Source organism: Anabrus simplex, chromosome 6, assembly GCF_040414725.1.
Source record: "Anabrus simplex isolate iqAnaSimp1 chromosome 6, ASM4041472v1, whole genome shotgun sequence".
Taxonomy (NCBI): domain Eukaryota; kingdom Metazoa; phylum Arthropoda; class Insecta; order Orthoptera; family Tettigoniidae; genus Anabrus; species Anabrus simplex.
Genome location: NC_090270.1, coordinates 330,154,515 through 330,226,603, shown reverse-complemented (window position 1 = coordinate 330,226,603; position 72,089 = coordinate 330,154,515).

Here is a 72,089-nt window from a genome sequence, read left to right as displayed (position 1 = left end):
AGATGTTGGAATATTCTGACAGCCGCATTCTTGGAATTCCGCTTTCCTTTTCAAACATGTGTCCACGCTTCCCTGATCGGTCTGTCTTCTACTTTTCCCCGCGGACGTATTTTTATGTCTTAATTTACGAGAGAATAAGACGAAAATGATTACCGACAAATGTGGGGGCAATCATAGTTCTGAAAGTTGTCGGACGGGTTATCCTTGGGTAATCAGCTTCCTCCCCTCTTGCTGATGCCATCTTCCACGTAGCTCGAGGTCATGTTCAATATTCGATACATCTGCAGTCTATAATGATTACTACAATAGCTACCGGCGAGTCAGCAAGGAGAAGACTTCTCCTCCGACTTATGAAGGGGAACTGAAAGCATTGTTACAGTGTGTGTCGAAAGTAAATTACACGCTTACTGGGCAGTCAATCAAATCAATCATCATTGATCCGGATTTAGGGCTGATTCCCTATTAATACTTCAGCTAGCATTTTCTATTACAATTTGTTTTACGTCGCACCGACACAGGTAGGTCTTACGGCGACGATGGGATAGGAAAGGTCTAGGAGTGGGAAGGAAGCGGCCGTGGAATTAATTAAGGTACAGCCCCAGCATTTGCCTCGTGTGAAAATAGGAAACCACGGAAAACCATCTTCAGGGCTGCCGACAGTGGGGTTCGAACCCACTATCTCCCGGATTCAAGTTCACAGCCGCGAGCCCCTAACCGAACGGCCAAATCGCCCGGTGAGCATTTTCTTATTTTCAAAAAACTTTATATTTATCGAACATTTCCCTGATAATGTATTCCAATCTATAACTCCTCGTCCTATAAATGAATATTTTCCCCAATTTTTCCTCCTGAATTCCAACTTCATCTTTCCTACTTTTAAAAGCTCCACTCATGCTTATTCGTCTACTAAGGTCATTCCACTCCTACATTCCACTGACAGCTCGCAACATACCTCATAGTCGAGAATCTCTTCTCCTTACCCCCAAGTTTTCCCAAACCAAAGTTTGCAACATTTTCGTAACACTACTCCTGTGTTGGAAATCCCCCAGCACAAATCGCGCTGCTTTCCTTTGATTTTTTTTTCAGTTCTCGTATGAAATAGTCCTGCTGACGGTCCCATGCACTGGAGCCATATACTAACTGCGGTCTTACCAGAAACTTATACACCCTCCCCTTTACATCCTTACTACAACTCCTAAATACTCTCATAATCATGTGAAGATATCTGTAAACTTTGTTAACTACCTCGTTATTATGATTACCCTAGTGAAGACCAGTCCGCATGTTAACACCTAGGTACTTACTGTGCGTTTTTCTCCATGAGGTACCATCATCCCATCAACAGAATAATTAAAACTGAGAGGAATTTTTCTCTTGGTGAAACAACTTGACTTTTCATCCCATTTAAATTCATATTAGTATCTTTTGTCCATCTCAAAATATTGTTTAAGTTCCCCTGCAGTCGCTCACAATCCTGCAGCTCATTTACTACTCTATGCTGCATAACGTCATTCGCAAATAGCCTTATCTGTGATTCCAGAATCTTTTACTCATATCATTCATATATATAAGAAAATATACAGGTCCAATAATAGTGCCCTGCGGGATCCCCCACCCCCCCTTAATCCCCTTAATTCCCTGATTTCTTTAAATGTAGCCACCCATTCAACCACTCTTTTGTCTAGTCCAATAACCCCTATTTTGTACCCGTTTTAAGAAAACGACGAAAACGTTGCATCGGCCGCTCGGTACTTTCACCCCATCAACACAGCAATTAAAGCTAAGAGAACTTTTTCTTGGTAACATTTACAACCAGACATTTCACCCTGTTTACCATCATGCCCATTGTCAACAGTCCATCTCACAACTTCGTTGAGGTCATTTGGCAGTCGCTCACATTCATGTAGCTTATTTATTTCTTTGCAGAGTACATCATCATGCGCAAAAATGCTTATCTCAGATTCTAGTCCTTTGCTCACATACATATGTAAGGAAACACAGAGGTCCAGTTACACTGGCTTGTGGAACCCTCCCTTAATCATTACACGATCAGATAACGCTTCACCTACTCTTAATTCAGAGAGATTTTTCTAGAAAATTTTCCACCCATTCAACCACTCTTTTGTTTGGCCAAATAGCTCTGAGTTTTGTCAGTAGTCTCCGTGATCTACCGTATTAAAAGATTTGGGTATGTCAATAGTGGTACAGTTTATTTGACCTGCTGGAACCGAACATCTGCTATATCTTGCTGGAATCCTGCAATTTGAACATCAGAGGAATCAAATTTCCTAAATCCGAACTGCCTTCTACCAGCCAGTTAGTAATTTTGCAATCAGAAAGAATGCTTTCCCACAGCTTCAACACCCACTCTTTAATGGACCACAGTTAGTTTATTTTTGAAAAATAAACTGAACGTTGAGTGTTTAGAATGGACCGATTAAAATATTACATAACCCAAACATAACTTGATACAAAGTTTTTCAAAAAATGCTATGAGGAAAAAGTTTGCATTACCGTTAAGAATTTAATTTTATGCATTACTGTTTTGAAATCCCGGTTATTGAAAATGTGTTATTAAACATCGCTTTATTTCGACGCTTAGCAATGAGTTACTATAGTCATATAATTGAAAAAAATACGTTCTGACAGTTCTTAGGATGAGAGCCGTTTGCTACCTGCCTGGGTGGTGAGGTGGGTGTAGAGGGTATGGTTTCCATGGAAACAACCTACTGCGTTTGCCATGGAGATAAGACAGCTCGTGCTGTTTGGAGTTGTCAAACCTCTCACTTCTGAGTTACGTACAGCAGAAGATAGCGGTATGAACGAACGAAGACTTGATCCGGAAACGAGGGAAGGAGAAAGGAATTCAGTAATGTGGCAACACCGTGCATTGTTCCTCCCTCCAGCCCTGTCTGTCAACACGCTTCTTTTAATATTACAGGTATGGTTCGGCTCCTTGGTGGAATGATCAGCGTAGCGACCTTCGGTTCTCAGAGCCCTGGGTTTGACTCCTGTGTGAGTCGAAGATTTTAACCTTGTCTAGTTAATTCCTCAAGCTCTGGGCTTCGTCTTAATACACATCGCCATCAAAGTAAAACACGTTACAGTACAAACTACTGCAGAACCCTTCACATAGGGTTGGCGTCAGGAAGGGCATCCTGCCGTAAACCTGGGCAGTATCCGTAGTTAGTACCGACCCCAGGTAACTGGGAAAAAATCAGGGAACAAGAAGCTTAGCTATCAACTTGCCTGGAACTAAAATTAACGTGCTTGGACAGTCTCGAGATTCATTGTATTCAAGAACGGTCAGTCAGTCAGTCTGCATTTAGGACTGTCACCCAGGTGGCAGATAACCTGTCCATCTTCAGGCGTGCCAACTCCCCCGATTTAAGCGGGATACTCCCTATTTTTGGCCCTTCCTCCCTCTCTCCTGATCGCAGAGACATATCTCCCGATTTTGAGAGCAGATTTAGTATTCCTGTACGTTTTTGAAAATCCCAGGTGTTTCTTCGTTCTTTAAGTAGCTGGAGAGAATTGATGTTCAGTGGGCACTGGCAAGACAGATGCTATCAGCTGGTGGTGCTCTTAAATATGACAGAATCTCTAACGTAATGTTTTTATTGTATCATTTCCACATAGCAATGCCGACTATGAGGCTATTTGTTAGCATATTTACAAGAGCAAGAAATCATTTCAGATCAAAACTTCCCCGAAAAGAATTCTGAAAAAAAAATATACTTACACATCTGTTCAACAAGGCCAGTGCTTCAAGCATTAATCTAGTTCAGAAATTTATGAAGAGGTCTGTGTTCTAAAGCTCAGATACCTGCAGTATTTCGGTATTTATAAAATACAGCCAATATTTCTGTATTTCTAAATAAATTAATTACATAAATTGAGTAGTATAATGTGTTAAAAATTCTTGAAAGTTACGTAATCAATGATGTGTCATAAAATATCGGGATATGCCGCAAAAAGCATCCTGATTTTTGGCACGTTTGCATCTTTTTCCTATTTATTTTTTTATGAAATCATTTTAAAGAACTTGGAAATTTATCGAAAATTTCCCTTCATAAATTATGCACATCCCTATTTCCACTTTGTATAAATGGGTATTTGTCCCAATTTTTCCCCTTGAATTAAAACTTTATCTTCATATTACAATATTTCCTACCCTTAAAAGCTCCACTAAGGCTTATTATTCTGCTAATGCTATTACACGCCATCCGTTCCCTGAGGTCGAGCATCTCGTCTCCTTACTCCCAAGTCTTCCCAGACCAATGTTTGCAACATTTTCGCAACACTACTATTTTGTCGGAAGTCACCCAGAACAAATCGTTCTGCTTTCCTTTCAGTCTGTTCCCAGTTCTCGTATCAAGTAATCCTGATGTGGGTCCCATACACTGGAACCATACCCCACGCAGGATTGGTGTCGGGATAGACATCCAGCTAAAAACTAGGTTAAATCAACAAAGTACGAACTCAAGGAATTGGAGAAAAGGGCAAGATGATGATGATGATGATGATTATTATTATTATTATTATTATTATTATTATTATTATTATTATTATTATTATTATTATTATTATTGCGTTCCGGCCTTCTAAGGACCACGTTACAATTTCAATTGTTCCTCCTTAGTTCTTTCCTTTCCTTCCAGTATTCCAGTATTCCAGTATTATTATTATTATTATTATTATTATTATTATTATTATTATTATTATTATTATTATTGTTCGAAAGCATTGAACCTCCATCGACAAATGCCACGTAATATACTGACAATATATATCTGTTAACATGACACAACCACAAAAGTCCATCAATTGTAACTAGAATCCAGCTGCGCTTATATTTAAACATAAACTCTTCTGCGTCATTTTTTTTATCCGACGCTGTATACGTGAAAATGGCCGTATGGCTGTTTGAAGCAGAAGTTCATTAAAATTAATTTCTTCGGATGAATGCTTCTCCTCTTTGCGTCCTACCAGAACCGTGCATACAACACGTTTCTTAAGGTTTAGTACTTTACTCTTTTTTATAGCAGAAACTCCTTGTCTGCCGGATCTAGACGGTTGTTTCTTTTCCCACTTTCGCGCCATAATTTTATAAAACAGCTGTGTCATCTCGGTTCCAGTAGTTCTGAGTTCGATATCCTCCACAGCTGCCTTTAAGGTCGATGCCATGGTCTCGGAAAAAATGTAATTTGGTATGACTTCTTATAATCGATACACAGACTATAATGTGTTTTTCATTTGACCTATCCAAGCTGTATTCAAATTCTGCAATATTATTTTTCATTTCAACTTTCTTAATTTCTTTGTTATTATATTGTAATCTGTTTGTTACCGGGCGAGTTGGCCGTGCGCGTAGAGGCGCGCGGCTGTGAGCTTGCATCCGGGAGATAGTAGGTTCGAATCCCACTATCGGCAGCCCTGAAAATGGTTTTCCGTGGTTTCCCATTTTCACACCAGGCAAATGCTGGGGCTGTACCATAATTAAGGCCACGGCCGCTTCCTTACAACTCCTAGGCCTTTCCTATCCCATCGTCGCCATAAGACCTATCTGTGTCGGTGCGACGTAAAGCCCCTAGCAAAAAATAATAATAATAATAATAATAATAATAATAATAATCTGTTTGTTAAGAAATAACTGTAACGGTTCATACAAACATTAATTTTCGTTTTCCATTTTTTATTGACTTTTCATAAACGCATCAAAAGCTTTCCCGGCTTATTACGGACATAATGAGAGATTAGGTATTTGATTTCTTTGTAAGATCTTGGTAAAATTTACATCTCTGGATAGGCCATAATTTCTTAGAATTTGAGTGTGATATGCTAATTTTATGGAAGAATCTCAGTGAGTTATTGCGAGATTGCGGAGAAAGAGGTTATTTAAGTACTTCACATCACAGTTTGCACATCTGCTAGGTATCATCGCGATTTATATCGCTAATTTCAAATGCCCACCAGCCATAAGAAATTTTCATGCTGAAATATGGTGTAAAATTTCCCTGTGGGAAAATCACATGATCATAAATATATCTCACATGTATCTCTTTAACGGCCATCCATCAACGGCTGCTAATTTCGGATCACCACCACCCATAGGACATAGTCTGCTCGGTTGCTAGGTAACGTTGTCTGAACATCCATCCATACTTTACATCGCAGGCTGTAATATTCCTTTGTGTCGATGTGGTATTCCACCTATAGGAGTAAATTTCTTACGTAACAAGGCAATATCATCAGGCCAGAATAAGTGTTGATATGCAATTAATCCTAAATACTTATTATTATTAACCCTGGTAATAGGGAATTAACTTAATTTTAATTTATTTCGAAAAGTAGTTTTCGTAAGTGGTTTGTGAAGTACTACTAAGGGAGTTTTCTCCGGATTACGGGAGATTCTATTGATTTACAGCTACCTTACTGGTGTAAAAGACTCCTGTACCTTCTTCATCTTCCGCCACTTTTCCTATACCCCAGTGGGGTCGCGTGTGCGAGCTGTGCCGCATATGTGGATATGGCCGTGTTTCGCGGTCGGATACCCACTCTTACTCCAATCCCTATTAACTATTTCGTGTGGTACTTTGTATAATAGTGTGTTATATGTATATAAAGAGGACCTTATTGGGACAAACTCAAACATTCAGTCCCCGACACAAAGGAGTTACCGAGACGTACTTAAAATCCCGACCTCGATGCGGACCATTCCGCGAAGGAGCCGGACAAAGTCCCCGGTATCTTCTACAAATAAAGACAACCTTCTTTTGAGTTCCAAGTTGCTTGTGTTGTAAATATTTTTGGGAAGAGAATAGGACCTAACACAGAACCTTGCGGAACACTTTAATTTACCAGAAGTTCATCTCTTTCCTGTTCATTTACGAACGTGTACTGAAGTCTGTTGGAGAGATAACTCTGAATCCACTGCATATCAATTTCAGGGTTTCAAATTATCTCTAGTTTGCCTTAAGTAATGTTGTGATCTTGAGCATCAAATTGGTTTGTTCACTGAATTAGTACGGTAATCCTGCTGCCAATTTACCTGCAACTTAACCTTTTCTTCAGTAATGAAAGTAAATCAGTAACGACATTGGTATTTGAAGAATAATTTCTGAAAGTATATTGAAATTCATACCGTTTTAAAAATACTTAAGCTCTATTATAATCTATGTTTTTCAATAATTTTAGCAGTGCATGGCATTAGTGAGATGGGCCGTTAATACTGTATGTTAGATTTGGTTATAGGTTGGTTGTATCATCTCTTTTGTATATTGTTATGACTATGGTAAATTTACATGTGACAGGCGCTAAACCTAATTCAAATGAGAAATTGATGAAATAGTATTCCTTCATTTAGCCACTTCAGATCTCTCCAACAGATAGTGTTGCCGTACTGTGGTCTGTAGTTCTCCAATCGTTGAGAAAGTAACTCAGTTCCACGGTTTAGATCTTTAAAGTATCGGTATGGCCTGATGCGGATTTTCCTGTCTTCAGAAATTCATGAAATGCACGAATGTTGCACTCCACTGGAGAGTTTCTCAGGCGGATTACTGAAGGGATATATCGATGACCGAGAACGAAAGTGTTACAATCCATAATCTATAAATGATCAAGAGAAGAGTTTAAAGATTTTAGCAGGTTACATGATTGCCTTTCAAAAATACACTTGTTTCACAATTTTTATGAAAATCGGGTGTTTACATAATTCTTACATCATTTAGGTCTAATATAATATAGAAAAGTGTTACAACTTAAAATGACCCTTTCGATTTAAGCAAAGCGACAAATTGTCGGAACATTGAAAACCGATAGAAGTGCTTCCTGGCACGAATACATTAGATGATTTTGTTGTAATTCTTTCGGAATTTGTAGGGGTCGATATAAGCTAAACGTTGCTGGTAAAATCTCAAAAAAGCATTTTGACATAAATGTGTCTGTTGGTTGGGGGACATCTGAAAATGTGTTCAACGTGACGCAGCAAAATGTGTGATGGAAGTGTAATGATAGCAACCGTGCAGGCAGTGACGTAAGGTGTTGTTACCTAGCAACCGTGCAGACTATCTCTTATGGCTGGTTGCCATCTGAAATTAGCAGTACCGAGCTCGATAACTGCAGTCGCTTAAGTGCGGTCAGTATCCAGTGTTCGGGAGATAGTAGGTTCTAATCCCACTGTCGGCAACCCTGAAAATGGTTTTCCGTGGTTTACCATTTTCACACCAGGCAAATGCTGGGGCTGTACCATAATTAAGGCCACGGCCGCTTCCTTCCCGCTCCTAGCCCTGTCCTGTCCCGTCGTCGCCATAAGACCTGTCTGTGTCGGTGCGACGTAAAGCAACTAGCAAAAGAAATTAGCAGCCGTTGATGGATGACCATGATTTCCGCAAAGGAAATGTGTTTCTTTTTTTGGTAACGCTTTGGGCCTCAGCCATCTATATATTTTGTAATATATCATTAGCAACAAAATTAAATTTAAAGTAGAAAACGTTTTAGAAGAATGTTACGTCTTCTATATTTAGAAACTCTCAGGTTTGAAAAGCACAGTTCCTCACATGGTTGCAGGGAGAAGCGATGTTGTAAATTAATTTACATTAATTGTCTTTATCCCTCAGGTCGCTGTTCCGGAGAGTTAGTGAACATTAAAGATTTTATAATACTGTACATGTCAATGCAATTATCTTCGGCAGCTTCTTGTGAGCTCATGATTTGAAAGTGATGCAAACAACAGCCTTAACCCGAGCATAAGATGACGTCATGGTAGCGATGCCTCGGGGAACATTGTAACGCCCCCTGGGCGGCCAGACCTTGAAGTGACGAGCATTACATCACTTGCGGTAGGTCTACGTTGACGTAACTCCTGCAGCTACCTGGCCAGGTAGGTTAACCTGGAACTGGTTGTGAGCTAAGACTTTTACGTTCAAGTGGTCACGTATTTAAAACTCCCCAAACCGAGCTCGACAGCTGCAGTCGCGTAAGTGTGGCCAGTATCCAGTATTCGGGAGATAGTGGGTTCGAACCCCATTGTCGGCAGCACTGAAGTTGGTTTTCCGTGGGTTCCCATTTTCACACAAGGCAAATGCTGGGGATGTACCTCAATTAAGGCCACGGCCGCTCCCTTCCAACTCCCAGCCCTTCGCCGTCCCATCGTCGCCATAAGACCTATCTGTGTCGGTGCGACGTAAAGCTAGTAGCAAAAAAAGAAAAAAATTCCCCACCAAACTCATTGCTAATTTAGGCTACATGATTATTTTATTTGTTAGTTGTAGTGAAATAACTGGTACTCAACTGTGGCTTTCTGGCCCACCATAGCAGGTCTCGATCTCGATCCTGCTCAGTCCAGTGATATTTGGAGGTGCTAAAATACGTCAGCCGCGTCCTTGTATATTTACCGGCAGGTTAAAGAACACACGCGGTACAAAATTCCGGTATCTCGGCGTCTTCGAAGGCCGTAAAAGTAATTAGTGGGGCCTAAAACCAATAACGTTACTTATTATCGAATTTCATTAGTCCTAAGAAAAATAATTGATGGCTAATCATAAAAAATATTAAAATTTAACATTGAAAGAAAGCTTCCTTGCTTCAAACCGGATATCTTTTTGGTGTTACTGAGCCAGCGGGCTGTCATTAAGGTTACGTTACTGTGATATTATTATTATTATTATTATTATTATTATTATTATTATTATTATTATTATTATTATTATTATTATTAGTCCCCAAGGTCTTTTTGCAGTTCATTTCGGTCAACACTTCTCGTAAATTTGGCCCAGTTTTGAGACCGCATTTTCTTCTTGACGCGATCCGTATGTAGAGAATGTACTGTATTTATTATTGCAATTTTCCTTGATGGTTGATAGTCACGGCGTGCTTTCTGAATATGAAGAGAAGTGTTGTATTATGAACCCAAACACGAAATGTCCGTGCCAGGGGAATTAATCATACGTAATTGAAAATACTCGATCCAGCCGGGAATCGAATCCAGTCCCTCTGAATCAAATACCAGTTTGCTAAACTTTCGGCAAAGGAACCGGATACTCTACTATATTTATATCCCAATTATATTCAAATTGGATTTGTCTGATGGAAGTTGGGTCTTGATTTGTTTGATATAGAATGAAACCTTATTGAAAGGGAAAGAACTGCAGTCTTGGTAGCCGCCTAAATTCAATTTTGATTTCTACGTGCTACAGTGCATCCCAGCTAGGCATAACTTTATATGAGTTGTAGTATCCGTCGTGGACGCGAAAATCAATTTTTGTTGTTATGATTACATTTGTCCGCCTCTGTGGTGTAGTGGTTAGCGTGATTAGCTGCCACCCCCGGAGGTCCGGGTTCGATTCCCGGCTCTGCCACGAAAATTTGAAAAGTGGTACGAGGGCTGGAACGGGGTCCACTCAGCCTCGGGAGGTCAACTGAGTAGAGGTGGGTTCGATTCCCACCTCAGCCATCCTGGAATTGTTTTTCCGTGGTTTCCCACTTCTCCTCCAGGCGAATGCCGGGATGGTACCTAACTTAAGGCCACAGCCGCTTCCTTCCCTCTTCCTTGTCTATCCCTTCCACTCTTCCCATCCCTCCACAAGGCCCCTGTTCAGCATAGCAGGTGAGGCCGCCTGGGCGAGGTACTGGTCATTCTCCCCAGTTGTGTCCCCCGACCAAGAGTCTGAAGCTCCAGGACACTGCACTTGAGGCGGTAGAGGTGGGATCCCTCGCTGAGTCCGAGGGAAAAAGCCGAACCTGGAGGGTAAACAGATGATGATGATGATGATTACATTTTGGAAGACAAGAGTACTAAGCGTTTTGCACTTATCTGAGATTTCGGGATTTTCAGAGGTTCCCTTTTTACTGGTAGGTATTTCGTATTGTGTGCCCATCTCCAAGTCCTAATTTACTGACGTTGTGTCATTTACTTTACAAACTGACCACTCAAGGTCAGTACAGGTGGGGACAGATGAGGGACTGGCCCACTGGGTTTAACGAGCGTCACGGGACGCAAGTCTTTATTCTAAATGTAATAGAAGACGATATTGGTCATTTCCATACAGTTACGCGATTCCTCTTTCCAATGATATCTAACACAGGCAGAGAAACGTGCTGGCTGGTGAAGTTAGTCACACTGCTTCGGTACGATAATAAATGGATGATTATGTAGTGTTATTGGAATGAAATTGGCTGGGGAAACCGCACGTCTTGGATCAAGTTTGTTTTCTCTCCACTTTGTCGAATAGGAAATTCATTTTGAGTTGTGAACGCTTGATATGAAGCTATGAAAGGTCGTCACAGGTCTGTCTTGAGTCACGAACGGGCTATAAGGTTTTAATTGATAGGCCCCAGGCTGAAGATAGACGACTCAAGGTATCCCAGTATTCTATAATCTACAATAACCACTATTTCTATGAAGATAACCGAATGCTTCTCGCTATACGGAAGAAACTGTTACCGTGTAACTCAGCTGGAATGACCTTGAGGATTTTTGACTTGCGAAACACTATTCAGAATTCACGTTTTGCATACGTCATTTTCCTGCTAGACATTGAACTGTTGCTGTCTCTTGACCTACGTGTACTGCACTTTTCCTCTTCAGTGACATCATCAGTGTTTATAGCTCTAGTTATATGAATTTACACGTCATGTTGTATGGTAAACTAGCATTTTAGCGAGTGCATTTCATATCCAAAGCCCACAGACGATTTCATCCACCCCATTTTAATTCGCAATCATTCATTTCGTCTCCATTAGCTCTTCAGCTGAAGTCGGTGACAGGAAGTGCATCCGGCCGTAAAAATCATACCGTGGACAAAGCTGGACAAAGCGGAGGCGGGACAGGTTTCTCTCCAGGTACTGCGGTTTCATCTTTCATTCCAGCAACACTCTCCAATATCATTTCATTTTCACTGTCAGTCATTCTTCACTGCCCCAGTGGAGTGTGACAGGCTTCGACAGCCGGCACAGTTCCTATCCTCGCCGCTAGTGGGGGCTTCATTCATTCCATTCCTGGTCCGGTCGAATGACTGGAAACAGGCTGAAAAAGTTCATAGTTTCATATCTCCACATTACGTATCAGGGAAACAGGTCTAAGGGATAAACTTACATTTTCACTAGAAACCCATTAATCCTTACTTCCTTACTAATGGATAAATCTGACCGGGCGAGTTGGCCGTGCGCGTAGAGGCACGCGGCTGTGAGCTTGCATCCGGGAGATAGTAGGTTCGAATCCCACTATCGGCAGCCCTGAAAATGGTTTTCCGTGGTTTCCCATTTTCACACCAGGCAAATGCTGGGGCTGTACCTTAATTAAGGCCACGGCCGCTTCCTTCCAACTCCTAGGTCTTTCCTATCCCATCGTCGCCATAAGACCTATCTGTGTCGGTGCGACGTAAAACCCCTAGAAAAAAAAAAAGGGATAAATCTGAGTTTAACACTGTTTGTCTTTTAAGTAAAATCTACAAAAGCGATGGAGCCCCAGTTTGGCACATTTATAGCTGGAATCTTCGCTTACCATGCACGCTACTTATAGCACGCTCTCTCTTAAGGAGATCGTGCACCGACAGAAAACGTGACATAACGCAGAGGGGAATGTGCTCCCGGGACCATTAACAGTGAAAGCTGACAAAATGGTTAATCCTTCACAAAAAAATTAATAAAAAATAAAAATAAAATAAAAAATACTTCAGTGTGTTCTTAAAATACAGTTTCCTAGAAATAATTTATATTCTTTCTTGTTAACATTTTACAGTTTACCATGGTTTCCTATTTTGACACCCACAAATGCCGGGACCGTGTCTTTTTTTTTCACTCCTAGGCCTCTCATATACCATCGCCGTCATAAGACCTATCTGTGTCGTTGAGACGCAAAATAACTTGTAAGATTTAAAAAAAACTGTTTTCCATGACAAAGATGCCTTTCTGTGTTTTCGCGCGTACTTCATCAGCTGAAAACTAACATAATGGGCCAACTGTTGGCCTTACAACAAGAGGAGGTTACATACAGGGTTTTCGAGTTAAATTTCTTATTCAAATGCTCGAATGCGTTTTTTCTAATGAATAGCTAGAAAATTACCCTTGTTTTCGTGTTAAGAGTATTTTGAACATGCTGCTGAAGTTCCTCTCATATCCATCCCAGAGTAAGAAACCCTGCAGATAAAACACATGAATCATTAATGTAAAATTATCCAAGGTTTGAACATGAACTATCCTATAAGGAATATAATTTGATACTAACAACAGTCTATTGTACTCACAACAACTTACGAGTGTCACTGAGAAAAATGAATTAGGATATTTGGTACACCTCATTAGAATGGACCCAACGAGAGAACCAAAACAGAGATCCGAAGTTAGAGGATGGAGAGGACGACCCAGTTGAAACTGGAACCGATATATTTTGGATTTTGTTGTTGTTTAAGTCGTCATTCCTTTGACTGGTTTTGGATTGACGCACAGAAATGGGAAAACACGGGACGATGTGAAATGATTGACACTTGACCATACTTCCCATAGAAAGTGTCCGGAGAGACTTGACGCCTAAATGGACTTTATGCAATGCAAGGAGAGTGAAGGCACTCCGCTTCATAAAAGTTATACAGATTTATGTAGATAGATAGGAAATGTATTTATCCTGGCAAAGTTAGGAACAGCTGTCCCTGTCCTACACTTAACCAGTATCAAAATAAGGTTGATAACTAATTACATATCATTAAAAAGTAATCTTTCATAAACTTAAACTATGTAGAACTACTCAGCTATTGTTAACAGTAACTACTTGTACATTCAAATTACAAAAGTCAAGGAGAAAGGAGGACAGTTTTAAGATATACACAGACACTAAATTTGTAAAAACAAAAAGAGAATTACTAAACAAAATATAATTTTCTGTGAAATATAACCCTTGTCCTGTGAATTTCCACCCAAATTGAGAAAGGGACACGGGAAGGATAAAATAGACGGGAGGTAGAGGATGAAAAAAGAAAGGAGGACGAGGTAGTAGGAAGCAAAGTAAAGCAAAGTCATCACCGTACAGGCCATGAAGGCCCTTGGAGGGGTGGAAGGTAAAGGCTTCTACTATCCGTAACCTCGACACTTGATGAGGTAGAGTGGTTAGCTCTACGCCTGGTCGCCTTTTCCTCCAGGAATTAACCTGGTACTCACTTTTGGTGTAGGCTGAGTGAACCTCAGGACCATGTGCACGTCCGGAAGTGGAAATCTCGTTTCTTGAATTTTACGACTCCCTGACGAGGATTCGAACCCACGTCCTTTCGGGCGAACCGAGCACTCCTTTACCACCTCGGCCAGGCAGCCCCTGAGGAAGTAGGAAAGTAATTATTATTTCTTGCTGTCTTGCTATTTGTATCTTCCCATCAGATATTTTTCACATGCACTTTTAAATTTCTTGGAGACTGATATCCCTCTGACGCCTTGAGGCAGGTTGCTCCATTCACGAATTGCAGTAACTAATCGCCAAGTACTGAGGACTTTTTTTTCTATTTGCTTTATGTCGCACCGACACAGATAGGTCTTATAGCGACGATGGAACAGGAAAGGCCTAGGAATGGGAACGAAGCTGCCGTGACCTCTTAATTAAGGTACAGCCCCAGCATTTGCCTGGTGTGAAAATGGGAAACCACGGAAAACCATCTTCAGGGCTGCCGATAGTGGGGTTCGAACCCACTATCTCCCGAATGCGAGCTCACAGCTGCGCGCCCCTAACAGCACGGCCAGCTCGCCCGGTACTGAGGACTTGTGACTGGGTATGGTAAGGATATGCATGTTTTGAACTCTTGGGTTTTTTTTCTTTTCGTGGTGTAATAAGAGCTTACAGAAACGTTCTTTAAGATAAGGAGGAGACTTGAAGTTTAAAGTTGCAGTAAGGTTAGATAGTGAAGATTACGTGTGTCTTGTAGACGGGGCCAGTCAAGTTTGGTTTAGGACGATCACCTTCCGAATGTGGACCTGTAAAGTTGAGAAGTTCTTGAAAGTGAAAACAGGTAAAAGACTAAATGCATTGTGCACCGCACAATGACGATTTCATTAATGTATACAGAAAGAGCAGGCCAGACACAGGAATCCTGCCAGCCAGTCAAGAAAGTGAATATGGTAAACAAGAATGTCACAAACTCCCAAATACACACTCACTCCGGCGTGGCAGAAAAAAAAAATCAATCCGCATGTAAAAGCAAAGTTGCTCTGACGTACGTAGGCAGGTTAAAATACGAACACGGTACTCGAGTTGACATGAGGTGAACATGCGTAGGCAGGCGCACCCAGTAGGTTGGAAAGTATAACAAACAGTTACCGCAACTAAATTAAAAGTAATGAGTCTAGAGTTGCAGTAGCATTCAAATTACTTTACTCACGACAGTGTGCTTCAGCGCTCCGATACTCAGGCAGATTGTCGACGTCAATACCTTTTTAAACATCATCAGGAAACTTTACTTTTCCTATAGTTGTATTAACATTAGTAATAAAGAACCGATAATATTATTTCCAATACCGCGCGAGTTGGCCGTGCGGTTACTGGTGCGCAGCTGTGAGCTTGTATTCGGGAGATAGTGGGTTCGAACCCTACTGTCCGCAGCTTGGTTTCCGTGGTTTCCCATATTCACAGCAGGGCAGTGCTGGAGCTGTACTTTAATTAAAGACATAGCCGCTTACTTACTTCCCACTCCTAGCCCTTTCCTACCCCATCGTCGCCATAAGACCTATCTGTGTCGGTGCGACGTAAAGCAAATTGTAAGAAAAAAATGATTACTCCAGTACCGACGCCGCAGTCCGATTTCAGGCGCTCGGACTTGTTTACCGCGATCCTCTAAGCCTGTAAATTTAAGTATCAACAACTATTAATGTCTTCGCGGAGTCGCATTCTAATGTGAGTGTGTCACATGTACGGGTGTAATTTTTTTAAAACTTAATATCCTTTTGTGTTTACGCTTAACAAGCGAAGGTAATGTGAAGGACGCTGAAAGAGAGAATGTTCTTACTAGAGTGCCAGAGTGTAAATCAGCACGCACGTACTGTGGCAATTGATTGTCGTCAGCTGGAACAGAGGCGACCTCAGATCCTGGAGTCACGGTTCTAGCCCGGACTGGCCTTGTCTAGTAGCACAATTAGGCTGCCCACACGATCTATAGTACCGGGTTACACGGCGCTTTCTGTCTCAGTCAGCGGCGACTTTCAGTGAAAAAAGCTTATTTTGTCAATTTGTACACTGTATCTTCCTGTCTTCATTACACAAAAGATATTATTTCATTCTGAAAGCAATTGGGGAGTGGGTTTATGGAGTGACGAGAAGGCCTATTTTATTATTTCAGGAGTAATTTTGGTATCAGTTAGGTAATAATATAATAATAATTATAGATTCATAATAATAATAATAATAATAATAATAATAATAATAATAATAATAATAATAATAATAATAATAGACAGGAAGCAGTTCAGGCCTTTTAAAAACTTCATGAAATTACAGCTAAGACTGGGCTCCAAATATCGTATGAAAAAATCAGAAACCGTGATCATTGAAGTCAGATCACTTACTAAACACATAGAAAAACAGGAGAGGGAAATCTTGGACCGGTCTATTTAGAGGCAATCTGGAAGAAACTATAGTCTCAGGAGCTTTATCAGCATTCTTAAAAGATCACAGTCACCGTTAGGAAAACGCGATTAAGCTGCTATGGCCACATTCTCAGAGTAAACAGTGACAGGCTCACTGTAATCCTTCTCAACCTTGCTCTCTCAATGAAAGTCAAGAACAATTGGCTTAGTGAAATGTGTAGAAAAAGTCCTTCCGGAAATTGGCATCCCACAAGAAATTATTCAAGATCGACTCCAATATTTTAAAAAATACAAATTAAAAAACTTCGAAGACTATATCCAAGAAGTCCAGTAGACAGTAACATGACGTACGGATTGTCTGTCTGTCTGTCTGTCTGTCTGTCTGTCTGTCTGTCTGTCTGTCTGTCTGTCTGTCTGTCTGTCTGTCTGTCTGTCTGTCTGTCTGTCTGTCTGTCTGTCTGTCTGTCTGTCTGTCTGTCTGTCTGTCTGTCTGTCTGTCTGTCTGTCTGTCTGTCTGTCTGTCTGTCTGTCTGTCTGTCTGTCTGTCTGTCTGTCTGTCTTTCATTTTAAGATCTCGTTGTTTTGAAGATGGTTGCGGTTGAACGATACGCTCAATGCACGTAACTATTCATATTGCCCAACGTGTAAATGGGCGAAATTGGTCCTTTACCAAAAACAGACGAGAAGTGAGAATGAACGATAACTTACAACCTTTTTTCCAGTCAGAGACCGGGTCAGTGATGGAATGAATGAAGCCCCATCTTGCGGCGATGACAGGAATTGTGCCGGCTGCCGAAGCCTGTTGCACTCCTCTGGAGCAATGACTAATTACTGACAGATGAAATGATAGTGGAGAGTGTTGCTGGATTGAAAGATGACAGGGAAAACCGGAGTATCCGGAGAAAAACCTGTCCCGCCTCCGGTTTGTCCAGCACAAATCTCACATGGAGTGACCGGGATTTGAACTACGGAATCCAGCGGTGAGGGGGAGACGCGCTGCTGCCTGAGCCACGGAGGCTAGACGAGAAGTATTGAAGTAAAGTTAGACTTAATATACTTCTCAAGAGATCCTGTTGTACGTGCCACGGAGATTCAGATCACCCAATTTTTAATGTTTAAAGAAAAATAAGTTGTCAAATAAATGAGAAGAAATTCTTTCATATAATGTCCCTAATGAATAGTTCAATCGTATTCCCCACATGAGCATAATTACATCGGGGCAGGCGCGCTCGCGAGGTCCCAACAACCCTTTATAACGCATGAATTAGGCCTGGTTAACACTGACCAATGAATAAAACATTTTTTTTGAGGATATGCCCCACTAGTTCCTGACAGACGTACAGTTCCGTGAAATCCCGACATAGTTGTTTTTCAGGGATGGAATATTCGTGTTCTTTGCAACATACGTGGCTGGTGAACGTTAACAGATTATAAACTAAAAACTAAATTACAATCTATATCTTCTGTAGATAAATTATACATATTAATCGTTGTTAGGAGATAATATTCATATTTGACAAGCCTGCAAATAAAGACTGATATGACACATCGAGTTGTTACAAAAACCAGCCACCTTTTCTATTACATCTCTGTCTATACAAGAAATAGAACCAAGAATGAATCGAGTTAGGTTTCCGCTTTTGTGATTGAAATTTAGGAGACCATATGTTAAGAGAAAACATTGTTGTCTTGTCATTACAGTGCCAACTCTCGTGTCTGGGCGTTTCTTAGCCGGGAGTGATGTGATGAATTCGCTCCACACGACTTAGTTGTCCAGGTAGACCCTACGTATGTTGGCGAGCATGAGTCGTGAGCGTAATGAGTGAAAGTTGCAGGATGCGGGGCCTAAACCTGGGACCTTTACTAAGCTACTCGCTCACGAGCCAACAATAGACATATAAAGTTTCCTGCTTTGATCTTACGTCGCGATAGGATTCTTCTCGTAGTCTTGCAGAGTCATGTTGTGTGCAGTTTCTAAACAACGCCGTGCTGTACTTGCGATCTATTTGACGTCCCCTTTCGACCTTATGTTCTCGTTAAGATCAAGGAAGTTACAAGTTAACACATCCTGCAACGCAGAGTGTGTTCGCTTTGAAATATGAACCCCTTGCTATTTTCAAGTTTTTCAAGGATGGAAATACATTCAGTGTAACGCAAGCAATTCAAATCAATTGTGGTAATAGAATAGATTTATTTCATCTGGTAATATTAAAGCCATTAGATGATGATGATGGTGATGATGATTGCTGTTTTAAGGGTCTAACAGCTGGGTCACCGGCCGTTCATAATGGTACTACTCATTGGTAATGCAGAACCATGGTGTTCCTCCTATACCGGTACTAATCACAGGTAATGTAAGCTCATGGTGTTTTTCGCATGGTGGTACTAATCACGGGTAATGTAGGCTCATATTACATCACACAGAATGGTACTAAACACAGGTAAAGTAGACCCACGGTGTAGCACACATTATGGCAACGTCCATGGTGTTCCTCGCATAATGGTATTACTCTCAGGCAACGCGGACGCATGGTTTTCATCACAGTGGTACATAGCACGGGCGCCAGTCAAACGCGTGATTTTTCTCACAAAATGGTGCCAACCACAGGTAACGCAGACCCTTTCGGAACACAGTGGAACCGGCCAGTGGATACTTACGACAAACAACGCCCGGACCCGTAATGTTTCTCGGATAATGGTACGCCTACTGCTCCTTTCTAACTTAGCCCCATGGTTTTACTGTCAAGGTGGTATTAGTCGACCCAAGGCGTTCTGCACGTAATGGTACTAATCGCAGGTAATCAAAAGGTTCTAATATCAACCCTTGTTCTCTCCTTTTAGTCCCCTCTTACGACATGCAGGGGATACCGTGGGTGTATTCTTCGTCTGCGTCCCACACCTACAGGGGGTAAGGCCACTAGGTTATCCTTTCCATATAGCCAGGAAAATCGATATTTAAACTTTTACATTTGAAATATACACCAAAAGAAGCCTCTACAACCAATAAACCATACCATTTTTATTTGGCCAATTGTAGACCACTTTGAACCTAAGACTATGGTACAGTATTCTTCTTTCTCTTTTCTTTCCGGAACTTCATCATAGGGTTAAACTTTTTGATATTCTGTCTTCACTTTCAGTAATGGTACCAAGGGGCTCATAATTGGACTTACGCTACTTTTTTATGGCCTCAGTATGTTCAGATATAATGGTACTAGATTAGTTCTTTAAATAGAATTACACTATGTTCTATACATAGCCTTAAACCTACAGACATTACAAATTCAGCACCGTATTAGTTTGAAAATGGGACAAGTACTTCTCGAGAAAATAGAATGTATTCAAACGTGCTTCATTTGCCAGCTGGGGACTGCCCTCTTAATTCGCATTACGTATGAAACATGAGCTAGCTATTGACATACATGTATTCTCTCTACTGTGCTCGTAAATACATTATGATAAAATGTACATTATATCCTGCCCTCTCCAGTTTTTGTTGGGACCGTGCGTTCCACCGCACAGGCTTACTGGACAGAACTACGCGGATTTCGTGCGTCCTTCATTGTCCGAATGCTTGAAAGACATACCACTAGCATTCCGTCGACAGCTGTATTTCATATATGATGATACTCCCGCACATTTCAGACTTTCTACAGGCGAGAACCTAAATGCTTATTATCCTGGGCGATTGATAGGTGGAAGTGGACCAGTTGCTTCGCCAGCACGCTCTCCTGACCTGAATACCCCTCGATTGTCACCTTTGGGGAGACGTAATGCCTGTCATAAACTCGACTTGCGTTCGTTATGAACAGGAAAATGATTTTTGGCACTACTAGGTTAGAATACGAACGTATTTAACCATGGTGCAAGTATCTTCTAGCCCGCACAAGGGTTGTGCAAAGAAATTTGCACAAACATTAGCGATCTGAACTATCACAACCCGTAAAATGTATGCAACTCGCCTGCATGTCTTTAGAGCGGCTATATTATACTTGCGCATTGTTCAAATACGTTTACTGCAAGACTCTGCAATTATGCATTTCCCTACCCGTGTTGCCATAAGAATCATAAGAAAATTTTAGGACCAATGGAAATAAGAGAAAATTTTTTGCTAGTGGCTTTACGTCGCATCGACACAGATAGGCCTCATGGTGACGATGGGATAGGAAAGGCCTAGGAGTTGGAAGGAAGCGGCCGTGGCCTTAATTAAGGTACAGCCTCAGCATTTGCCTGGTGTGAAGATGGGAAACCACGGAAGACCATGTTCAGCGCTGCCGACAGTAGGATTCGAACCCACTATCTCCCGGGTGCAAGCTCACAGCCGCGTGCCCCTAACCGCACTGTCAACTAGCCGGGTATCAACAACAGAACAATGGAAAATAAGAAGTAATAAGAAAATATACCAGATCATAGAAAATATAACAGAAACAATAAAAAATGAGATTGCTACTTTTTTTATATACCTGTAGAACGGACGATAACAGATTGCCATAACAGATATTCAAGTACCTTTGGGAGAAAAAGTCAACGACGAGTTGGATATAAGAGGTTAAGAAAGATGTACTGTACAAAGAAAGAAAAAAATGAGAGAAGAGGAAAATATTGAACAAGATATTTTTTAAAAGATTTTATTTTATTTAGCGTATAGAATAAAATCTACATAAATACAATTTAATATTGAATAAATTACAATTTTAAAAAATCTTATTAAGATGTCCGTAGATATAAACTTGAAGTACCCTACACGTGACCCCTGGTTGGTGCTGAGCGAGTAGCAATATTCTGGCAGTCAGTCTATCTGAAAAGATCTTTTGAGAGCTCCTTAACTAGAAACATTGCACAATAATGGAAGGATTCCAAGGTAAAATGAAAAGGAAACCCTGTTCAGAGTGGTTTGGGAAGAGAAGAATAAAGCATAGAACGGAAGCGGAAACATCAAGGAAGGCTGAATTGAAATTGACATGTGGCCCCTAGCAGGTGTCATCGTAAACAACAATAATAATAAATGAAATTGATTCTTGCATGAAATAATTGTTGCCTACGTTACAGGGGCGAATATTGTTCCGCATATTATTTTCTCCATATTCTGTCCTTGTGACGTAAATAACTATTAAGCTACTGGTATTTCACAGCTCTGCCTTAAGCGGTTATGCATTATCCGCGAGCGATATTAAACTTCTAATGTTTTATTGCTTACGATGTAGAACTCTCGATTATATCTAATTTCAAAGGCGAGATCACTTTCTACTGATAGCTGTAATTAAATTATTCGTAATATACTTGAGTATATCACGATGTTAACGGGTTCTGTGGACTGACCTGGAATATATAGTACTCATTACTGTATCACAGTTACTTGAGGCTAAAACAATTGCTGTAATGAAGTGTTATCATAACCTGTATAATTATTAGTTTAGAATTAGCTCAAATGTTCAAGATTATTTACATCTTAGGAATTACAGTACACAACATATTGACTGTGCCAGGTGGTTACAGATTGCGTAGCACTAATGGTCAGTTATATACTCAAAGTGCCTAGTTCGAATTCTTTCAAAGTCGATTGACTTTGAAAAATAATAAATCAGTCAGTCAATCAATCAATCAATCAATCTGTCCAAGTGGCAGTTTCCCTATCTGTTGTTTACCTAGTCTTTTCTTAAATAATTGTGAAGAATTTGGAAATTTATTGAACATATCTCTTGGTAAATAATGTAAATCCACTTCCTATAAACGAATATTTGCCCCGATTTGTCCTCTTGAATTCCAACCTTATCTTCATATTGTGATATTTCCTACTTCTAAAAACACTCAGACTTATTCGCCTACCAATGTCATTCCACGCAATCTCTCCACTGACAGCTCGGAACATACCACTTAGTCGAGCAGCTCCTGTCCTTTCTCCCAAGTCTTCCCAGCCCAAACTTTCAACCATTTTCGTAACGGTATCCTTTTGTCGGAAAACACCCAGAACTAATCAAGCTGCTTTTCTTTGGATTTCTTCCAGTTCTTGAATTAACTAATCCTGATGAGGATCCCATACCCTACATGGGATCTTACCAGAGACTTATACGCCCTCTCCTTTACATCCTTACTGGAAATGATTATGTACAGCCTGTTTCCCGTCGTTAGACCGGGTCAGGAATGGAATGAATGAGGCCCCCATTTAGCGGTGAGGATAGGAATAGTGCCGGCTGCCGAAGCCTGTCGCACACCTCGGTGGCAATGATTAATGAATGACAAATGAAATGAAACAAAATGACACTGGAGAGTGCTGCTGGAATGAAGATGACAGGGTAAACCGGAGTACCCGGAGAAAAACACGTTCAACCTCCATTTGAAAATGAAAACCTACAGCCTGTTTTCCAGTCATTGACCGGGTCAGGGATGGAATGAATGAAGCAGATATAAGCTATTAGTACGATGGGGCAGCCACTCCCAAAGTGATTTATTAATGACTGATAGATGCTATAAAATGAGAATGGAGAGTGTTGCTGGAATGAAAGATGACAGGGAAAACCGGAGTACCCGGAGAAAAACCTGCCCCGCCTCCGCTTTGTCCAGCACAAATCTCACATGGAGAGACCGGGATTTGAACCACGGGACCCAGCGGTAAGAGGTTGGCGTGCAGCCGCCCGAGCTACGGAGGCTCATGAAAATCAGAATATAAATAACTTAAATATAAACTTCATATTTACCGACAGAAGATGTGATGTATCGGTTTTTTCACAGCAGGCAAATGCTGGGGCTGTACCGGTGCCTTAAATAAGGCCACAGCCACTTCCTTCCCCTCCTATCGTCGCCATAGGACCTATCTATTATTGTCGGTGCGACGTAAAGCAAATGGTAAAAAGCAGAGAAGATAAAACCTCGATAATCCTGACTTACGACATCTTATTATAAAGGCCATGAATAGCACCTGATAAGAATACTTTGCAATTGCAGCAAGGACTTCTAAAGCAGCTGCATACCTCTCACTCTCGGTACAGTGCCTGAAGGCACCAGCCCTGAGCTAAATTCAGGTACAAGTTCACTCTGGCCTTCATAAACAACCTGTTCCACTCTTGCCACTCACCGTCAGCTGATACATGTAAACAAATAGCGCACACACAGTCAGTGAAACGAAACTTACCGGGCGAGTTGGCCGTGCGAGTAGAGGCGCGCGGCTGTGAGCTTGCATCCGGGAGATAGTAGGTTCGAATCCCACTATCGGCAGCCCTGAAGATGGTTTTCCGTGGTTTCCCATTTTCACACCAGGCAAATGCTGGGGCTGTACCTTAATTAAGGCCACGGCCGCTTCCTTCCATCTCCTAGGCCTTTCCTATCCCATCGTCGCCATAAGACCTATCTGTGTCGGTGCGACGTAAAGCCCCTAGCAAAAAAAAAAAAGAAACGAAACTTGACGAGTAACGTCTTTTACATTGTAAAAATGGCAACAAGATGGGAAGATCTATATCACGACGATCGGGTCTGATATCTATGAGGCAGGAGTGCATTTACCGTGGATGCTGCCATCATGTGTTGGACGGGCGGACTCAACTCATGAGGATGACGGATGACCACAACCAAGCTTGCAGTTCTACGTTGAATCTGGATATCGTGATCACAGCCTCGCGACCTCCTTTTTACGAGGAACTGGCATTATTGCGATGACACTTAGAAATGGTTGGTCTTGAAACTACCTCTAGAGATCCAGAGGTCGACACTCTTCACACTCGTCCTCAGAGGGAACTAATAAACAGTGACATTAGACAGGCTGACAGCTGTTAATTGACGTGAGCGCAGTCTCTTCTGCTGCCACTTACCTCCGATAGATTGCATTAGTGATGTTATGTAATTCTTAATAATATAATCGTCAGCGATGGGTACAGCATCTAATAATAATAATAATAATAATAATAATAATAATAATAATAATAATAATAATCATAATAATAATAATAATAATAATCATCATCATCATCATTAGCGTTCCTCCAACTACTCTCGGCTTGAAAAGAGGCCAAATTGCTGGAATTTTGCCGAGAGAAGAGGTTCAATCAATCACATTGATCTGCGTTTAGGGCTGTCAACATCAAAAGCACAGGAACCACCAAAAGCCGAGTCGCGGTGCAATGCTAATGTCGGATAATAATAATAATAAACAATTACAATACTTATTCAAAATTAATCTAACACATGCTATTAAACTTATCCAGTATAAATGAAGTGCATTATAAACAACATGGGCCGTGCAATCCCAATAGCAACATCGGGCATGGTCAGTGCTTGGATTTACGACTATCCAGGTCTAACCACATGCCGTATTTCATAAATAATTGCTACGCAAGTCACTCACGGGACAATACTGTAAGATCGAATGTTCGGTCACCCTACACATTAAAATACTTCCTAAAATTATTTGAAAACCGCTAAAACGAAAACTGCTCAATAAATACATCGCAAATGACTGGGAAGAGGCTGAGGATTTTAAGATTCTATTTTTCCGTGCTGATAGATTTTTGCTTTCTCGGATATTTATTCACTGTTGGGCTGAGTGTTTCAGACGGTTGAGGCGCTGGCCTTCTGACACCAACTTGGCAGGTTCGATCCTGGCTCAGTCCGCTGTTATATGAATACATCAGCCTCGTGTCGGTTGATTTCCTGGCACGTAAATGAACTCCTGCACTAAATTCCGGCACTTCGAAGTCTCCAAAAACCGTAAAATTAGTTAGTGGGACATGAAGCCCTTGTTATTATTATTATTATTATTATTATTATTATTATTATTATTATTATTATTATTATTATTATTATTATTATTATTATTATTATTATTATTATTATTATTATTATTCATTTCAACATTTTGAGATAAACGCAACTAGGACACTAATTGGAGAAGTTCTACTTTACAGACCTCAGAATTCATACTAGCAGTTCTCGTGGCTTCGCTCCTGTTGAAGTCGCACTTAATTAGATTTAATCAGAACTTACCTCTGTCGAATTTCATCAGCCCTCGCGGTCTCTGCATCAGTTAACGTGCTCATGGATGTAACTAGGGAATATTGCTTGTTCCAGAACCTGTGCTACTAACATATTGAGCAGTGTAGACATAATTAGTTTCAGGGGACGTAGGTCCTTTGGCTTGCTTATCTGAACGTAAACGACGTTTCCCTCGCAGAGTGAGGAAGTACAATATCTACCAAAAAGTAATTCAGCACCCTTGATGGTTGGTAATTTAGTACGTCAGTTGACTTGTGTGGCCGACATGTTAGTGAAGGGATATTCGATTCATTTTATTCCGTTCACGTTACTGAATTGATGCAATGATCCGATACACGGCACATTAGATTCACCGTTCCTATTATATCTGCGTGTACCGGCAGGTAGCATCGACAGCATTCAGTGCTCAGTGCTCTCAGCTGGTCTTCATTCTATGAACTGCGTCCATATGCTTGTCATCCAGCAATCAGATTCAGTTTTCTCCTGCAGCCACCTCCTCGCGTCATGTTTTGATGAAACAAAGCAACAGTGAAAACTGCATTAATAAAGTATATTTATTTATTTATTTATTTATTTATTTATTTATTTATTTATTTATTTATTTATTTATACTTAACCACATAATTTACAGATAATACAAAGATCAGCCGAACATGTCTTCAGACACTCCCGACACTATAAACCACACGAAAATGCTAAGGAATATCTCTATCGAAAATTGAATTCTGAGTACACTTGGTGTGTATACAAATAGATTTCCGGCTGAGGATTCAAGACATACATCATTAACAAACAAACAATGGCTTTCTGTTGCTGAGCAGTGCTGTTTGGAATATGAAACCGCGTATGTTCTCAACAGGGAGACATATGTATGAATCTCACATATTATACATATTTTGACGGATTTGTATTCGTTCTGGAGCAATTTCCTCTCGCTCCACTCATTACATATCCGTAAGGTCCCTGTGTTATAGGCTACTCTGCGTAGCAATGGCATGTAAGTTTGCAAATGCTCTTTTTATTACCCTGTTAAACTCTTTACTTAAACTATCGCCGATCAGTTCTGTTTTATTTGAACACCTGAATAAAATTCTCGTTGTTTTAGTCAAATGAAACTGGTCGCCTAACGAGAGGGGCTTAACTTTACGACCGCCTCGCCAGCGGTAATTGGCCGTACACCAGCTGGTTCTCTCTTCCCCCGATATTCCAATCAGTTCGCTTGCCAGTAACTTACAAGCTAACGCCAAGTTTACAGAGCAAACACTCACAAACTTGTTGATTCGTTTTGTTTTAAACAATTAACTTTGTTTGGGCCAAGTATCAGATTCCGACCCCTCGCGTAGGGAACAATGCCGGGCTATTTCCGGAGGCAATTGGTCAGGCAGATCCAATTACCACTCAGCTTTATCCAACTGCGGATACAGGAAGGTGCATAGTTCCGGTAAGTGCCCGTGTTTCTCACTCAATTAAAAGAAAAAAATCTGCAGATACACCACTCTTCTTCGTCTCCTTATTATCATCATTCTTGTCTTGTCTTCGCAGAACGCTGGCAAGCATCAATCATTACGTATTTTCTCCCATTTTTGTTGTATCCAAGTGGCTGTGTTGTGGATGTCAAACCACTCTCCTGCGTGTATATTCCTTGGCACTTAAGGACAGTCACTAACACTGAAAATATCGCCATCCTATTCTGTTTTATTTATTGGCTCATCGCTGCCGCCAACTTGACTAGTTACGTATTAAAATCACCAGACATAACTATAACACACTAGCCTCAATATAAATATCAATAACGGAGGTTCCCTTACTCAAGTAAATAATGAAAGTTAAGGTGAAATGACTGAAGATATTCATAATCGTGTCTGTTTACAAGCTCATTGAGGAATTAAGGAAAGAAACACACACTCTCATACTCACTCAATTTACATTTCAGCCTTTATTTACATATAAACATTACTTGAGAGGGGGGATAAGACTCGAACGATACAGTTTATTTTATAAATCTTTCTGGGCCGGGCTGAGTGGCTCAGACGGTTAATGCGCTGGTCTTCTAACCCCAACTTGGCAGGTTCGATCCTGGCTCAGTCCGGTGCCCAAATACGACAGCCCCGTGTCGGTAGATTTACTGGCACGTAAAAGAACTCCTGCGGGACTAAATTCCAGCACCTCGGCGTCTCCGAAGACCTTAAAAAGTAGTTAGTGAGACGTAAAGCAAATAACATGATTATTATTGTTATTATTATTATTATTATTATTATTATTATTATTATTATTATTATTATTATTATTATTATTATTATTATTATTATTATTATTAAATCTTTGTGGTGTGATTTTCAGAAGTTCCAGAACTTACGTAATGTCTTTCCTTTCTTTTGCGTGAATGTTTATGTCTCTCTTCAATAAGCATTAAAGGAATAATTGGACGAAATAAAACTCTATTAATAAAACTAAAAGTTTGTCATTTCACATCAACTATGTGATTAAATCCATTATTCGATCATACCACAATTCTACTTAGAATATTTGGTATTGCCCAAATAGATTTACAATCCTACAGAAAAGAAAACATGCTTAACTCGAAAATAATTATGATGTTGTTGTTTGAATTATCAGTCCATAGACTGGTTTGAAGCAGCTCTACATACCACCCTATCACGTGCTAATCTTTTCATTTCTACAAAACTAATACTATAGGGATGCCATACGCCACGGATTTCACGGACAGTCCGCAATTTTAGGGTAGGGGAGAGAGGGGCAATGGGACGCGTCGGGTAATGGGACGCACCCCTCTAAATCCCCTCCCATGGTAGCAAGCATTCTGTAAACTGCTTCAATCTAATGGGGAGTAACCATAACGTTGATGCCAGCAGAATGTCAGCCTGAGTTGAGTATGTTTCTTGTGCTGTGCAGAAATATTTTTTTGTTACATCATCTTACATCAGAAGGGTTGAATTTATATTAAGGTACGCACTAAACTGTCCACTTTTTTTTATCGAAAGTCTTCAGTTTTCTTAATGTGAAATGCGATATCTGGTGATACACACGTGATTTCCATTTTTTCTTCATCGGTTATAAAATTGCAGGACAGAAGGTGTCTAGAGGGGTAATCGTACGCGCTGCGTCTCATTACCCCTTCAGTGCGTACAATTCTGTTCTCGCCTTCTTCAGTTGGCTAGGCTATTTTACGGCATGACGATTATTAAACTACGTCGTGTTGCTTATGAATTTGCGGTCAGGAACAATCTTCCTAACAATTTTAACAACACTACTAAATTAGCTGACTGCAAGAACTGGCCGCAAGGCTTCTTGACAAGAAACCCAGAACTCAGTCTGCAGATGCACGAAGCAACTAGCGTAAGTATAAGTTGACAGACTTTATCATAATCTCTTGACTGTCAGTGAAAAACGTATGTTTCCTCCGTCACGTATTTATAACGTTGACGAAACCAGCATTTCGACCGTCCAGAAGCCACCTCCAATAATTGCCCGCAAAGGTCAAAAGCAAGTAAGGACACTAGACAGCGGCCAGCTTAGAACGAGGACGAAATATTACTCTATGTTTCGCCATGAATCCTACGGGTAATTATATACCATCCGTGCTTATACTGTATGTTCTGGTGTGAGGATGTCCACTGCAATAACACGTGGAGGCCCTCCAGGAAGCATTTACGTGTGCTCCGAGTCAAGATGGATGAATCAGGACTTGTTCCTGGCGTGGCTCAAGTATTTTGCTGCACACACGCAATCATCAGTGAAGAATCCAATTCTTCTTTTCGAGTCACACTTCACTTTCCTCCTTTAATTTCTGCAAGGAAAACGGAATTGTTGCTATATGAATTCCTCTCCTATCCCTATCAGAGCATTAACATTTTTGCGAAAACACAAAGGGCTAGGCCTAAGCAGCACTCTGAAATTTTGACAGCCACACCCAGAAAATCAGTATTAGAGTAGTTGGAAAAGAAAAGAAAGAGACGATTATACATATTGTGAGGAAAGGCTCGAGTTACAAATTCACGAATATGAAGAAAAAGAATGTACTTTTCCAAGACAACAACAGTTCGTCAGATGAAATATGTGATGATGAACTTTGTCAACATGATGATAATGATGATTACACGGAAGAAGTGGTGTCTGGGTTGCCACGGAGGAACACCACCAACAATGTTTGTCTCTTCTGTCGCGAAAGAAGTACATGCGTGCCATTGCCCCACACGGGTGGGTAATGGAACACAAAACCAATGTGTATCTTAATAGAACACTCGGGAACTTCACTACTTATGTACTTGTATTCCACACTCCGTATTCTTAACTAGATTTCCTATCATACTGAAGTATTGTAGAAATGTTGGATACAGTATAGTACCTTATACAGGTGTTTTGCCTTAGGTGCGTGCAATTCCCCCTCTCTCCCCTAAATGAAAACGTCCGGGCCGAAAAGGCAAATATCGGCGATATTTGCTGGATTTGAAGTCCACTTCCGGTAATTTAAAAAATTGCTGTCAATGAAGCATCAATATGTTATCTCTTTGCTTTCACATTATATAAAATCCAAAGAGAACAGAACAGCTTTCGAGATATCGAAACAGTGGGCAGTTAGTCATCTCTGGTGGTATACGGTACATCCTCTTTGATTTGCGAGATTGCGAGTTGTCGATACAGTGGGCGGTCAGTCATATCTGGTAATGAAGAGTATTATCCTCTTCGATTAGCTTGTTGAATGTTCGCATGGTTTGTTGTGCTTGCGATTTAGTTGTGTTATATTGTATTAAATAGTTGTTTGCCTGGTGGTTTAATAATGTCGGCTAGACGAAAGGTTAAGTTCAGGTAGGAATATACCGAACAGTTTCCAAGTATAAAGGGAGGAAGTACTTAATATGAAGCTTTCTGAAAAATTTGCGGGTGAGTAACATTACGTTTATACACAGACCCATTGAAATCGTTTTTAAATTGTTAATTGTGCAGGTGCTACACCGTTGTTTTCCTAGAAAAATGATTCTATTATACGTTTTTCCACTTCACAGCTCCTAAATTTCAAACAGTATTGGAGGTAGACGTGATATTCACGACCACGTGCAATCGAAAAAGCATAAGGGTTCATCATCTTCCATACAGCTCACCAGCTTTTTCAAAACACAGGCAGATGGTAATAAAGTTGCTGCAGCAGAAGCTACATTTGCATTTCACTGTTTCAAGCACCATCATTCATACAAGTCCAGTTCTTGCATATCTCAGGTTTTTAGTGACTCGAAAGTTGCAGTAAACATTTTCAGCGCCAAAACTAAAACCGAAGCCATTGTTAATAATGTGATATCACCGTTCATTGCAGACAGAACGAGGAACAGTCTATCGAAGGCCAATTATGTTGGTATTAGCACGGATGCTGGCAGCCACAAGTATTTGAAAATATTTCCTGTTCTTGTGCAGTATTTTGATTATGACGAACGTGTCCAAAGTATATTGTTAAATTTAAATTAATGTGACAGTGATAATTCTAGTACAATAACAGAGTGTATATACAGTGCCATTTTAGAACATGGGCTTTGTGATGAAGGATCTTCTTTTTGTGGAGATAACACAAATACTAACTTGAGGGGGGGGGGTGTTGCGAGAAAAGGAGAACACAATGTGTACAAGAAACTTCAGAATAAACTGAATAGGGAAATTTTAGGAGTAGGTTGTCCAGCTCATATTTTTTATAACACAATTCAGACTGGTGTATATGTCCTCTCTCATGATATTGAGAGCATTATCATAAAAGTTTCTAATTATTTCTCCATATATACTGTTCGTGTAGCATCGCTAACAGAATTTGCAGAATTTGTTGATGTGACACACAAGGACCTACTTAGACATTTAAAAACCAGGTGGCTCACCATGTTTCCTGCTATAGAGAGGCTCATCCACATGTTTAAGGCACTAAAGTCTTACTTCCTTTCACTTGATACGTGTCCTTCCCTTCTCAAGAAATTATTTTCTGATTCCGTTAGTGAAATGTATCTGCTCTTCTTGAATGCACAAATGAATCCTTTCCAGGGGGCAGTTAGCAGCATTGAGAGGGAAGACATATCAGTTAATGAGGTATGATTGGAGGTATATAATATACTGCAAATTTTAGGACAGAGGAAACAGTGTATTTTCGTTACGTCTTAAGTTAAAGAATTAATGTCTGACCATACACAATATCAGCAGTCTACATTTCTAGGGGAAGTTTCTCTTTTCTATCAAACAATTATTAATTACTTGATAAAATGGGGTAAGCCCTTGTCTGATATTAAACATTTTGACTGGATTTTGCTAAAGACTGTACCTTCACTGGAAAATGTTGAAAAGACATTCAAGTGGATGCATGAAAATACAAGCTGTAAATTGAATGATTCACTTCACTTTGACCAAGTACTGAAATTAAAGTGTGTTTTGGGGGAGGTCAAAGATGAAAGTTTTGAGAATTTGATGTCACATAAGAAATGGGTGTTCTTCATTTTTAGTGAGCAGTATTCAGAGTTACTGAAAATTGTAGAATGTTATTTCTCCGTTCCCGGTCATAACGCCAATGTAGAGTCCTTTCCCTCATGAATTCTCAGTGGATAAAAGAAAGGAATAGGTTAACAGTAAAATCAGTTAATGCAATGTTGCAAATAGAGTACAGTATGAAAAATGTAAGTTGCAGTGAATTTTATAAACTGATTGAGAATCAGATGAAGTTCCTTTCATATGTTCAAGGTTCTGAAAAATACGATTGGTATAAGAAAAGCTTAAATGATGACAATGGGACTTCATGTACTGAATAATTCAATGCATATTCTCATTTTTAGTAATAAATGCTTTCTTAATGAAGCAGACCTTCCTCAACTCTGGATCATTAATTAAATGCACATTACCCTTAGCTTAGGGGCATGAGGACTCCTTATTCCTCATATTTTCATTTCCTTCGATCGATAACGCTGACCGTAAGTTTTGTCCTGGTTTTGGATTTCGAGATTATGGCAACCCTACTAATACATCCTACATCTACTCGAATCTGTTTGTAATATTCATACCTTGCTCTACCTATACCGTTCTTACCGTCTACACTTTCCTCGGAAACTAACTGATCGAGTCCTGTCATTCTGTCCCTTTTTCTCGTCAGATTTAGCCATAACGATATCCTCTCACCAATTCGATTAGCTATCTCTTCATTTGTGATTTCATCTATCCATCTCACCTTCAGCATTCTTCTGTAACACCACATTAAAAAAGCTCCTATTTTCCTTCCTTCTGAGCTCGTTATCATCCTTTGTTTCACTTGCAGACGAAAATCTTCAGGAATGTCTGTTTAATTCCTATATCAATGTTTGACGTGATCAGAGTTCTTGATGACCCCCTGTGGGTGGTGGACGCAGACGAAGAATACACCCACGGTATCCCCTGCTTGTCGTAAGAGGCGAATAAAAGGGGCGACCAAGGGATGATAAAATTAGAACCATGATACTACTTGTAATTAGTACCACCACGCGGGGAACACCATGGGTCGCTTATACTTGCGCGTAGTCCCACTATGTTAGGTACACAATAGGTGTGTGATTAGTAGCAATAGCGTACGTTGGCGGCTTTTACAGTAACTGTGATTCGTATCCCTATATAAGCAACACCATGGGATTAGCGACACCATGGTTCTGCCTTGCCTTGCTTAGTACCCACTCTGTGAGGATCACCATGGGATAGTGCAGGTCCCTGTGTTTAGTACACTTATGTGAGGAACGCCATAGGTTTGCGTTGCCCGTAGGTAGCGCCGCAGTGTGCGAAACACCATAGGTTTGTGTTACATGTGCGAATTTCTTTACCTGTGCGTAGTACCATACTGTGGGGAATACCGCGAGTCCACGCAACTTTTGATTCGTACCGCAACATGACACATAGCATGGTTCTATTTTCCTAGCGATAAGTACCATTATGAGGGGCCGATGACCTGGATTTTAGACCCGTTTCGACTAAAAGCATCATCGAGTCAGTATTGTGCTTTAGAAGCAGTCCGTTGGTCAGTATACTATAGTTTAACGCTAAGTTTCCGGGAACGTGGGGCATTGCGGGTCGGATCCACTGATTGTTTTAACTTCATATCCATCCATTCCTTCTTCGTCCTCACGTTTTCGCATTCTGGTCAGTGGAGGATTATGGAATTTTAAATTATCATACCATTTCGTCTCATTTTGTACCATTAGGGGCCGATGACCAAGATGTTAGGCCCCCTTAAACAACAAGCATCACCATCATCAAGTTCTTGATGTGTTCTTCCAAAATTATATCGGAGTGGAAGTGGTCCCCCACAGAGATATACGTCCGAGAAAGGTTTCGTCTGATACGTTCACCGCCTTTCTCATTTGAGTTCTGTGGTTTACATATTCCACATTCACGTAATTTGGCGGCTCCAAGGTGTCTGTGTTCGTACAGTAGTAAAACAGGGTTCTCCTAGCCTTGGAAAGTCACTAGAAAGGTTAGCAACATTCGCTGCGTGAACTTCAGTCATCCGTGAAGGATTCGAAAGGAAAGACTTCACATAACTATTTTCAGCTGAAAAAAGTAATGAATACCTTGAAGTTTCTTGCGTCATTTAAAGGTCGTCTTCTGTTCTTTGATCCTTTCTTTCCTACAAACGCACGATGAAGTATGTACAGGTCACTCGACCTGCCGTATGGAGTCAAATAACTTGACGGCAGGTACACGCTGTATATTATTACTGATGTGGTCTAGGGCAGACATGGCAAACTGGGAGGTGTGGGGGGCCTCCACTTGAGGGGACGTGGGAGACTTCCAAGGGGACACAGACAGCTTTACAACTTACTCAAAATAAAAAGGAATAAATAGAGAAATTATTATTATTATTATTATTATTATTATTATTATTATTATTATTATTATTATTATTATTATTATTATTATTATTCATGGTCTTTTCCCTGCTGCTTGGGTTCGTCAAAGAGTATGGATGTAGCCCATTTATACGGCCGGATGCCTTTCCAGTACAAACCTATGATGAGCGATGCATTCACGTGAATCGTAGTGTAATGTTCTTTTTTGTAAATAAAGATATGTGGGTTTTCTTAATTCGGCTATCTATGGACCTCATGGAACTTCAGGATACTTGGACTTTATTCTCTTCTTTTCTCTTCTCTTCCCAGAACCTATTCATTTTTGGTTCTCTATTTCTCTACTATTCGAAAATGATCCGTTTTGGGTCTCCTTTCTGATGGTTTCTGCTCACACTATTTTAGACTGTCAACTTTTCTTCTGAACTCTCCTCTATTGTGGATCATCTCTAGTGTAATTCCAACTTCTTTCGTATCCCTTTTTACCTCTTTTACCTTTTGGAGGTGACCTTTAACCCCAAGATGTATCTGAAGACCTTTTTGGTCAGTCGGTTGTCACCCTTTCTTACTAGATGTCCGTAGAATGTCAGTCTTCGTTTACGCATTGCGCCCGTGATCTTTTAAGTGTACTTATAGAGCTGCTCATTTCCCTGTTTCCTCCAAGTCCCATCAGCAGTCTGCTGCTGTCCCTGAATTTTCCTCAGAATCTTCCTTTCCTTCCTCTCAAGTTCTTGCAGCTCTCCTTTCTATTTAGAAAAGATATTCCGAAGCGTGCAATCCTTCCGGTTTTATTACCGAATTATAATGTCGGATTTTCACCTTGTGAGATATTCCGTGTTTGTTATGCCTGTTGTGTATTAACACGAACACGCAGGCCAGAGCTACAGGAATTAACCAGATACAGTTAAATCCCCGACCCGGCCGGGAATAGAAACCGGGACCCTTTAAACCGTTGACCGCTGCATTGACCACTCAGTGTGAAGTAGACGGGCAGAGGAATTAGTAGACCTGCGACATTAAAACTTGAGATTGAGAGGTTTCTTTATCCCACTAGGCACACATTCTTTACTTTGCTTCGGTATCCTCCTCCTCTCCATTCTCCCAACATATCCCTTCCACTTTTCTCTATGTGTGTCTATATAATGAAACATCGGTGCAATTCTTAAAGGCAAATTGGTATTTTTTAAATGTTCAGTTGATTTGATTTGATTTGATTTGATTTGATTTGATTTGATTTGATTTGATTTGATTTGATTTGATTTGATTTGATTTTATTTTATTTTATTTTATTTTATTTTATTTTATTTTATTTTATTTTATTTTATTTTATTTTATTTGCTTTGATTTGATTTTTGTTTATTTTATTTTTTTTTTAATTCGTTAGGGCCATCTATGGACCACGGTGCTTGTGTTTTAGCTGTTTCTTGAAGTCATCGTCGTTGTTTGCCACAATTGGTGTTCTTAGCGGCTGGTTTGGCAGCTGTTTTCTTGTTGGTACCTCGAGCTTTCCTGATGGCCCAGTAGTCCTTCATTTTCCGGCTAAATTCAATCTTACGTTCCTCAGACCATTTCCTGGTCTCGTCTTTTGGTCTGTGGGTAACTTCTGTGAGGGATGTTACAAAGGATTTAGTTTTAAGAGTTGTATGATAGTTACTCCGATCAGCTATGTCGTTTTGATTTATGTGGAGTTCCGAAAGGTCCTTCTCCACTTGCTTCATCCCTATTTTATTTTATTTTATTTTATTTTATTTTATTTTATTTTATTTTATTTTATTTTATTTTATTTTATTTTATTTTATTTCGTGTGACCGGTGAGGCCTGGTGCAGGACTTTTGAGTTGACGCCTTGTAAGCGACAACCTGCACGTCTCTAAATATGGAGCCCTGACTAAGATGATTTCTAATGTTGAAGAATGCAGAAAAATGCAATCTGCAAACCAGTAGAATTAACCAGTGAACGTTACAAGATCTACGACACGACCGGGAATCTAACTAGAGGCCCATTGGACCAATGGCCAGCATGCCAACCATTTAGCCATGAAGCCGGCCAAATTTGTGTCCTAAACACTTTTCAGGAACACCCGCCAATGAAGGTGAGCTGCATGTGCCATTTGAGGCACATATCAGCCCTCCTGCCATTCTTGAATGTCTGCCGTACCGGAAATTAAACCCGGGCTCCAGAGAACGGCAACCAGCAGCGCTAATCGTTGTGCTGCGGGGGCGTACAGTGTTCAGGAATATTAATGGGAGTGGAAATAATTAATTGCTTTAAATACGTGTTTGATTAAACTCCTAGCCATGCTAACATTTTGAGTTTGAAGCAACGTCTTGATACAGACACATCGTCGACGCATGATAATTTTTATAGATTTTTTTCAATTTACATTCTCCTTTTAGGCGTACATCCTGACTTTTGTTCAAATTAGCTGTTGTAATGTTCATAATTATGGAATTCTGTAACTTATTCTACGTCATTCTCAAACATTTTTTTTCCGAGAAAAAGAACATTTGTGATATCGGTATGGCGTTGGAGGACGAGAAGTTGGCCACCAGCTAGGAAAGTTTGGGTACCATTAGGCAGGTGTTGACATAGTAGGGTTACTCTCCTTCTTTCCACCCAACGGTCTCCAGGTATCGACTTCTGTTTCTGGTTAGAAAGTCTGAAATGGAATTATGTCAACCTTAATGAGACCTAGACATGAGAACCTATTCAAGCACTTTTTGAAGTGAATTTTCTCCACGAAATTTGGCGCACTTTACAAAATGTCCGATTACGGAAGCATTTTTAGGTCTTTAACATTTGAACAGGATGAATGATTGTTATGCAGAAAATTGTTATACGAGTTTCGTCGTGGCCAAGCGAGTTGGCCTTGCGGTTAGTGTCGTGCAGCTGAGAGCTTGCATTCGGGAAATTATAGGTTCAAGTCCCACAGTCAGCAACCCTGAAGATCGTTTTTCTTCGGTTTCCCCATTTCACACAAGGCAAGTTCTGGGGCTGTACCTTAATTAAGACCACTGTCGCTTCCTTCCCAATTCTAGCCCTTTCCCATCCCTCTGTCGCCGAAAACCTTCGATGTGTTTGTGTGACCTTAGAAAGTAGAAGAAAAAACAGCCCTTCAGTAAATATGTGTGGTAATTTCAATTCTGTATACAGTAATGTTACCATCAATCTGAGCAAAACTAGCTTTCAATTTGTGGCATAGACAAGAATTAGACTTAGGTCAACCAGGCGGAAAACTTCAAAGCATCTCCCTTGATCAGCAGCAGCTTTCTCCAGGGAAGCCGGAGTCTTATATATTAAAATATCTACCTTTTAGACGTTCATAACAAAAAATAATTTTTAAAATATGTGAAAATATCAACGTAGCATTAGTTAAAAAACATGTTCTATAATAACATTTTAACAGTTCCCAAGTCATAATATAAAATTATTCCTATTGAAACATGTCCATTTACAGAAGACTTTGGTTTCCACGAATTGTAGACATAGCTTAATACTTTACGTTGATAGTATTGTTGTTACAAGTATGACTGTCTAGAGTGCAGTACTTGGTAAGCAATTAAGCGCTTCATTGTGTGAGTTTTGATGAGAAATATTAATTTCATGTTATGTTTTGGTATTTTTCAGTGAAATATGTAGGATTATCTGACAAAGCACTGGACGGATAATATTTTTTCATAAATGTTAAGAACAGCCACGAAAAGCCGCTGAACGGAAATTGGAGTAAAATTTTCCTCATTGTCTTAAGTAGAGAACTATGTATCATATATGTTTCCTTTAGATATAGCTTTAAGTAAATTGAAATCACAGCTCTTATTCAGTCCACAAGAATCTCTTATTTCTGATTCAGTGAACTTACTCATTGACCGAAAGATACAATTTGATACACCAGATCACAAAATTATTTAAGAGAAAACTACCTGTAACATTTTAGGAAGAGAATAGGACCTAATACAGAACCTTGTGGAACACTTTCAATAACCAGAAGTTCATCGCTTTTATTTCGGAAGCTGGTTGGAGAGATCACTTCGAATTCACTGCAGAGCAACATTCCAGCTGGAGAAGTTTGACAGGTACAGGGATATAAATTTGACGAATTGTTTCAACTCCCCTCAAAATGACTACTATCATGGAAGATAAATGCGTCATTATTTACATGAGATGATCGAATGTATGTTGACAAGTCTTTGAGTTTGGGTAGGCTTCTGAAAATCTTAGTGTGGCCTACAATGGACAGGAGTTGGTCTGTATATCATTGTGCTATTGTGGGTGGTAGGTAGTAGTTGTATTTAAAAGACGACCGTCAAATTCAGCAAGTTTATTAACAAACATGACCAGTATACTCGCTGTGGGTGGTCTCTCAACAAGTCGTACATCATGAGCTTTTCTTATTGTCGCATATGCACAATGGATTCTCGTCAGGTTGACTGCTGGGACTGTGCGACACGCAGTACTCGGCAAAACTATGCTCCCAGCGATTATTATTTTCATTCGTCTATATGCTTCTATAACAAAGATGCCTTCGCTCCAATTATAACAGCGGATTGCTGCTCGTTATGCTCACAATGCTATTTTCAGTTTTTATTGAAATAACTCTGTTCCCTTTGGCTGAACGATAAATCTAGCACCTTCGAATCAGAGGTTCCTGGTTTCTACTTACTGGTCGGTCAGGGCATATTAGCCGCGTCTGATTTATTCCTCCGGCTCGGGGACTTCTTACACGTCATAATACACCTCTCTTCATCGTCGTTGCGCATGGAAATGTGCGACAATGTTGAGGGGAGAAATACTGACCCGCAGCACATATGCCACCAGCGAAAATTCGTTGTTGCAATACTGAGCCTTGGATGACAGAACCTTTGTGGCCAGAGATCTAAATTGAAAAATAATCACATAGCGAATTTTTCTGGGCGCAAGGGCGGTATACGCGTAGCAGCACCAACCAGCACAGGGACATGCGACGGCGAATTCATCCCACCACATAGGGTTGGCATGAGAAAGGACATCCTGCCATAAAATTGAGCTACGCCTACATGCAGGGCCGACCCCAATGTAATTGGAAAGAGATAGTTCCTTCCATATTTAAATTCCAGTCAAGAAAAAGGTTATATCAAAGAAAATGAGAAACATAGGCATCAGAATTCGAAGTGGACATAATTTCAGAAAAGGAAATACATCCCAAGAATTATACCATTCTACTTTGATAGAAGGTTTTCGCAAATAAAATAAGAATCATATGACTCAACTTCATTAATAATTTGAATTCAATAATCGTTAAATATGTTTCAAATTTGTTGTACAATTTGACTCCAATGTGTTCTTATATTTTAGTAAGGATTAAGTGCCTGAAACCATGTTCTTCGAGGTGAACCGAGCACTCCTGTACTGTTTCGACGTGCTCGGCTCAGTCAGAAAATCAGGGTTTCGATCTCCCATTAGGAAGTCGAAAATTAGGTACGAGATTTCCGCTTCTTGATCGGCTCCTGACACTGAGGGTTCACTCAGCCTGCTACAAAATGGAGTATCAGGTTAATTCTTGTGGTCAGAGTCGACTAAATTCAGAATGTCGCAGTTACTGATAGTGAAGGCCTTACGATAATAATGATAATAATAATAATAATAATAATAATAATAATAGTAATAATAATTATAATTTTATTAGATTTCCATCGCACTGTTTTTATGATTTTCGGAGACGCTGAAGTACCGGAATTTTGACCCGCAAGAACTATTTTACATTCCGGTAAAGCTACTGACACGAGGCCTATTTGAATACCTTCAGATACAACCGGAGTGAGCTGCGAACGATCCCACCAACATGTTCTCAGGAGGCCAGCGGAAGCCTTCACCACTCACTCCTCTAAGTGCCTTTTCCATTGCCTGAACGAAGATGACTTCCGTTTTGACACGTATACAGTAGTTTTATATATAGGCTGTCACTTTTATTATTCAATCTTTGACGTAAAAATTCTCCGTCGTACTTTTAAACTACTGCCACTCCGTGAAAGGCCGATCTAGAATCCGGATGTGTAAGCATAGGTTAGATCGCAAACGTAAAGAAAGTAAGAAGTACTCTCTACTCTGCACAACAGTTACGCTATGACATTTGCATAAACAATAGGGGCACGGCCTATCAGAGTCCCTCGAATCTACATGTTACTCTCATTACATTATAGAAGGGCGGGCTGGTCGACACTTACTACTAACTAAATTAGTTTGCATTCTAACCTCTTACTGCCTAAATATCAGACTTCTATCAGCCGTATCATTATTATGTTGCGCGGAGTAAGGAGAATAAAGACTTCTGAAAGAAGGTGTGTAAGACTGAAGTCCCTCTCTGCAGAATTAGTTTCAATCGCAGCTATTCACAAACTCTTGTAAAGTACGACACAGAAGACGGCGTATTTATTGAGGAATGATGAAGAGTCGTCACGACAGTGTCGGCTGTTTGTTGGAAGTCACTGGTTCGTTTCACGAGATCATTATTCTGCTCTTATATAGCTCTGCCGTGTCTTGTTGTTTCTTAGCATGATTGTAACTGACCTCGTGATACAATGTGGGTGGCGAAGACAGGAGTGCCAGTAGATTAGTTCTGGGGCTCGTCACTGGTTACTACATGCCTCTTGGCACAACAGCGTACGCTCGTGCATTACAAAATCATTGAATTGCATTACTGCCAACTGAAAATTCCACGACGCGTAGGACACTGAGGGGAAAACCTCGACAGCACAGAACAGCGATATCCACGGGAAGAGAGGGTACGGTAGGAGGTGAGCAATGACTGGAGGTGAGCAATGACTGAATTCAGTGACAGATTTATTAATATTATACGGTATTATAACACGTATTTTTGAACAAATTCTTCCAAGAATTTTACGAAAAGTCAATCTTCACAATAACTTCCTCTACTTTATCATCGGTTCTCAATCCACGGCTTAATTTACAGCAGTCTTCCATTCTTCTGATCTTTTGGTCTTCCTTTTCAATTCGTGATCTAGTTTGCACATTTCATATCTGAAATGATTTGGCTCATGTATTCGGGGCGTGGCCTTTCTCGCTGATGTCGACCTTCTGTTATTTTCATTAAAATTGTGTTATGGCCCAGTATATGTCCTGCGACTCGCTCTTATCTGATCTGAATCTGATTACAAAGACATATCTATTCTCCTGCTCTAGCGAACACCACATCGTTCGTTACTCTACCCATCCAGCTGATTTTGAGCATTTCCTAGTAGCACCAGATTTCCAAAGCTCAAAGTCTAATCATCTCTACTGCTCCTGCTCGCAGCCATACAAGGCAACACTCCAAACGTATGCTTTCATCATTATCTGTTACTTCAGTTTTTCCATTGACATTATTATTATTATTATTATTATTATTATTATTATTATTATTATTATTATTATTATTATTATTATTATTATTATTATTATTATTTTGAGCACATCATTCTGCAAAGTGTTGGCGTCAGGAAGAGAATCCTAAAGTAAAACAAGATCAAATCCAAATCCACATCTACGGCACAGTTCACACCGCGACTCTGCCAGATTAAGTAAACTTTAACGAAAAATCGTTTTTAAAATCTTTATTTTGAAATATATTTTACAATGAACTCTTACCGTCGAACACATTCAACTGTACGCATATTTCAGCATCTTTTATCTCTCATTCCTTCAACAGGGAAAATAATTTCCTTGCGTAAATGAAGTCTGTACTGTATATTTCCCAGTTAGTGTCAGAGGACTTATTTAACATATTTCCTCGCATCCCCGCAGTTGGGGTGGGAAGTCACCGGAATCGAAGAACCGTTTCTCGTCTGATGAGGACGATATCGGGCTCCCTCAGTTGGGAGCGAGAGTGTTTGTGTAAGAGGAGAGGGGTTGTTTGAGGAGGACTAGATAAGCTCAGAATGTGTCGGAAACCAACCACCGGAATCAAGACGCAGTTTCTCTTCTGATAGGCTGCTGCGAGGGGAGATGCTGCTGATAGGAACAGAATATTTCCCATGTACTTCATTATTACAAAATCACGACGACGTCGTCATCTCTCTTGACGTCTTCTAGACGCAGCATCATGAGCCCCGTAGTTTACCAGCTCCGGAGATGAGTATCAAAGAAGTTCCGTATCTGACGTAAGTTTCTGTTCCTGTTAGCGGCGAAGATGGTCAGTACATATCAGTTCAGGTTTTTGGCATGAATACAGGATTGCCGGAAATAACTCAGATATATGAGCGTTAGAGGGTTGGTCATACTGATAAATAATTCAGGAGCAAAATTAGATATTTCGGTGCGACGTTAAGCAAAATAGCAAAAAAAAAAAAAAAAAAACCGAAAGCCACACCGAGAGATCACACACCATGGGTTTCAGCCGGTGTCACGGTAGCGCTCGGTGGTTCGTATTCAAATCCGTTCCCTGGCAAAAATTTCTCCTTCGATTGACGCTGTCAAGCCGGCCTTAAGAAGAAACTTCTGAGCTCGATAGCTGCAGAAGCTTAAGTGCGGCCAGTATCCAGTATTCAGGACATAGTGGGTTGGAACCCCACTGTCGGCAGCTCTGAAGATGGTTTGCCGTGATTTCCCATTTTAACACCAAGCAAATGTTTATTACGTATCTTAAATAAGGTCACGACTGCTTCCTTCCTGCTCCTATCCCATGTCCTTTTTCGGTGCGACGTAAAGCAACTTGTTAAAAAGTTAAGAAGCCACGTGCAGCAGCACCGTTCTCGCAATGCCCATTTAAATTCGACCGCGAAGCAATCCGATTGGCCAACTGTAGCAGATCAAAAAATAACAACGGGCACTAGATATATAATTATTATTTATCATATGACCAAACCGCTTACGCTCATATACCTGGTTCACGTTGTTTACTACAACCGTGCATGTCCTAGGCCTGGGAAACATCCGAAACTGTGCGTGACATGACAAAATATGTAACGGAAATGACGTCACCTAGCAACAGTGACCTTTAGAGGTGTACGGACTGTAGATTTGTATAAATAGTGTTGAAATAGAAGGCACTAGTTTGATACGTAGTGTAGTACCACGGGCAGCTAGATCTACGCTGCATCAAGTCGGCCGTGGTAGTACTAACGTTCAAATCATGGCCTCTCACTTACGATACACACACTAGAACTGTGTAAATCTGCATATTACCCGTGGTTAGTACTGTTACGGGCATTCCGTGTCAGAATGACCGGAGCATAATTTAAAGCACTAAATTTTGAAATTTTCTTTCTTTTCTTTTTTGATTTTAAAATTTGATAGATAATTTGAATGCACAACAACAATACAATGATGAGTTCCTCAGCTCCGACAATTACAAGGACTTAAAGTAAAAAATCAGGTAAAATACAGAAAATGATCGACGTAATAATTTAAAAGTGATGCGAAATGTAGCTCTAAATAGGTACACTTTTACAAGAGCATGTTTGCTCCACTCATTTACATTCCAGGACGCTGAGTTCCAAAACGTTACCGTATTTCAGCCTCTAAGAGGCACAAGCTTCTTACAAAATTATGTCTTACAACTTTCAAAATTAATGTTAGTAGTCACTTGTGCTCAACAGTCTGTTACACACTCGTTTATCAAAGATTACACTTTAAACCGGGTCAATGAGTGCCTATTCTAAATGGCCTTAAATTAAAAATAAAAGGTTTAACATGAACGGCCGTGGACAAAAGGCTAGGAGGCAAAACACTTGCACTCCTTTTTAGAGAAACACATAAAACCCTAAAGGGCTTATGGCCCGAAGGTACAGAGGCTATGCCTATACTACAGAGGGGTGACTAGAGGTGAAGTGCTAAGTACCAAAACATTGTGAACAATTTAGAGGATTAGGAAATCTTAAGTCACCCCATAACAAGTAGAATGGAAATTAACAGAGAGTGAGCACTCTTTGTTCCCATAATTTACATGTTTCCTAGTGGGGATTTAAACTTACCGAAAATGTACATTTAAACAATGACTTTAGAACTTTACATTAACAAAATTAGTTTGAAACCTTCCCCTCAAGTTAGCTGCCTGGATCTATCATATGTTAACAGATGTCTGCCATTACCTTGAGTTGTTGGGCCTTGAGAGAGCCGGCCTGCTGCCCTGCCTCCTAATTACGCCGTATACACACTAGACCGGAGCGATGAAGATGACAATACAGCCCTAAAGCGCCCAGGTTTTATAGCACCTGAGAGGGGATGACTCCTGAACTCTCTTGAGATATGCAGAATGCCTGTACGCGCCCCTATTTTTAATTGGCTATAGAATTATACACAAAATTCCTGATTGGTTAATAACTTAAGGAAGAAGGAAGACGTAGAAGTGCTGACAACATAGATACCTTTTAAAAAGCTACAAAACATAAGGTTTGCACCTTCAAAAAATTAAATTTCCCTTCAGAATTAATTGTCCTTAATCCCACCAGAGGGAGCACATAGGCCGAAGGTGGAGACATCTCAAGGTTAAAGGTCCAAGTACCTTGAGTTACATTAGTACCGGATTCACCACAGATATGGCCTTCTAGAAGGCGCTAAGTTCGAGGGGACAGAAGAGGTGTACCCCCGGTACTAGAACCATCACGCGAGGAACACCATGAGTCGGCTTTTCTTGCGATTAGTACCGCTATGTGCGGAATACCATGGGTCTGTGGTGGATCACTGTGGATTTACAGTACCCGTGTATAGTATACACCATTATGACGGTGGCGCCCCTCTGTCCAGGTTCCGTTGGAACACCGCAAGGCTATCCTCACTGGGATGTTTCAGCATCTGTTTGTGGACTGCGTCCCGAGGAGCAGCACTGGTCTGGGCGTTACCTGTAAATAGTATCACTATATTAGGTTTAACATGAACGGCCATGGACAAAAGGCTAGGAGGCAAAACACTTGCACTCCTTTTTAGAGAAACACAATGACTTTAGAACTTTACATTAACAAAATTAGTTTGAAACCTTCCCCTCAAGTTAGCTGCCTGGATCTATCATACACTGACTGACAGAGCAAATGCAACACCAAGAAGGAGTGGTCAGAACTTTATGCCAATTGCAGGGTAGACTGACGTCACTGAGGTATGCTCATGATGTGAAATGCGCCGCTGTGCTGCGCACGTAGCGAACGATAAATGGGACACTGCGTTGGCGAATCGCCCACTTCGTACCGTGATTTCTCAGCCGACAGTCATTGTAGAACGTGTTGTCGTGTGCCACAGGACACGTGTATAGCTAAGAATGCCAGGCCGCCGTCAACGGAGGCATTTCCAGCAGACAGACGACTTTACGAGGGGTATGGTGATCGGGCTGAGAAGGGCAGGTTGGTCGCTTCGTCAAATCGCAGCCGATACCCATAGGGATGTGTCCACGGTGCAGCGTCTGTGGCGAAGATGGTTGGCGCAGGGACATGTGGCACGTGCGAGGGGTCCAGGCGCAGCCCGAGTGACGTCAGCACGCGAGGATCGGCGCATCCGCCGCCAAGCGGTGGCAGCCCCGCACGCCACGTCAACCGCCATTCTTCAGCATGTGCAAGACACCCTGGCTGTTCCAATATCGACCAGAACAATTTCCCGTCGATTGGTTGAAGGAGGCCTGCACTCCCGGCGTCCGCTCAGAAGACTACCATTGACTCCACAGCATAGACGTGCACGCCTGGCATGGTGCCGGGCTAGAGCGACTTGGATGAGGGAATGGCGGAACGTCGTGTTCTCCGATGAGTCACGCTTCTGTTCTGTCAGTGATAGTCACCGCAGACGAGTGTGGCGTCGGCGTGGAGAAAGGTCAAATCCGGCAGTAACTGTGGAGCGCCCTACCGCTAGACAACGCAGCATCATGGTTTGGGGCGCTATTGCGTATGATTCCACGTCACCTCTAGTGCGTATTCAAGGCACGTTAAATGCCCACCGCTACGTGCAGCATGTGCTGCGGCCGGTGGCACTCCCGTACCTTCAGGGGCTGCCCAATGCTCTGTTTCAGCAGGATAATGCCCGCCCACACACTGCTCGCATCTCCCAACAGGCTCTACGAGGTGTACAGATGCTTCCATGGCCAGCGTACTCTGCGGATCTCTCACCAATCGAACACGTGTGGTATCTCATTGGACGCCGTTTGCAAACTCTGCCTCAGCCTCGTACGGACGACCAACTGTGGCAAATGGTTGACAGAGAATGGAAAACCATCCCTCAGGACACCATCCGCACTCTTATTGACTCTGTACCTCGACGTGTTTCTGCGTGCATCGCCGCTCGCGGTGGTCCTACATCCTACCGAGTCGATGCCGTGCGCATTGTGTAACCTGCATATCGGTTTGAAATAAACATCAATTATTCGTCCGTGCCGTCTCTGTTTTTTCCCCAACTTTCATCCCTTTCGAACCACTCCTTCTTGGTGTTGCATTTGCTCTGTCAGTCAGTGTATGTTAACAGATGTCTGCCATTACCTTGAGTTGTTGGGCCTTGAGAGTACGGGTCCCTGTGATTAGTACCGCTATGTGAGGAACATTATGGGTTTGCGTTGCCTATGAGTGGAGCCATTATGTGAGAAACACCATAGGTGTTCATTACGTGTGCGTAGTACGTTACTAGTACTGCTACATTAGAAATACTGTGGTTCTACTTTACAAGCGATAAATGCCATTATGAGGGGCCATTGACCTGGAATTTGGTCCCGTTTAGACAACAAGTATGATCGATTCAGGATTGTGCTTTGGAAGCCGTCCCTTGGTCAGTATATACCATTGTTTTTAGTTCCTGGAAAGATGGGGCATAGCGGATTGGATCCACTGATTATTTAAAGGTCCATAATCATTGTTCATCGTCTCCTTTCTGAATTCTAGTCTGGATTGATTTTGAAATTATTTTTAACATTTAATATTGTGAGTTTGATCCGCTAATTATTTTACTTTCATATCCATTCATGTTTCATCATCAAGTTTTGAATTCTGGTCAGTGGATGAACTTTGGAATTTTAGATTGTCATTACATTTCGTACCATTAGGGGCCGATGACCAAGATGTTAGGTCCCTTTAAACAACAAGTGCCGGGCTGAGTGGCTGAGACAGTTGAGGCGCTGCTGGCCTTCTGACCCCAACTTGGCAGGTTCAGTCCTGGCTCAGTCCGGTGGTATTTGAAGGTGCTCAAATACGTCAGCCTCGTGTCGGTAGATTTACTGGCACATGAAGGAACTCTTGCGGGTCTAAATTCAGGCACCTCGGCACCTCCGAAAACCGTAAAAGTAGTTAGTGGAACGTAAAGCAAATAACATTAATAAACAACAATCATAATCATCACCATCTTCAGTCGGTGTACATCATATTGTGCCTACACTACTGTATCTTGATGATACTTGTTGTTTGATGCTTGTTTGAACATCTAGGTCATCGGCCCGTAGTACTGTATCTTGATTATTGATAATCTAATGGATAAATGCTAGTGCATTTACAATTTAAGTAAATTCTGGAATGATGCGAATTTTGTAGGTCTTGATAGCTTCAATCTCGTCTTGCTGTCTGAATCATGGATACAACCTCAGGCATAGTCGTTTTAAGGATAAAGTCTTGTAAATTAAATCCTTGATGTAAATCCTTGATGTAATAATCTGTTTCAGTTCTATGTTCATATTAGAATGGTATGAATTTCATAGGTGATCAGGGCTTTTAAAATGTTGTTAGTTAATAAATTTCTAAATTTCTAATGTCAGAAACTGAAGTGTCTTGAATGTGGATGCCAAAATTATAGACACTGATTTACCTATAACCGAGCTCGATAGCTGCAGTCGCTTACGTGCGGCCACTATCCAGTATTCGGGAGATAGTAGGTTCGAACCCCACTGTCGGCAGACCTGAAAATGGTTTTCCGTGGTTTCCCATTTTCACACCAGGCAAATGCTGGCGCTGTACCTTAATTAAGGCCACGGCCGCTTCCTTCCCACTCCTAGCCCTTTCCTGTCCCATCGTCGCCATAAGATCTATCTGTGTCGGTGCGACGTAAAACAACTAGAAAAAAAAGATTTGCCTATAATAAAACATTTTGGTGCATGTGAGCTTGAGAAGCCTTTTACAGATATATACTTCAGCAGAATGTCAATCATTCAATCACAATCAATCACTACTGATCTGCATTTAGAGCAGTCGCCCAGGTGGCCGATTCTCTCTCTGTTCTTTACCTAGGCACTTAGCTTCTTGGACATTTAAAGCCTCAGTTGATTAATATTTTATTTGACCGGAGACTGGATTGTACGATTTCGGACATACCCCTCATTATTGTCTTTGTCAGTTCATGAACATTGCTTTCATTGCAACAATTGCTACAATGAAAATTCATCTGGAATGAATCGCGACTATTTAATCTTGGAGTTGTCTATCTAGAAATCTTTTGCTCACTTAATAGCGCTACCAACTCATCAGAAAATTCGTAAGTTTTGGTGGCATCCGTTTTAATAACAAAATAAATATTTACGAGGGTTAATAGATGTACGGATAGAAATTGGTTTACCACATCTTCTCTGAGCATCACTTTTACTAGCAAGTTGCATGACTACTATCGAAATCATAAGAGAGTTAGGAACGCTTTTTAGGAACATATAAAGCAACAAATAAAAATTCAGAGAATGGATGGTTCGTGGGCAGAACTGTCGACTACTGAAATCGAAGCGGCGCGCGTTAAATGAATTTCTTCCTATATTTTCCGTCCTGTATTTGTATTGAGGTCATAAAATGCTTAGAAATCAATTGTTATTTAATTTTTGGGTAAGAGCATGATCAGTGGTGGTCGTTTAGTGTGGGATGGGGGAAGCAAGCAGCTATTTCTCGCCTGAGATGAAGCTCCTTCCGAGAAACTGCTCTGCGCAGTGGACAAACTTTGTGATTTATAGCATTAATTATGAAGAGGAAATATCTAATGTGTTTCAGTGTACCTAGGGCATGGCCATCAAATCCAGCCTGAAATCTGTGGGCAACCTTACCATATTCACCATAGCACAAAAATTAATATTTTATGTATTAAGAAGTCTCACGTTTCTTAGCGTCATAGCTATATTTTGTTCTCTGAGGCTTACACATATTGTAAGAGGATGGGGGACATTTGACGAATGAAATATACGAAAAAAAGTTCTAAAAGTGCTAGATACAATTTATTGTGGTCTTGATATTCAAATTTACGTCCTTTTATCGTCCAGCAACAAGGCAATTGCCTGTGAATGAATTATGGAGAAAGTTTCTATTCTCGGACTTTTGAGCATAGGGTACGCCCCCTCCAAACACAGTGGCTCACAGCATGGGTATGGAGTCCTTTACTTGAGCCACATATACCAAGAGAACAAAATGAGGGATTGAACCCAGCCGAAGTAGTCGAATTTTGAATCGTGGAATATTTAAACAAATCCGTGTTGAAAGTTACAACAAAGTCAAAACAGACGGAAAAACAAGCAAATTTGTGAATCAACAACCCTTGGCTTCCCAAGACGATTGCTGCCTACTCAGATGACCTGCAGATACTTTAATTTCGCGTGGTCAATTTAACATCCTCTGTCATATTTTTTTTGACTTTCTTCCCTGGGAACGGTGTAGGCCACTCTTCTGAATACGCAGACTGAATTACTCCAAAATTATATTATCATCAGGCAGCTCCCTCGGAGGTTTCACGAGGCTGAGTGAAATGCGTTAAAGCCCTTAATTTAAAATCAAAATCCCTGGAATGGTTAGGAATCGAACCCCGGATATCCGGGTGTGTGGCAAGCACGCTACTCCTTCACCACAAAGTAGACAGATAATTAATACGTACCTGATTTTTAAAATATATTCCCAGTACCATTGCTATTGTCATGGGATTAGCACACTACTTTCTCACTTGATTGTTCCTACTTCGATTCCTCTCTATGTCAGGAACTTTGGATTTGTTTGAATGTGATACACTGAGCCGGGAGAGTATAGCTGAGAAAGGTATTGATTGAAACACTACTGTGAGACATCTTAGAATACTTTTTCAGTATTTATTTATCCGTGACAGAAGAACTTACAATGATTGAAGTTAATATTTTATTTATTTATTTATTTGGGAATCCAAAACATCGAGAAGCCGAATTACAGAGTTCCGCAACGGAAAAATATATTATCAGTGGAGTAGCACAAGGCAAACATAACAAAAAGTGGAAGAACAATGAGGAAAAAACATCTAATGATAAAAATAGAGGAAAAAATTAAAAACTAACAAAATAACAATAGAGACACAACAATTAAGAACAAAACATAAAGGCAAAAAGAAAGAACGAGGAAAATTGAAGATTGAACGTAAAACGAAGAGAAGAACTTATAGCTAGGCAGAGTGAGATAAATACAGATATAACACATAAGTAATGGTATAGTATAGTCAAAAATAAATAAATAAATAAATAAATAAATAAATAAATAAATAAATAAATAAATAAATAAATAAATAAATAAATAAATAAATAAATAAATAAATAAATAAATAAATAAATAAATAAATAAATAAATATTGCATTATGTACAAAAGAGAAGACAGCAATGAGAAGAGAAAAAAGGAACATGAAGAAAATGAACTAGGTTCAGTTAAGGAAGAATCGATTAAAGGAGGCATACGAAGAAAAAACGTCCAAGTTCCTGTCAGAAGATAAAGAGTTAAGAAGTAGAAATAGAAATATATTTATTTAAAGTTAATTACAAGTAGGACCAGAGGTCCCTTTGGCTGTAACTAACTGCCACTTTAACTTAAATGTATCACCTAACATACAAAATCTAATAAAAGAATACATAAAACGCGTAAGATACATTTTCCTACTGAGGATATAAGAATAAGATTTAAAAATAAACATCTAGGAGATTACAATAATACCTTTAACATTTCATAAACATACACTATGCTAACAAGGAACAGAAGACGAAAGAGGAACCTAAGAATTTTAAAGCCGAGGATGAACTGAGAGTAAAACTGAGCATCTGAAATGTATCTAGGGGGTTATGATATTTCGTACTATTTTATTAATTTGGTGAAAATTCATTTACTTGGCTTAATAAGTGGAAAGGTAGCGGTATTTAAGAGATTTTTTCTGAGTTCCCACACTACTTTGCTGAATTTCATATAGTTTAAGATCGTTGTATAATTGAGAGGCAGTGACAATGAACGACTTACTGCACTTTACTGTACGATGCTGTGGAACCTGAAGGGTGTTAGCTGTAAACCTATTGTCCCGATCATACCCTTGACTCATCTGAACAGAGGACTTGGTCAAATATGAGGGAGCATTAGATTTTAAAATTCTCAGAAGTAAACAAGCAGCTGAGTATGATCGTCTATCCCTGAGTTTCAACCACTCTGCGGCTTTGTAGTAAGATGTTACGTGACAGTCTTTACGAATGTTGAAGACGAATCGAACACAGGCATTCTGAATACGCTGGAGTTGCTTTTATATTTCTCGGAGATATCGCTGTAAATTACAGCGCCGTAATCTAAAATAGGAAATACCATAGTTTGGATCAACATCTTTCTCACCGAGAAAGGAAGATACGGCAAGTTTCGTCGAAACTGATGCAGTATGCCAGACACTTTCGTGACCAAGTGCTTGGCATGACAGGTCCAGGACAGATTGTTATCCATTAGAATATCTAAATTCTTAACACATTCCTGATACTTGACTACAGAACCGTTAACAATTACTGGAGGAATGTCCCTGTTGAAAAGATTTGATAAGTTTCTTCGATATCCTAGAAAAATAGCTAAGGTTTTGTTTTCATTTAGTAGTAAATTATGTCTTAGTGTATACTGATGTAGTCTTTCTATATCTAGATTTATTTTACTAATACTTTCGACAACATGATTCACAGGAAAATGGTAATAGGTCTGTAAATCATCGGCATACATATGATGTCTCGTGTGGCGTAAAACTCCAGGCAGATGGTTTATATACAGCGATAACAAAACGGGACCCAACACGGACCCCTGAGGGACGCCAGAATGTACACTAGACTACTTAGAAAAATTTTGTTTGGCATATACTACACGCTGAGATCTCCCTTTCAAGAACGATTCAAACCAAGAGAGAGCTGATAGAGATATGCCCATTGTATGTAATTTAGTCAGAATGAGGTCATGATGAACTGTATCAAATGCCTTGCTTAAATCGAATAGTACCAGAAGTGTTAGTTCCTTTCTGTCCATTGCAAACTTGATATCATTTGTGACTTTGAGAAGTGCCGTCGTAGTACTATGGCCTATTCGAAAACCAGACTGAAATGTGTTAATAGAATGAGTATTTAAATACGAAGTGAGTTGTTGGTAAACAATCCTTTCTAATCCTTTACCTAATAATGACAAAATACTGATTGGCCTGAAATCATCATATTTTTGAGGGGAAGGAACTTTAGGAACAGGTCTGATATTGGCCATTTTCCATACAGCTGGAAAGACTCCTGATTGTAAACAGAAATTATACAGGTGAGCTATAACCGGAGTGATTATATCCAAACAGTTCTTTAGGAGGGGATGTGAGATACCATCTGGTCCAACAGCCTTGGTATTCATGCTCTTAAATACTTTGACTACATCCTCTGGATAAATGTACGAAAAGTGAAAGAGATCATGTTGAGGTACATTTGTGTTCATGTAACTATGAATAATTTCGGATATTCTGTGAGAATTGTTCACTGGTGAGATTTTTAAGAAATAATCATTTTGCAATTCTGCAGATATGAATGAGGAAGTATGTTACGAATTTTTCTTAGCAATACCTAGTGATTTTATAGTTCCCCAGAGAGCAGACAGAGTTGATCTCTTACTGAACAAAGAATGCATGTGTTTGACTTTAGCATCACGGATCGCGAGTTTGGTTTTATTACGCAAGATGCGAAAGGTTTCAAAGTCTTCAGGTTTCCTGGTTTTGATGTGCTTTCTTTTTGCCTTGTCCCGCGCAGAGATTAATTTCTTAATTGTAGACGTTATCCACGCGTTAGGTGGGTGTTTGGCACGAATTAGTTTTAATGGGGCATGCTTGTCGTACAACGCGGAAATTATTAAAATTCATGACTTTATCATCGATATTACGCTGAGAAAATACTTCATACCAGGGAGCAGAAATTACATCTTTTCGAAAATCTTCAGGATTAAAACTGCGGAAATCCCTAAATGTGATCCATTTTCTTTCATATTTGGGTGTTGATATCGAGAATACAGCATATAGCATATCGTGTCCAGAAAATCCACTCGCTGGGGTCTGCCCAAATTTAAGTAGGGTATCATTACAATTTGAAGCTATGGTATCGAGATTAGAATGACAATATGCAGTGTGGTATGTGTCATCAAATGGTATTCTAGTCAAATTGCATGAGTCAAGTGCATCATCGATTACTACAGTTTCCGAGGACCCTGATCCAAAATGCCCATTCATATCACCTGCAAGTATAACATATTTATAATGGTATGCGGATAAATAAACTTCTATGAACGAGAGAGATAGGCGGGAATACGGAATATGAAGTGGCGGATTAGTCCTGGTTTTGCGAGTTGGAACATGTAAGGAAAAGAAGGATGCAGGTTCGGGAGAACGAAATAAACCGTTAACAGCGTTATATAGGAATCTAAGGTCGGCTACTTTCCTGCGACTAGATAACGGGCGAAGATTTAACTTATCTAGTATCTGATTACTGCTCAAGTTTCGACAATCGCATACTCTAGCTCTAACAATGGCACAGAAGAATGGCTGCACGCGGTCAATGTGATTCAGATTAGTGGGTGAAGAGGTAGACCAAATAGGAGACGCGAATTCAATAATCTGTAGGATGCAAGATACATAGTAGGCTCGGAGTGCATGGACATCGGTGATGTCAGAAAATCTATACAACAAACCGAGAAGTGACACTGCTCGTGCAGTTATTTTTTGTGTATGGGGGACAAATAACAATTTGCTGTCAAACAACACTCCTAAGTAATTTCGTTCTGTTAAGAGTTGGGAACGGGTTACCGAGGAGAGAGTATTTACTGAGAATCGGGGATTTACGAAGCGTGATCGAAATAGGCTTAAGACGCCGTATGGAGCACCATTCAGAGAGTGAGTTAAGCCCACTCTGTAAGGAGTTTACGTCTGATAATGAATCGATTTGTTTGAATATTTTACAGTTATCTGCAAATAATATAATTTTACAAGAAACGGAGGATATAGTATTAATGAGATCGTCAATAAATAAGACAAAAAGAAGCGGACCTATGACACTACTCTGTGGGACGCCAGAATGTTACGCTTTTGCCGCCTAGAATTTCGCAACATCGATTGCATTTGGTGTAGCACAAATCAGGCCTTCCAGAGTACATGTTGGACACTGACTACATTGGTGCAGGTGGCAGGACGTCTGCACTTGCCCGCGTTCACATAGCGGCGACGTTTATGAGATTTTTCAGTGGTTTACCATTTTATCTCCAGGCGCATAGCAGGATGTTACCTGTTGTAATAATGCTGATTACTTGAGCTGGGAGTAATAGCTTAGATTTCAAACTAATTTGGTTATTAGAAAGTGTCATCCAGCCTGCTCTTCTGAGAGTAACATAAATTTCTAGGAGCTCTAATAGGTGTACCCCTAAGGTTTATGCAATCGCATAGCAGAATAGTTGTGTGGGCAAGTGTATACTTGTTAATAATAATTAACAATAAAATGAACAATTATTGCTTCAGTAGGATTGCATTCTAACCTACTACTGCCTAAAATTCTGGGCTATATTGATTATAAACACTCACACATTGTTCCGTTGCTGTGAGGAATGCGACTGCCAGGTAAAGTGCAGAGCGGGGTCGCAGGTCCTTTCGCAATATGCTTTCGTTGCCTTAGCAATACTAACTACTCGAAAAGTATCGCCTATTTCCCACCATTGTTAGACTGCTTCATGTGGTGTTAATCTGTTCGTTTTCTCGTTCTTGCTTTCTATCGTTTCAAAAGTAAAGCCGATTAGGAATTATTTAAAACCAATGGCACATCCTTTGCTGCATGGCACCATGATTTTTAAAAGGCGGTCGTCGCTCGGCGACTCAGATGCTGACACTGAGCGCGATATTTCGTGGTTCACAGTTCATACAATACCAGTCTCTCATCAACGAACCTTGCACACAACACAACGGCACATCTTACGAGACAGACTTAGGCACAAACCTTTATGTAGACAACAGAAAGTGCCCGGGTCTGACAACTATAGCGCTGGGGGGGGGGGAGATCAAAATGGGAAAACATAAAATTAAAAACCTAAAAAATGGTAAGGTTTTCTATGCTCTCTGAGTGAATTTCGATAGAAACATAAAGTTTGCGCGTGCGAACTGTATTGCGGTATTAATAGTACTATACAGTAAAACTTTCAACGAATTAACAATAATTACACATGTATTACAATTGAACAGAAGTTCGGAGTGATTATACAATTAAAATGTCATTTTGTATTTGACTACACAGTAACAAAGCAACAGACTCTAGACGCATGGACGGAGTGAAACTTCCAGACTGACAAATGGGCGCGGCGAGCGGGTGAATGATACTAAATAGTGTCCATGGTCTTGGCGAAAATATACTCCTGCTACCCTTCGTGGCAGCACATGTTACACGTTGCTGTGCGAGTGTTCACTACTTGTTTAGACGCTGTATGTATCGCTTAGCCGCAGCGAACGACATTTTGTGTGCATTTCCGCTAAGTACTTTTCTACCGAGCGATGGGATGGGAAAGGACTAGGAGTAGGAAGGAAGCGATCGTGGATTTAATTAATGTAAAGTCCCAGCTTTTGCCTAGTGCGAAAACGGTAAATCACTGCAAACAATTTTCAGGGCTGCCGATAGTGGGATTCGAACCCACTATCTCTCGAATGTAAGCTCAAGGCTGCGCGACACGAACTGTTCGGCCTACTAGCTCGATTTTCAATACTGATAAGAATAATCTTCTTCAATGCATATAAAATGTTTTAAAATACATAATCATATCAAATATTCAATTTAATTTGTTTTGTTCTAAAAATATTGGTAAATGAGAAATACTGAAGGAGAGTGTTCTTACTCTAGTCCAGGGCCTCTCAGGGTGCATGCGCGTGGTGCATGCACTGTGCACGGTGCAAAAGACGACTTCGCTTGGTTGACCAGAGTGCAGACCCCCCACTCCTCTCTCCCTACACCTGTCTCCCCGTTCGGCCTGTCTCCGCGTTCCTCACCTTCACTGCTGTTTCTCCCCCACTGCGAAATGTTTACGTGTGGTGAGCGGAGACGCACAGTTGTATGGGACAAGGTTACCAGTGTTATTAAAAAAATTAAAAAAGTGAATTAGAAATACACAGACATGTTTGAGAGGAATGTAAACATAATTTTTAAAAAATGCAGAACCCGTAACCAAAATGAAAATGCTACATTACGGGAACAAAACTCATTTGTGGATATAGAATGGTTTTCTTCAAGTTGTTTCAACTTCCTTAATTCTTTCTCTCTGACGTCTCCTATGATTTCACAATAATTTTCCGAATGTAGTCTGTTGTAGTGTCTTTCAATAGATGATTTTCTTACGCACGTAATTATCGTCCCACAGATTAAGCATTTGGCGTTATCGTCACGACAAACAAACAAACAAAAAATACGAAAGATCCCAGTTCGATTGAAATGGACTTTCGGAAGTCTTTGCTTTCTTCGAAACAGGTTGCTCCATTATTATGTTGTTGTCGTGCGCTTGTCTATTTCACTGATAAACACGTCGTCTACCACCAAACGCTTCGTCGCTCTCAGCACACTACACCATCCGAGTCAAGCCGAGTTGAGGCGAAGCGTACCGATGCACAGTGCACAGAGCCTATGCACCTCGCTCTGCACGCGTGAGAGTTTGGGCGTTTGAGAGGCCCTGCTCTAGTCCTTCAGAGTACAGTGCCACACATGTACGTACCGTTTCTGGACTTGGATCAAAGATCGTGCTCTTTGGCACACGTTTATGACGTGCGTTCCGTGTGCGAACAATACCTAATAAACAAAAGCAGTTCTTAGTCATTAGCAAATGTGATACGGCAGTCTACCAAATAGCAATACACCAAAGGGAAACGAAATTATATTGTTCTCCTAATGTCCTTTTGTTTGACGTGAGGAAAAATTATCACCAAGTGTGTGTGTGTCATGGACATTACCGCCTGCTGCACTCCCACGGCTAACGTACTGCCCTGTTCGACTCTGTTATGTAGTGGGCAAAGTGATTTCCCAGTTATTCCTCAGATCTGTTCGTGTATAAAAGTGTTTGTGGTGTCTAAGAGTGTTTGAAGGACGTTAAAATCTTGTTCAGATGAAAATATCCGATCCCTCCTTTTACCGTACCCAATGAGGCGTCAAAGTCGGCTTGCAGGACAAGGAAAGATGTGGTTCGATTTCTCAGTGAAATTAAAAGAAATTTAGAAATACGACTCCCACTTATTGAGCGATTAATTTCCTTGTGACTGAAATTCTGATTTAATAGCACAGTGTGGGAACACTGCATTGCGGACGATACTCTGTTACTATATATCAGTGCAGCTCTACCGAGATGTACTTCCTCTTAAAACAATAATCACCTCCACCACCAGCTCTACAGAGTCACAGTAGTCAGACCTTAAGAGTGCTTATTCCTTCACGTGCAACTGCTACCTTTGGGCCACTCAAGATATGCAGTATAGTTTCTTTTGCTGATGACAATTGTACTGGTCTTTCTCCTTTCTTATTTTTACTATTGGCGGGTTCGATCAACTCTAAATTTGGTGGTAGGTCTATTTGAAGGTGCTCAAATATGCTAGCTTGCTGTTAGTAGATTCACGAGCATGTGAAATAAATCCTGTGGAACAAAATCCGACATTTCGGCGTCTTTGTAGACATAGTTTTAATAAATAATAATACTAATAATAATAATACTAATAATAATAATAATAATAATAATAATAATAATAATATTAATAATAATAATAATAATAAAGTTGATCATTCTATTGGTTTTGCATTCCGCTGACTAATTTTACAATTTTCGGAGACATCAAGGTGCCAAAATTTAGTATTTCAAGAGTATTTCTACATGTCGATAAATCTGACGGCCGAAGAGGGGTGTGTGAGGACCTTCAAATTACCGCTGGACTGAGGTAGGATCGAACCCTTCAACTTGAGCTCTAGAAGGCCTGTGTTCCTACCAACTCAGCCATTCTCAATCACCTTTGTGTCAGGAAGTGAACATTACTTTATTCATCATTAACCTTTCTTTTTTAAAGTGGTTTATTCTTCGCGAAATGTTAATATTTCTTATTCCGAGGAGTGTAAGGAACCCAGAGTTGCGGGCATGAAAGGGTGGATACAAGACAGTCAGAAGATTGATTTAAACTCTAAAATTAGAGCTATATTTCTTTCTCTTCTTTTTCCCCCCTTTTTAAAATTTAGACTTTACAAATTCAGGTCCACGAACCTGCTACGCAGGCGGAGCAGGGGGAGAGGTGATACTCCCACGTGGCGCGTCCCAGGTGGCGGATAGGAGGGTCCTAACCGGGTTGCCGGCGGACTTGAGGGAAATAAAATACCTCTCGCGGACCAAACACACTACCCCTGTGGGTGGAGGACGCACATGTAGCATACACCCGCGGTATCCCCTGCCTGTCGTAAGAGGCGACTACCAGGGGCGACAAAGGGATGATTGATTAGAACCATGAAACTACTCTTGATCCGTACCATCATGCGGGGAACACCATGGGTTGCATGTACTTGCGAGTAGTATCACTAAATTGGTACGAAATAGGTTTGAGATTAGTTGCAGTAAAAAGCCTGGCCTGGTGGATTCCAGTACCCGTGCGTTGTACCTATGTGAGCAACACTGCGGGTCTGGGCGTAGCCTGTGAGTTGTACCGCTATATGAGCGGCACCGCGGGTCAGCGTTGCCTGTGATTGGTACTCACTATGTGAGGAACACCATGGGAATACTGGTGCCCGCGACTAGTACACCTAGGTGAGGAACCGTACCGGTTTCCGTTGGCTATTAGTGGCGCCATTGTGTGAGAAACACCATAGGTCTGCGTTCCCTGTACGAATTGCAATACTTGTGAGTAGTACCATCTTGTGTGGACCACCGTGAGTCTTCGCTACTTTTGATCAGTACCCCAAAATGACCAATACCATGGTTCTACTTTACTCGCGACATGTACCATTCTGTGGGGCCTTAGACGTGAATTTAGCACCCCTTCAGACATCAAGCATCATGTGCTTTATAAATGCTCCCTTGGTCAGTAATACTCTAATTAACTACCTTCTTTTTGAGTCTGATCCACTGTTTTTGTTTGTTTGTTTGTTTGTTTGTTTGTTTGTTTTTTGCTTTTGTTTTTTTGTAGAGTTCATGTCCGTCCATTCATTCTTCATGACATTTTTTATTTTATTTTGGTCAGTGGATGAATTTGAAATTTTTGTTATTTCATTTCGTATCATTAGGGGCCCATGACATCGATGTTAGGCCCCTTTAAACAACAAACATCATCATCATAATCATCACAAATTCAGGTACCAAAATTTTGCGTACAAACTAGGTAACAAGTTTCAGAAAATCAGAACAATCAACTAATAAGAAATTAGCAAGCTTGAGCTTGCAGCTACCTAATTACTAATTTTACATGAGCCCGACTGCTCCCATTAACAAACAGTCAAGGATACGCGCCTCCCAATTTATTTTACAGCATCACGAAGAGCGTTATTGCTCTATCAATTTACACTTAGGAATCTATTTCAAAAAATTTCGGGGCCATTTTATAAAATCAAACAATATTCACTGTTTTGAATGCTCAACAGTCTGATATCTTTACCATGAAAAGAATGAAATAGAGTTTAACAGGGGTAGCGGGTACTCATTCTACAAGGCCTTTGGTAAGAACAAAAGGTTAAAGTTACTGGCCCAAATAACCAAATGGTGAGGAGGCGGATACTTGCACTCCTTAAAATGTACATTAGATGCATAAAACCCTATTTGGGCGCGTGGGCCGACGTTACAGAGGCTAAGCCTATACAACGGAGGTAACTAGATGGAGAGAAATATTTAATTTGCAGAAATTGCAAGATAGAAAATGTTACAAAGTCGTAGTCACCTCAAAATCTACTTGGGAAGGAATACGAGAGGGTAACTCACTCACGCTCTGTTCCCTGATTTCGTGTAAGTTACGTTTAGAGTATGAAATTTAAATTTTTAGAAAATGAAGTTACATTACTAAAGATTTGAAACATCCCCTCGAGCTAATTTTGAAAGACTATAAGATTTTAATCAGGATCTGCCATTACCTTGAGCTGGTAGACCTCTCGAAGATAGACGAGGTGCCCCCGCCGAAAATGTTCCAGCTTTTATAGCAGTGTGGAAAGTTCCAGAGAACTCTGGACTAAGGCCCGACACCCCCCCCCCCCCCTCAATTTACATTGGATAATCAAATAAATACCAGAAAATTTTTATTTGTAGAAAATTAAATGTACAAAATTTTCATTGGCCAATGTCTTAAGTTGGCGGCATGTGGTAGAAGTGTTGTAAACTTTTGAAAATCAAAAGACAAATGCTCAACATCCCATTTTTGGAAACCTTTGCATACAAAATTACTCTAGAATTTTAGTAGTTCATCTTCTCATCAGAGGGCACAACATGAATTTACAGTAGCGACGTCTGGTGAGAAATGTTCAAATTTCTTGCACTAGTTGTTGCAAGTTTTACATTTTAGATGGCATTCTCCAAGGAGGTTAATTTAAAGAGAGGTTGTCACTGAGACTATATAAAGCAGGAAGAACCATGATGACTGAAGTAAAATAAGTAAATTAAAATAGAATATTAATTAGTGTAGAGCGATCGATTGACAACCCTATACGTACCTGTCAGTATGTGTATGTCTCCTTTGCTGGAGCATTTGTATTACTTATTCCAGAATGTTGAACAATACGTCTGCTGCCAATATTGGTCTGGCGCTCCCACTATGCTCGCGAGGACGTGACAGTGGTGAAGGTCGCCCAAGGCCGCTACCACAAGTACGAGGAACGCCGGACTTTTATTGGCGCGGTACTTCTAAAATCGAAACACGCACCTGTATACATTGTACAATACCCTCGTTCAAACCGTTCTTGTTGTAGACTGCAACACCTTGTGTTCTATCAAGCCTTCACGGCACTTCCTCCACCAAGGAAAGTTTGGCTTATAATAAGGCCCAGGGATGTTTCTAACAAGTATCGTGTCCGCACGACGGTTTTTACTGCTTATGCAACTCTTCCTGCACAAGAATAGTGCTGGCAGTAGAATACTTGCATTCTAACTTTGCACCATGGTTTAGTCAGATCTTAATAAACTAATGATGGGAGCTCTGGGATGAAACGATGCCTCAGAGCTAGTTACAAATTGAGAATTTTGGACCTGCTCACTTAATTCACAGACTTGCAGACTGAAAACAGAAACGCATAACAATATAGGATGAAAATGTACATATTGCTTGTTTCTCATTTATATTATTTTTAGATACTACTAGCAAAACACTGAAATAAAATTCAATCTTGTTTCCCTTAGGTTAATCGTCGTTTTATATTCTTAAGCTGAGTACAATGGAAGATAAAGGCCTGCAGGTAACTTCATGCCAACAGTGGCCTGAGCTGTATTACAGAGTTCGTGAGAAAATGAATATCACCAAGACGTCGTAATGGTGTTAGTCGTGGTGAGGGCGGCGGCTTCATTACCTCTCTCTGTGGAAGGGTTTGCTTTTTATGCGAAAGAGCCAACGACAAAGCAAGTGGAACTTAGCGAATCCATTAGTGTTTCAAATTTGAACGAAAGGCATCGCTTTGCGTAGCAAATAAGAGAAGTTGTACGCTTCATAATGTAAGCACTTTCTAAGAACAAAACAAAATGGAGAGAATTACAGAAGGGAAAAACAGGAAATTACTTGGTTGACTCTAAGGGGAGAGATTCTAAATACTGTACATAGTTAGTTTTGCATACGAAGAGAAGTGAGACATTCACAAGTGGAAATTGAAAGATGCCGAGAATCATTAACGTAATAAGAATAAAACATATTAATAATAATAATAATAATAATAATAATAATAATAATAATAATAATAATAATAATAATAATAATAAAGGAAGATATAAGTGTGTAAAAATTGCTTGTCCAAGAAAACAACCATATCAATGCCCGGGTCCTTATCATAATGGTCAGCGTGTCTCCTTCGGTTCAGAGGGCCCCGCGTTCGATTCACGGCAGGATAGGAGACTTTAACCCTAAATGGATAATTCGTCCGGCTTGGGGACTGTGTTTCTTTATTTACTGTCCCCAGCATCCCTGCAACTCGCACACCACTCACAACAGTCCTCCAACATGCAGTTCCCATAAATGGCAGATATCATCCACCGTCGCCGGAGGGTCTGCCTGGCTAGAAATGCACTAGGCTAGAAATATGCACACGAATTTATTATTCTTATTATTATTTTTAGACGTTTACGGCCATTACGGACCACAATAAGCAACATTTACATATTTTTAGAAGCTTTCTTCGCAGCCCAGTGTCGTTGCATTCTCCCTCTCACACCTTGTCTCCTTTCTGCTGTTCTTCCTGTAAGTTATTGATCTGGTGTCGTTTTCCGGCTCCGTGGCTAAATGGTTAACCTGCAGGCCTTTGGTCACAGGAGTCCCGGGTTCGATTCCCGGCAGGGTGAGGAATGTTAACCATAATTGGTTAACTCCTCTGGTACGGGGACTGGGTGTATATGCCGTCCTCATCACGACGCGCAGGTCGCCTACGGTCGTCAAATCAAAAGACCTGCACTAGGCCTCTCGGGAGGCCACACGCCATTTCATTTCATCTGGTGACGGTACTTGGTTCTGTTAATAATGTCTTTACGATTTAGTCCAATATTTTTTCGGATCCTCCACTGAACCACTTACCACATGTGGTAGATCTGCTATCGGGTATGATAAACCTTTTCTTAGTCAACGGCTTGTCTTCCATTCAAAATTGGTGGCCATAGAACTTGAGTCGTCGCTTCTTGATAGATTACGTCAGTCGTTCGGTTTTCTGATGTAGTTCCTGTCGTCCTCGGTACCTGTATTGTCCGGCCACGATCTTTGGGCCCATTATCTTTCGAAGGATCCTAGTCTCAAACTTCTCAGCTTCCCTCAGACAAGCCTTTCCAGTAACTCGAAGGCCTTCAATTCCATAGACATTCGGGTTCAATCACCGTGTTGTTAAACTTGCATTGAAATTGCCTCTTTTATTATTATTATTATTATTATTATTATTATTATTATTATTATTATTATTATTATTATTATTATTATTATTATTATTATTACTAAGAACTGTATACCAAGGTAGATAAAATATGGGACATCATGCAGAAAAGAAGGGCCTCGTACTTAAGACACAGTTTCTGCGGCTTTCTCAAGTGACGGGTTGTAAGTTAAGACATACAACTTGCAGTGGCCATTTCATTGCTCGCCAATTGTGGCAGCTCTGAGTATAGGCATACCACAAGGACAGCTGGCCATCCTAAAATGGATGCGCAGGCCAGCCACATCCCAGTCTCGTAACAGGTGGCTGAAATGCCGGACTCCTTCTCGTTCCCAGAATTGATTTTCCACATAAGGCCCCTCTATTACCACATCACCTTGCAAATTAGAGAAGACTGGAATACCAGAACATCTTTAGTGACGTTTTTAGTACGTACTGCTGTGCCTCAAACGAGGTTTGATATTTATGTTTCCCGTTTTTACGTCCAACTGTGGACAGGCAGGATCTGAGTAGCGAGCAAGATTTTGAAGTTAACACACTGAAGACGGTAGAACTAGGAGGCTCAGTAAAATATTTCCTCTGTCAGCAGTTCCTTCCTTCCTTCCTTCCTTCCTTCCTTCCTTCCTTCCTTCCTTCCTTCCTTCTTTATTATTTCCGCATCCCTTCCCTCTTTACTTGTTTCCCCTCTATTTTTATTCATTTATTTTTTCCCCTTCCTTCCTAGAATACTTACTATTTTCCCACTTTCTTTCCTCCTTCTCTCCTATTTTAGTTCATTTCCCTTTCTGTTCTCTATAACTTCTTTCCTTCTATTTTTATCCGTTTCCCTTCGCCTATATTTCTTTGCATACGAGCGTGTTAGCCATGCGGTTAGGGTGGTGCAGCTGTGAACTTGTTTTCTGGAGATGTTGGGTTCGAATCCCACTGACGGCAGCTCTGAAGATAGCTTTCCTTAGTTTCCCATTTTTACACCGGTCAAATGCTGGGACTGTTCGTTAATTAAGGACACATCCGCTTCCTTCCCACTCCTAGACCTTTCCTATCCCATCGTCGCCATAAACCTATCTGTCTCGGTGTGACGTAAAGTAAATTGTAAAAAAAATATGTCTTTGCTTTATTTCACATTTTATTCATGTGTTTCATTATTCTGCTTGTTTATTATTATTTTCTTTCTTTCTTTCTCTTGTTATTCATTTGTTTCCATGTAAATTCTCTGCTTGTTGCTATCCTTCCATTTTTATAAATTTCTCTTTTCGTCCTGCCTTTACTTCTTTCCATCCTATTTTTAATTTTTCTTTCTTTCTTTCTTTCTTTCTTTCTTTATGTCTTTCTTTATGTCTTTATGTCTTTCTCTATGTCTTTATGTCTTTCTTCCGGTAGCTCGTAGGTTCTAATCCCTTCTTCGATAGCCCTGAAGATGGTTTTTCGTGGTTGCACATTTGCACACCAGGCAAATGCTTGGGTTATACTTTAAAGTCACGGCCGCTGCCTTCCTAGTCGTAGCCTTCCGGTGCCGAAAACCTTCGATGTGTTTGTGTGACGTAAACAAGGAGGAAAGAAACTTTCAGAAGAATGTTATGAGTTATAAACTCAGAGGAAGAATTTTAAAAATATACGAGTAAAATGCTATATACATAATAGGCATAGAGCCCTGCGCGGATTTACAAAATAGCATCCGCTCCGCGTCCGCACTTCCTTCATCCGCGAATGGTTATCCGTGGATATTGTAAATATTTAACTACAGTATATTACCCCGAAAGTATTGAAAAGGATTAGGCCTACATCCCTCCATATAAGGTTGGTGTCAGGAAGGACATCCGGCCGTAAAACGGGGCCAAATCCACATGTGCTACGCAGTTCGCACCCGCGACCTCACAGGTGTAGGAAAAGCTGTAGGGAAAAAAAAGAAGATAGATCTGTTAACACAATAAAATAGGCCTGACACCTGGCACCACAACCCCTACAGTCACAGATCTATGAGGCATTTTCTCTTGCGACAACTATCGACGTATTGAACTTTGTTCCTTTCTTCCACTAATTGCGGGCAAAAGCAAGTTAAGCTTAGGTCAGACTTACGGCTTTATGATCTCAAGGCTCTGTATATCACCATTCTCCCATACCAATGTCGAGGGTCGCCTAACTACAAGCAAAAAGTAAGATTACGTGAGTGAAAACGAATAAACATCATTATTTAGAAATTGTCAGCAAACTGTCATACAGTTCGTATCCGCCAAGACACTAAATTCGCGGATATTTGCTTCCGTGCAAGGCTCTAATAATAGACATTGTGTCTGAATGGGTTCAGATATAGCTCCGGCATTTGGCTGGTTCGAAAACAGGAAATCACGAAAATATGCCCTGACAACTGCCTAAAGAGAAGTTCGAAGCCACAATGAAAGAAACATACCGCGAAGCCGACTCGCTCGGTAAATCCTAATCGTACACATCAATACAGTCATACAATAAACATAATCACTCAATTCATTCATTCACCCATCGATAGAGCCCGCCCTTCCATCACGCAGACTAATGTCCTTCTCTTTATAATCTCGCCAAAAATCCTTTGCCATCTCCTTTCTTTTTCTTCCGCCGAGATGAGCCATGTATTAGCCGGTAGGTTTTCGGGTGCATCCCTCACTCCCGCAAACTCTTTCCTAAATATTTTTCTATCCTGTATCTCTTCCTCCTTGACAGGCTGTGTTTTCCACTTTTCTTGTAGCAGTATTTTGTTGGCCATCCTCTCTTGATTCATCCTCTTAATGTGTCCAGAAATCGTTAGTCTTTATTTCCTCATCGTCATCGTAATTTTTCGATGGCTTTATAGAGTTCCTGGTTCTACAATAATAATAATAATAATAATAATAATAATAATAATAATAATAATAATAATAATAATAATAATAATAATAATAATAATAATAATAATAATAATCTGGAAAGAAAGATTTTTAGGAAGAAAGTCTTACAAATGGAAGGATTCCAAGGGAGGAAGGAAAGGAAAACAGGCACAAAGTGGACTGAAGACAGGAAAAAGAAACACAGTGAAACAATGAATGAATACTGGAAGAAACAACTAAGGAGGAACAATTGAAATTGTAAAGTGGTCCTTAGAAGGCCGGAACGCAATTATTATTATTATTATTATTATTATTATTATTATTATTATTATTATTATTATTATTATTATTATTATTATTATTATTATTATTATTATTATTATTATTATTATCCATGGCACAACAGACCCGAAGGCCTGCAGATTACAAGGTTTCGTGGTCGGTACGACGAATGCCCTCGTCTGTTATTCTTAGCTTCCTTGTCATAGGCGCCATCTCACTATCAGATAGCTCCTAAATTGTAATTACTTAGGCTGTGTGCACCTCGAAGCAGCCCTCAGATCCAGGTATAAATCCCTGGCCTGGTCGGGAGTCGAACTTGGTGCCTCCGTGTAAGACGCAGGCACGCCACCCCTACACCAAGGGTGTGACCTCCAGACAGGCCTACTACAGTTTTTTTTCACTTTGACGCCCTGTGAGTGACCTACGCGTCTTTAAGATTGGGGCTCTGCCTAAGATGAATTGCAAGGAAGAAGCCAGCTCAAATACTCAGCTCCCGAGCCTGACAAAATGTAAATCCCCGATCCGGCCGTGAATCGATCCCGGAACTCTTAGATCAAGAGCTAGGATGCTAATCATTTAGCTACAGAGCTGATGATCTCACTGCTTCGGCTACTGTGTACAGACATATTGATTGGACGCCGATTAGGTTCCCTGAGTGTAAATTTTGAAGTTCTGTTTTAATCTACCAGATGGTAGAGAAATGTATCTTTGTTGAGTGATCCATGGCTTCATTTTAATTAATTTTGTCAGGTAAACATTTACCTCGCTTGTTGGTAGAAGTCTATTCCTGTTGAAAACATTTCTTGGCAGACAAACCAGGGATCACCATACTACGAAAAGCGTAAAATTAAGCAATTTTCTCAATTGTGCCGAAAATTGAAGGGCGAATGGTCCCGGAAAGCTTTCAAATTGTGAGCCTTGGATAGCTCTATCAAATTGAAAAAGCACATTTCGAAAATCACTTTCGGCTTAAATGCATTTCGGTGAAAAGTGTATAAAATCGCTTGTTCCTTTAGTCGTTTTCTTCTTGATTAATATCCTAGCAAAAACAACTTATTTTCATAATTATTTCTGTAATGTGTTTCCTGGCTCGACATCCTCCAGTGTTTTTTGTTGTTTTGAAAAATATCTACACCGAACGTAGTTATAAGGGCGTAAGTGAAACACTCCATTGACTCACATTAGCGCTCGTAGTGGTACTTAAGTAAAACAATGCATTGACTCACATTAGCGCTCGTAGTGGTACTTTTGTGAAACAATGCATTGACTCACATTAGCGCTCGTAGTGGTACTTAAGTGAAACAATGCCTTGACTCACATTAGAGCTCGTAGTGGTACTTAAGTGAAACAATGCATTGACTCACATTAGCGCTCGTAGTGGTACTTAAGTGAAACAATGCATTGACTCACATTAGCGCTCGTAGTGGTACTTAAGTAAAACAATGCATTGACTCACATTAGCGCTCGTAGTGGTACTTAAGTGAAACAATGCATTGTCTCACATTAGCGCTCGTATTGGTACTTAAGTAAAACAATGCATTGACTCACATTAGCGCTCGTAGTGGTACTTAAGTGAAACAGTGCATTGACTCACATTTGCGCTCGTAGTGGTACTTAAGTGAAACAATGCATTGACTTACATTAGCGCTCGTAGTGGTGCTTAAGTGAAACTGTACATTGACTCACATTTGCGCTCGTAGTGGTACTTAAGTAAAACAATGCATTGACTCACATTAGCGCTCGTAGTGGTACTTAAGTGAAACAGTGCATTGACTCACATTTGCGCTCGTAGTGGTACTTAAGTGAAACAATGCATTGACTTACATTAGCGCTCGTAGTGGTACTTAAGTGAAACAATGCATTGACTCACATTAGCGCTCGTAGTGGTGCTTAAGTGAAACTGTACATTGACTCACATTTGCGCTCGTAGTGGTACTTAAGTGAAACAATGCATTGACTCACATTAGCTCTCGTAGTGGTGCTTAAGTAAAACAATGCATTGACTCACATTAGCGCTCGTAGTGGTACTTAAGTAAAACAATGCATTGACTCACATTAGCGCTCGTAGTGGTACTTAAGTGAAACAATGCATTGACTCACATTAGCGCTCGTAGTGGTACTTAAGTGAAACAATGCATTGACTTACATTAGCGCTCGTAGTGGTACTTAAGTGAAACAATGCATTGACTTACATTAGCGCTCGTAGTGGTACTTAAGTAAAACAATGCATTGACTCACATTAGCGCTCGTAGTGGTACTTAAGTAAAACAATGCATTGACTCACATTAGCGCTCGTAGTGGTACTTAAGTGAAACAATGCATTGACTTACATTAGCGCTCGTAGTGGTACTTAAGTGAAACAGTGCATTGACTCACATTTGCGCTCGTAGTGGTACTTAAGTGAAACAATGCATTGACTTACATTAGTGCTCGTAGTGGTACTTAAGTAAAACAATGCATTGACTCACATTAGCGCTCGTAGTGGTACTTAAATAAAACACTCCATTGACTCACATTAGCGCTCGTAGTGGTACTTTAGTGAAACAATGCATTGACTCACATTAGCGCTCGTAGTGGTACTTAAGTAAAACAATGCATTGACTCACATTAGCGCTAGTAGTGGTAGAAAAAGGCAAACTGCTAATCTAGTCGACCGGATAACGATGATTAAGAAAAATATTGTAATTTTTAGGAATACATAAATAATATATTCTCATATTTTATTATATTTTTTACCTAAATTTTGTAGCTCATATCCCTGCAATGTTCTCGACAGTGAGTCGCTTGTCCGAAGGGCTGGAGCTGTGGATTTTCATGCAGACATACTACAACATGGAGTGCCGAATGGACTTTCAAAAATTAACTATCTCTTCCAGTTTTAAACACGCGATCTTCGGATCCGGAAGTCCACAGAGCAAATTACTTTAAGCATAACATTATTATATTATAGAATTCTCCTAGTTACTGAGTTATGGGCTGTAACAGAAACATTCATGTATTCCTGCTCTCTTGTCTTGTTACTACACTTTTCGTTAATAGCCACTTGCTGCACTTTGACCTCGGGCACTTCGAAGAGGATGCATAAATCAGTGGTAATGACATGGTGTCTCGCCAATTCAAACAGAGAAGCTCCTTGTTAATAATAAGAACATTTCCTTCAGCTTATCTTTGCCCTTATTAACTAATGGACATTGCCATTTCAGAGAACTGGTTCATGATCAAATCCTAACAACGTTCATATTTTCTTCGCCGGGCTGAGTAGCTCAGACGGTTAAGGTGCTGGCCTTCTAACCCCAACTTGGCAGGTTCGATCCTGGCTCAGTCCGGTGGTATTTGAAGGTGCTCAAATACGACAGCCTCGTGTCGGTAGATTTACCGGCACGTAAAAGAACTCCTGCGGGACTAAATTCCGGCACTTCGGCGTCTCCGAAGACCTTAAAAGTAGTTAGTGGGACGTAAAGCAAATAACATTATTATTATTATTATTATTATTATTATTATTATTATTATTATTATTATTATTATTATTATCATATTTTCTTAAAATGAAATGTTACAGCTACAGTCTGTCACTGTCTTATTGGAGTAAGCGGAGGATCTTCCGGTACATTTGGTCTTTGATCCATTCCCAAATGTACTATAGGTATCACAGCTGAACCGAAAAGCTAATTTACAAGTTTTACGTAACAGTTGATGACGTGATAGTAGCTATGAGATTTCAAGTGTATAATTGTACCGGAGGTATACCCGCCCCGCGCATTTAAATTAAGCGCCTAGGATAAGGCCATCTTCAACATAAACTTTGAAGCTACTAGCACGAGAAGTTTGGACATTTTTCGACATGTGTCTCTACTATCAACTTAGTTCATCTTCACCCCAGAAGAACCTATTAAAATTCAAGATAAATTTCGTGTGTTAAGGTTTCATAAACTGCAAGGTTTAGTGTTTGCTTTTCATGTTCAAACGTTATCAACACTTCTGTATCTTCTCGCCAACTTAGGCGTTGGCCAATGAGAAATTTCGTACATATATTTTTCTACCAATCAAATTTTTCTGATATTTATTAAATTTACCAATAAGAATAGTGAGTGTGTCAGGGCCTTGCCCCAGAGTTTTCTGGAACTTACCTCTCCGCTATAAAAGCCGAGGGCTGGTGAACCATGTTGTCTTAATGATCGCTCGAGTCTACAGTGTGTACATAACGGAGGTAGGGGGAAGGGCTCCCTCGTCCATGTTCGGGAGGTCCACCAGCTCAAGGTAATGGCAGTTTCGGATTAACTATGTGCCAGCCAGCTCGAAGGGAATGTTTCAAACCTGCAGTGATGTAACTTTTATTTTCTCAAAAGTAAATTTTGAATCGTTAAATGTAAATTCCAAACTAGTCGAAAGAACTTAACCTAAATCAGGGAATAGAGAGAGAGGTACCCTATAATATTCCCCCTCAACTTGATGTAGAGGTGAGAATGATTTTGAAACCTTTAAAAATCTATCTTGTAATTTCTGTAACTTAAATATTTTTCTCCATCTAGTCACCTCCGTAGTATAGGCTTAGCCTCTGTAATGTCGGGTCATAAGCCCAAATGGGGTCTTAAGCATTTCATGTAAAATTTCAAGGAATGCAAGTGTTCAATACCCAAAGTCCATGTATTATGGGTATTTCTTACCCCTGTTAAACTCTATTTCATGCATTTCATTGTAAGGCAATTAGACTGTTGAGCCGACAAGACAGTGTTAAATGTAGGTTGTGCCTTTGATAGGCCTGGAAAGTGTAAATTTGTAGAGCAATGAAGCTCTTCCACGGATGTAATAAGAAACTGAGGGATCCGTCTCCTTGATTATTGATTGAATGGGGCAGTAGTCTTCAAGGAACGTTCGTAATTAGGGAGGTTCAAGCTGAAGGTTGCTAAGTGGTTATTAGTTGATCGTTCTGATTTCCTAAAAATTGTTACCCAGGCTTTTGAGCTAAAATGTTGTACCTGAATTGCAAAGTTTAACTTTTGAAAAGAAACCAAAAAGATATAAGGAAGAAAAGTATCTTAAATTTTAAAGTTTAAAATTTATCTCTTGACGCTTCTTTATCCACCATTCATGCTCCACCTTCTTCCACATCTGCGTTCCACAGAATCCTCGGAACAATAATAATAATAATAATAATAATAATAATAATAATAATAATAATAATAATGGCTTTACTTTCACGGTTTACGGAGACGCCTAGGTGCCGAAATTTAGTCTCGCAGGAATTATTTTACGTGCCAGTAAAGCTACCGACACGAGACTGACGTATTTGAGCACCTTGAAATTCCACCGGACTGAGCCAGGATCGAACCTACCACATTAGAGTCAGAAGGTCA